We start from the raw sequence: 72,089 nt of genomic DNA on the forward strand, positions 1-72,089 counted from the left end.
GAAAGGCAGTGAATTTCTTGAGTGCATTCAAGATAATTTTCTGGAGCAGTGTGTTCTAGAACCAACAAGAGGGCAGGCCGTACTAGATTTAGTAATGAGTAATGAGCCAGACTTAGTTAATTTAACAGTAAGGGAACATTTATCTAACAGTTATCATAATATGATCGAATTCAATGTTGGGTTTGAAAAGGAGAAACTTAAGTTATTAAAATTCCAGGCTACCTTTAACAGCATGTGACAGACAACAGGAAAATGGTTAAAACTGTTAACGAGTATAACTACAGATGAACAGTGGGAGGTGTTCAAAAAAGAATTTGACTTAATACAGGACCAGTATATACCCCTAAGGGGCAAGAGCACTACTTACCAATAAAATATCCATGGTCGACAAAAGAGGTGAGAGTGTACAAAAGTGCACAGAATAGTGTAGATCCAGGGGACTGGGAGAGAGATAAAAAACAGCAAAGGAAGACAGAAAAGATAGTAAGAGCTGAAAAAAGGGAATAGGAAAAGAAACTTGCGAGGGATATCAAGATTAACACACAAAGTTTTTACAATTTATTGGAAGGAAAAATGTAGTCAAGGGTAATGTGTGCCCTTAAAAAAAAAAATAGATGGGGGTAATTTTGCAAATTAAAATAAGGAAATGGCAGACTTGTTGAAATAATTACTTTGTGTCAGTCTTCACAGTAAAGGAAGAGGATAATATACCTTACATTCCAGGGAAACTAAATGAATCAAGGACTGGAACTCACTAAAGTTAACGTAAGCAAGAAAACAGTATTAGAAAAATTAATGGCACTAAAGACTGACAAATCCCCAGGACCTGATGGTTTCCACCCCAGGGTTTTAAAGGAAGTCGGTGAGGAAGTTGCAGATGCTTTAGTCATAATCTTCCAAAGCGCGCTCGATTCAGGAATTGTCCCTTTTTTAGATTGGAAAATTGCAAATGTAAGTCCATTATTTAAGAAAGGTGAGAGAGAAACGAGGAAATAATAGACCTATTAGTCCAGCATATGTTGTGGGAAAGTTATTGGAATCTATAATTAAGAAAAGAGTAACTGAGCACTTAGAGAAACTTGAGCCAATTAGAGAGAGCCAACGTGGATTTGTAAAGGGTAGGTCGTGTCTAATGAATCTAATGGAATTTTTTGAGGAAGTAATTAAAGTGGTAGACAGGGGAATGTCTATGGATGTAGTTTATGTGGGCTTCCAGAAGGCATTCGATAAGGTTCCACATACGAGACTGTTAGCTAAAATTAAAGCTCATGGCATTGAAGGCAAATTATTGACCTGGTTAGGAGATTGGTTAGAAGACAGAGACTAGGGATGATGGGTATGTACTCGAATTGGAAGGAAATGACTGGTGGTGTCCCACAAAGATCTGTGCTAGAGCCTCAACAATTCACTATATTTATGACTTATATAACAATAGGTCCCTTGCTTTTTGTGATATATATCAATGATTAGACTTAAATGTAGGGGGCATGATTAAGAAGTTTGCAGATGATACAAAAATTGGTCATGTGGTTGATATTGAGGAGGAAAGCTATAGACTGCAGGAAGATATCAATGGACTGGTCAGGTGAGCAGAAAAGTGGCAAATGGAATTCAATCTGGAAAATTTGCAGGGCTATTTTCCTCTCAGTATCCTCCCATTTATTGTGTACTCCCTTGCCTTGTTTGCCCATTCCATTCAATCTGAATGGAACTAGCTGGATTGCTCTTGCATAGAGCTGTCACAGACTCGATGGGCCGAATGGCTGCCTTCCATGCTGAAACCTTTCTATGATTCTAAGTGTGAGGTAATGCATTTGGGGAGGGCAAACAAGGCAAGGGAGTGCACAATAAATGGGAGGATACTGAGAGGTATAGAGGAACAGAGGGACCTTGGAGTGCATGTTCACAGATCCCTGAAGGTAGCAGGACAAGTAGATAAGGTGGTTAAGATGGCATACAGGATATTTTCCTTTATTAGCCGCGGCATAGAATATAAGAGCAGGGAGCTTGAGTACTACGTACAGTTCTGGTCACCACATTACAGGAAAGATGTGATTGCACTAGAGAGGGTACAGAGGAGATTTACGAGGATGTTGCCAGAGCCGGAGAATTTTAGCTAGGAGGAAAGATTGGATAGGCTGGGGTTGTTTTCCTTGGAACAGAGGAGGCTGAGGGGTGATTTAATTGAGGTGTATAAAATTATGAGGGACCTAGATAGAGTGGATAGGGAGGACCTAGTTCCCTTAGCAGAGGGGTCAATAACCAGGGGGCATAGATTTAAAGTAATTGGTAGAAGGATTAGAGGAGAGCGGAGGACACTTTTTTTCACCCAGAGGGTGGTGGGGGTCTGGAACTCACTTCCTGTAAAGTTGATAGAGGCAGAAACCCTTATTGTATTTAAAAGGTACTGTGTGCACTTGAGGTGCTGTAACCTACAAGGCTACGGACCAAGAGCTGGAAAGTGGGATTCGGCTGAATGGCTCTTTTTCGGCCGGCACAGACACAATGGACCGAATGGCCTCCTTCTGTGCCATAAATTTCCGTGATCCTATGGAACACAGTAGAGAGCCATATATCCAAGTTTGCCGATGAGACAAAGATTGGTGGCATAGTAAGTGATGTAGACGGGAGATGGATTAAGTGAGTGGGCAGAAGTGTGGCAGATGGATTTTAATGCAGGTAAGTGTGAGGTCATCCATTTTGGACCAAAAAAGGATAGATCTGAGTATTTAAATGTTGAAAAACTCGCAACAGTGGAGATCCAAAGAGATTCAGGGGTCCATGCACACAGAATGTAGTGGTCAGGTACAAAAAATAATCAGAAAGGCTAATGGAATGTTAGCCTTTATAATTAGAGGGCTGGAATATAAAGGGGGTAAAGTTTTGTTACAGCTATACAAAGCCCTGGTTAGACCACATCTGGAGTACTGTGTACAGTTCTGGGCAGGCACCTTAGAAAGGAGTGCAGTGCAGATTCACCAGAATGTTACCAGGTCTCCAAGGGTTTGATTATGAGGAGAGATTACATAAACTAGGCTTGATTTCCCTGGAATATAGAACGTTAAGGGGTGAGTTGATTGAGGTTTTTAGGATTTTGAAAGGAATTGATAGGGTAGATAGAGAGAAACTTTTTCCGCTGGTGGGGGAGTCGAGGTCAAGGGGGACATAACTTAGAAATCAGAGCCAGGCCATTCAGGAGAGAAGTTAGGAAACACTTCTTCACACAAAGGGTGGTAGAAGTGTGGAACTCTCTCCCACTTTTGATTGGTATCCCTTGATATCCTTACCTAACAAAAATCTATCAGTCTCAGCCTTGAAAGCTCCAGTTGTTCACAGCCCTTTGGGGGAGAGATTTCCAGATTTCCACCATCCTTTTGTGTGAAAAAAGTGCTTCCTGATTTCACTCCTGAATGGCCCAGCTATAATCTTAAGATTGTGCCCCTTTGCTCTGGATTTTTAGTTTGAATTTATCGAACCCATCGAATGCTTTTATTATAAATACCTCGATCTGATCACCCCTCAATCTTCTATATTCAAGGGAATACGCGCCAAGTTTATGCAACCTGCCCTCGTAATTTAACCCTTTTAGCCCCAGTATCATTCTGAAGTAAAGGAGACATGAAAGTCATTCCAATTGAGGCAGGCAGAATTGAATGCTAGGCACCTCTGTAACCTCTTCCCACCCTGTCGGGAAAACTTATAACTGGATCAGCAGAAATGCTTCTGTAACTGTTTTATTTTGAAATGTTGAAAACTTTTAGGTGAAGATGAAATTGTACTAATTTTACCAATTCAGTTTTTTAAAAAAAATTGATGCAATCTATGTTTTTTCCTTTTCCACTCTCACTCTTACGTTGGCCAGGTTATATAAAGTGGTCCTTTGTTACTGTATTATGCTGTTTGCAGGCAAGCTGGGATAGCTACAAAAAGACATTTCAAGTGATAATGTTGAAATTACATTTTATTAATGAATGTTGAGAATGTTTTCAATATCAAATTTGTCATTTCTCCGACGTTGCTGTACCTTTTTTTCCCAAAAATTATTTTTATGAATTTCTGGTTGGTGCTCCATCTTGTAAAACACGTTTGTTTATAAGCTGAGAGAAGCTGTAAACATTTTTTTTTTAAAAAAGAGTGTTTTTGTTTGTTGCTCAATGCGAGAGGGTTTCCCCGGGCTTCGGTCGGGCTCCAATCGAAGCAGGGCGAGTCCCTCTTGAGTGTCGGTGGTGTTTTGGAGCAAAATTCTGCGAGGAAGCAAGAATTAAAATACACCATTTAACGAGGGAGGGGAATGGAGTGCTTTAAGATGTCAGCGGGGCTCCTCAACCCGTGCCTGCCTTTCTTCCTTTACAAACGGCGCCCGCTGGAAAACATTGGGTGGGTGGGTGAGAGATTTCAATTTAAATTCGCAAAGGTTTGCAATGCGAGGAAGTTTCATAATTTGCCCTAATGCACTGTGAAGAACTGGACGTCGTTAAACGGGCTTAAGAGTATTTGCCCTTAACGCGGGGTAAATAAATTCACATTTGTAATAGCAACTTAAAAAGAAAACGAATACAAAAAAGTTACTCTGCTAAATCCCAGCCATGCATTTTCACGGGAGATGCTATCCAAGATTCTCACTAGAACTACAGACCAACTTTTGTGTTTTTTTTTTAATTTGGGGAGGAGGGGGGCGGGGGGGAACCTGATTTAACAGCCCCTTAAAAGAATCCGAGCTTGCGGGCTGTGCTCTTGATTTTAAGAGAAACATCCAGTTCAGAATCCTTCCAATGCCCTGGGTCGGGGGTCGGGAAGCCTTGTATCAAGAGCCATGAAATTAAATGGGAAGCGACTGGATTTTTGCATACTGATTGGCAAGCCCATGACATCACTGCTTTCTACCCCTCCTCCCTCCCTCTCTCTTTACTATTTTTGCAGCCAGAATCTGTGTCTATTTCGATCTGTCCTCAGCTTTTTTTTTTGTTGTTTTTGTATATTATATAAAATGATATAAAGTGGTGTTTTTTTAAAAAAAAATTATTTGGAGACCCAAAGGAAGTCTTGAATCGGATGTTGAGGAGCACAACCGTAATAGGGGGACGGCGGAGTATTAAAAGGCGGTGAGGAAAGTCTGAAATCCGCCCCCCTCCCTCTCCCACCACCTTTTTTATTTGCCCCCCCCCCCCCCCCCCTCCTCGCCCTTCTTTCGCTTTGGGTTTTGAAGGGGGTGATTTCCCGCCACCACCACCCAACGGAGGCGACGACGAGGGATGGAACGTTGCGGTGGCCGAGGTTCCACCGCTCGATACATTGTTGCCGTCCCGCGTTCCATTTTCGAACGTCCGGACATTGTAAGTTCCACGGGTTGTAAGTTTCGGGCTGATCGCGGCAGAGGCGCAAACACGTGGGAAGAAGGGGCACCGTCGCTTTCTTTCTCTCCATACAATTGTTGGCTTCGATCTCTTGCGCTGTGGGTGGGTTTCAGTTTTATTTTTTTTGTGTGTTTGTGTACATGGGGTGCAGGGGCTTTTTTTTTTAAAAAAAAGAGAGCTGGTTGTTTCTTTTATTCCCCACACCACAAAACAAAAAAGAACATATATTGTGCACGCTGGGCTCGGGCAGCTTGGCTGAAGTGCGCCACTTTTGTTAAGTTGAGTTGCAGCAGGCCTTTCTTCCGGCTTGTGGCCTTTCCATGCTCCCCTCTCTCTCCCTTCCCTTCTCTTCCACCTCCCCCCACCCACTCACTCACCCTCCCTCCTTCTTCTTCCGAAGGGAGAGAAACAAAGGCATGGAAAGTGCAGCAATGAGAGTCGGGGGGGTGGGAGAGAAATTGGTAGGGAGGGAGGGTGAAACCGAAAGGGGAAATGAAAGCAGCAGCCTTGGGAGAAATCTGTGAATTTTAGTTGTAAATCCCGCTCTCTTTCTCCCCCCCCCCCCCCTCCCTCCCTCCAGAACTATAACCGTACGGTTCAAATCACAACAGACGCGCGCCTTTCTGCACAGATCCCTGCCCTTTCGGCGCATGTATTGGGCGCAAAGTTCACTGGAAAATGTTTCCCTAATTTTTCTTTCTTGGGCTGTTAATTTTTTTTTTTGGCATCGGGCACCCTTTCCCCATCCCGCCAAAATCCTTTTTTTTTTTGGTAACGATTTAAGATGAGCTGTGGGATTAGTGCGAATAGATGTGTTTGAGAGAGGGATCCGAACAATTTTAAACGAATTTTTTTTTTGGGGGGGGGGGGGGAAGTGCCCTTTGCCCCCGAGAAAATTGTTTTACGATTGTAGTTATTTTTTTGTGGGCAAATGTGGGTTTTCGTGGAGCAGTTCGTTGCTTCAATTAGGACAATTTGTATAAATTACTATCCAAAAATGAACAAAACCACCCCCCCTCGTTCCTCCCCTCCCTCCCAAACTTCGCATGGCGTTATTCTTCCCATTTCCCCGCAGTCACTGACTGGCTCAAGGTGTGGAATAGTTCCACAGGTGCTAAATCCTGCCCATTCTCCACCTGTGAGCTGAGACACACAGGCTGTTTGACTGTGGCAGGCAGCACAGTTCAAGCTGTCCTTCCCCCAACATCCAGGTGCGTGTACTGTTCGACTGCAGTAGTGATCAGCGAGAGGCACCCAGGCTGATTCTGCAGCCCACCTCTTCCCCTCCCCCCCCCCCCCCCCCCAGCTAGGGGAGGCATTGAAGCTAACTATGCCATCCTGGCTCAGACCCAAGGACCGAACCTGAGTATTTCTGATGTGTGTGGCTCATTTTCCAGCCAAGGAAGACTAAATCTTCGCACCCATTGGTCCTTGTCACATGATGCCAGAGCAACAAACCATACAGTTATATAATGTGTTAATGTTGAAAAAGATCTCATGGACTCCCGAGGAACCAAATGGGTACAGAGTATAAATGGGGGACGTAAGGAGAGGTGATCAAAGGCATGGTCGAATAGGTAGGTTTTGAGAATGGAAGTGTGAAGTGTGGGGGGGATTTTAGGGAGGGTGTTTCAAGGAGTAGGGCCGGGACTCCTGAAAGCTCTGCTGCCAATGGTGGAACGGTTAGAGTGGGATGCGCAGGAGGCCAGAGTTGGAGGAAAGAAGGGCTTGCGGTGGAGAAGGTTGTTGCGGTAAAGTGGGTTAAAGCTGCGGTGGGATTTGTAGATGGGGATGAGGAAGTGTTGGGGGAGGTGGGGAGGTAGGGAGCCAGTGTACGTCCGTGAGATTTGGAGTGTTGGGCAAAGGGGGTGGGCGAATTTTGGATGAGTTGGCGTTAGTGAGGGGGTGGCATGAAGCAATCCAGTCTGCAGCTGACAAAAGGGTGGATTAGGTTTCAACTGTGGTGGGAGAGAGGGTGGGGGGGTATGTTGGGGAAGGGGGTGGGGGCATTAGGGCACTAATGCAGTGTGCTGTTACCGGGTTGGGGGGGGGGGGGAAATTAGCATTAGTGACCAGGATGTGGAATTTGGAAGGATTTTGAATCCACGTGCTTGCAGCAGGTGCCTCTGCTCATTTGTGGCCCGTTTCATGCCTTGAGTTCCAAATGCCTGTGCCATAGGCCATCTTGGTTCACTTTTGTGGATTGGAGCATGGTTCCCACCTGTAATTAATGAAGTGTCGCTCAAACCTATGCCATCAGTTGACAATAGACCACCTTCTCTGGGTGCTGATTACAGATACAGTCGTAGCCAGAGCACGTGTGACTCTGATAGCAGATGTGGCTGTGGTGGTCAGCAGGAATATGCAGCCATTTCTCAGTCGGGTTGTCTGTTCTGAAGATGCCTGATCTGTTGAGTGGCTCTGCTTTGCTTTTATTTGGTAGTCCGCTCTATGATTGCATTGTTTCCGATTCTCCCACTTGTCGGGTCCCTCTTGACGCAGGGCTGCTTCATAAAGGTGTTCGTGGCCGGGGGGGGGGGGGGGAAGAAATACCCCCTGCACTTATATAACCCTTCATCACCCCTCTCTGAAACACCCCAAAGCACTTCACATCCCATAATTACTTTTGAAGTGTAGTCACTGTTGTAGGCAAATATGGCAGCTAATTAGAGCACAGCAAATCCCACAAACAGCAAATGAGGCGAATGTCTTGGCTAATCAGTGTTTTTGGAGGTGGTGGTTATGGGAAGACTGTTGGTCAGGATACCAGGAGAACTCCCCGCCCTCCTTTTGAGTAGGATCTTTACGGTTCATCTGAACCACTGCAAGCGAGGCCCTCTTAATTGCTGCTGATAGTGCAGCACTCCCTCAGTGCTGTTCTGGATTGTGTGTTTGAGGTTTGAACTCAGAACCTTCTGAGGTGAGAGTTCTGCCAACTGCTCCCAGCTGGCACTGAGGCGCGCTTGTATGCATTGGCTCTCAGTGCCCCTGGACTCCAGCCTGTCTACAGGCTGCCTTCCAGTGTGCAGTTGCTCAAGGGCCACTTCCCCAGTGTGGGTGTGGGGGGGCGAATGGAAGGTCCATGCAGGCCAGCAATGAGGCAACTGCGTTACAGGCCGGTTCGAGTGAACTAAGCACTTGTAACGTTGACCTGCGACATCCAGCTCTGCTAGCGTCCACTTCCCTCTGCTCCCGGTTTTGCTGTACTTCTGGCAGCAGTGGGTTAGGTCGGGGTGGAGATGCAGATACCCCTTGAGGTGGCAGATGGAGGCTCTGGTGCGGCCTCATTTTACTTGACAGCCCTGTCTCCAAAAGTCGGGCAACATTGCACAGTGATTGCAGCAACAGGTGTAGAATGCAAATAAGAGTGACTGGTGAGATTCGAGGGTATTTATTCCTGCAATGGGTAACGAGAGTCCTTACATTGGACGGGACCTTCTGATATCAAGGCAGGGACATCGTCTTTCTCACTACTGGCTGCGTTCTGCTCATAAGATGGGTTCAGGCCGTGCCACTGTCGAGCATTTTATTGAGAAGCCCAATACAAGCTTGTGGTCACTAGTTGCGGACAATAATTAGCTTGAAAAGTCAACTGGTTGCCTCTAATCTGTGACTGTAGGGGATGCTAAACCTGCCCTGCAGTCTTACTGCCTGCTTCAGATGGGCTCAACACCCCAGTGAATTTGTGAAGAAGAGGATGTGAAGTTAATGAGCTGTTTGACCACCAGTAATGTTCAGTGCTGGGATGTATTAGCATTGGTTCATTTTACTCCCTTCTTCTCCTGAGGGCCTTGACTCTCGCTGAGGTACAGTCCCACTTGGATGGGTCTCCAGGGCAGGGCACCTCAGGGCTGGATTGAAGCCCTCTTTTCCCCACCCCCCCCCCCCCCGTCCCTCCAACCTTTTTTGAGCCATTTGGAGACGACCCCTGTAATGGCATCAGCAGGGAGGGAAACCTCACCAGCAGCCCCCTGGCACTTAGGACTAGAGGCCATGATTCATACGAGAGCCCGGACAGGCTCATCAGGGCCTCGGGTAAGCCCCATCCTGACATGTACATTTTTCTATAGGACTCACTTGGGATAGTGATCAGGAACTGAAACCCTGGCTTTTTTTATTCCCCTCTCCTTTCCTACCCGGGAGGCCAATTGTAGTGTTTGACTGCACCCGACTGAGCAGAAAACTGGTGACCCGTGACGGCTGTCTCAATTTAGGATATCGCAAGGCGAGTGTGAGTGTTACGCTGTTCTACTTTGTGTCCTGGCCAACATCAGTTCCTCAACCAACATCACTAAAACAGATTATCTGGTCATGATCTCATTGCTGTTGGTGGGATCTTGCTGTGCGCATATTGACTGCCGTGTTTCCTACATTACAACAGTGACTACTCTTCAGAAAAAGGACTTAATTGGTTATAAAGCGCTTTGGGACGTCCTGAGGTTGTGAAAGGCGTGATAAAAATGCAAGTTCTTTACTTTAAGGGGTGTACATTTATTTTATATTTTAAAAAAAATGATAAACTCGCCTGAAGTTTATTTCTTGGAAAATAAAACATTTCCTTCTGTCGAGTAAGGTCCCCCGCCCCCGACCTTGCTCGGGAGCTCTGGTGATTTCAGGGGAGGGGAAGGGACAGGGGGGCGGAGATCAGCCCAGTGTGGCTCCTCTGCGTGTGAGGAGAGCCTGAGCCCAGAAAAGCAGGCCGCAAGCTGCGACATCTACATTGCTGACCTGTAGCGTGATACCCTGGGGTCAAGCAACCCTGGGGCGGGTTTGAAATCGATCTTTCAGTGGAGCTGCAGCACGTTTCCTGTGACTGACAGCACCAGTGCAGCCAAATGGAGGGAGCCTGCACCCGAGAGGCTCCATGCCAGCAGGAAAAAGGGGGGAGGGAGCACTTGGGAATTTAAAAAACCTCTCCCTGAGACTTTTCTAACAGCTGGGCACATTGAGCTCTTTCTCTACAGTCCCCTCTGGAGAATTCAAAAGTAGCTTTTATTTCTTTACACTGACAAAAAAATTGAATGCAGCGACTTTGATTTAAGAGGAGTAGACTGGACCTGTACCATGGTATGGTACAGCACAGAAGGAGACCGCTCGGCCTGTCGTGCCTGTGCTGGCTCTTTGAAAGAGCTCTCCACTCCCTTGCTCTTTCCCCATTGCCCTGTAAATTTTTCCCCTTCGAGTATTTATCCAATTCCCTTCTGAATTCTCGGTGTCTGCTCTCAAAAGAATGCTGGATTATTATCATCCTTACGTGGAGACACTAAGGATTATCTCTGAGGATCTGAGACAGTTGGTAGGAGACGCAACAGGGTCCAATCCATCATCGGTGCCATCATCTAAGAAGAATTCGACTTGCCGCGCTACCTGGCGTAAGTGACCACACCAGGAACAACTGAGTGTGTCGCCTCTAACAGAGAGGCTTCCAGACTGGCCAGTGCATCCCACTTGGACGCTTCGACACTGGCCTTCGAGTATTAGGGAATCATTCGAAAGAACGATAATAACTGGCTTACATAGAATCTACAGCACAGAAACAAGCCATTATACCAGTGTTTTTACTCCACACGAGCCTCCTCCCACTCTAATTATCTCTTCCCAGTCTGCTCCCATGTCCCTCTATTCCCTTCTCCCTCATGTATGCATCAATACTATCTGCTTCAACCACTCCATATGGCAGCGAGTTCCACATTCTCACCGCTGTCCGTGTAAAGAAATTGCTCCTAAATTCTTTAATTGATATGTTAGTGGCTATCATATTATGCTCCCTTGTTCTGGACTCACAAGTGGAACAGTTTCTCCACATCCACCCTATCAAACTCCTTCATAACTTTAAAGACCTCCACAAGGTCTTCTCTTAATCTCTTTTCCAGAGAAAAGAGTCTCAGCCTCCACATTCCTTCCTGTTGCATCTGAGCGATTTGGAGTGCCATTTTTCAGGGTTCGTAAGATCTAACTGATAGTCACGTTATATTACAACAGTGACTGCTCTTAAGTACCTAATTGGCTCTGGAACGCTTTGGGATGTTCTGAGGTTGTGAAAGGTGCTGTATAAATGCAAACTTTTTTTCAGCTCTGGCCTCTGCTGATCAATGGGAATCAGGTAATTGGGAGTGTGTGAAATAATAATGGCCCTTCCCGTTGTGCAGAAGCTTTGGTTCCACATAGGTTTGAGGTTCTGTTGATGGGGAGAGTGACAGAAAGAGTTTGATATTTGGGTGGGTGGGAGAAGGGAGTTTGATATTTTTAAAATCTCCAACAATTAAAACCTGAAGGAATGACATTCCACACATGTAATAGTTAATTTTCAGTACCAGAGAGATTGTTTGGTAGTTAATAACACAGCACATAGTTAAAAGGGTACTTAGACTGAAACGGGCAAGACTTAACTTACTGTGGTGAGTTTAGTTTGTATCTACTGGGCAAACACAGCAACTTCACGCCATTCAATGCATTTAATTTGTGAGGCCGTTCAATGAGAGATGCTGTTGTTGCGAAGCTAACAGCGGAGTATCACAGACAGCAACTTCTGGACTTGTGTGTTTAACCCCACATCTGCCCCTCACCTGAAGTTGCCGTACCATTTGTGTATAAATAATGGCGAGTGCCATTACCCTCACCGTTACTTCAACAGCAAATTCTGGCCCAATATTTTTATCACTTTCTTCCTGTCCCTCGACCCCCCCCCACACCCTCCTGTCCCTCGACAACCCCCCCCCCCCACACACCCTCCTGTCCCTCGACAACCCCCCCCCCCCCCACACACCCTCCTGTCCCTCGACAACCCCCCCCCCCCACACACCCTCCTGTCCCTCGACAACCCCCCCCCCCCACACACCCTCCTGTCCCTCGACAACCCCCCCCCCCCACACACCCTCCTGTCCCTCGTCCCCCCCCCACACCCTCCTGTCCCTCGACCCCCACACCCTCCTGTCCCTCGACCCCACCTCCCCACACCTTCCTGTCCCTCGACCCCCCCCCCCCCCACACCTTCCTGTCCCTCGACCCCCCCCCACACCTTCCTGTCCCTCGAGCAAAGAGATGTGGATCATAGAAGTAGGGGGCAGGGGTTAAGAATCAGTATTAAAAAGCCTTTTTGCTAGATCGTTTGTACCATTTTTACTGTTTTGCTGGTGGTCACTAAACATTATGTTTAGTATATTACTGTAACCAAAACCCTATTTTCTACTATGGTGTTGTGATTTTTAATAGAACTTGGTGAAGAGATAACTCTGCATTGAGTCATGAGATTCCCGCTTAACAGGATGTTGCTGTTTCAAACCCCTTAAAATTTTCAATTTGACTCCCTCCCATTCTAACTGAGAGCATTTTCTGTTGTGCAGATTGGATACAGGAAATGGCCCAGGACGAGCATCCTGCTAAACAGACAATAGAGAGCAGAGTGTCGATCCAGAGAGGGCATGCCTCGGCGGACAGGGTGACTAACGCGAAGGACCCCACCGGGAAACGTCAAAAGGTTGAAAATAATAGGGGCGGGGAATAATTTGTAGATGGCACCGAGCTTAAGTTTTAAAATCTTCCAGATTTTAGAGGGAGGAAAGATTGAGGGAGATAATGTGTCACTGGTTTGAGGTTCTGGGTAAGAATGGGTTGTCTGAATCTCTCACATGCCATCATGACAGATCATTTTTAGTGTGGGCCTAATGTTTGATCTTTGAATTTCCCAATCTATACTCAGTGATTCAGGCTGGGGTACGGCTATACAAGTACCAATCTTTTTTTCCCTTTCCTTCCTGGGTCTAGGGGCACTGGTGCCGATTGTGCCCTGTATCCACGGCGAGGTCAAAGGTTAACTGAAAGTTTCCCTTTTGAGTGATGTGATTTACAACGAAAAAAAATGGTCACACGCCGCTTGTTAAAGAACCAGGCTGTTAAAAGGGGAGTCCCAGGATTTGCGTAGATGTACTGAGGTATTCTCGGTACTATTGTGAACTGCAGTTGCTGATGTAAATGGCTAGAGTGAAAAGCAGCTCAAGTTACTTGACGACAGTCTGCCGGTCTTGTCAAAGTGATGCACTTCACCAGCCCTCCAGGTGTGGTTCGATGCTCTCACTCAGACCCGAGTATTTGTTATTTGTATTCAGTTTTGTGCTGTAGACTCACACCTGTAAGAACTGGCTTGAGACTGCCCCAAGCATCATTCCCAGTCAAATCCTTTGAACAAGTCGTGAAAGTAAAGGGCTGGATTTGGACTGAAATCTTGGGTGTGAAAGGACAGCATGTCAACCCCACTATATCACTTAACCACCTCCCGCCCCTGCAGAATGCTGCTTTTAATATCAAGCTCTCAGCACCCAGAACAAGGCATTTGGCAACCTTAAGGTTAAGGCTGGGCACAGTGAGTTCTTAAGTTTCCTCTCAGGAGCCCTTGGCATCATGTGCCATTAACTCTATCAGCTGCTATGTAAGACCATGGCTAACTGTGCTGGTTTCTGAAGTTTGTTTATCTCTCCTGAAGCACTGAAGGACTTTTTGAGGTGTGTTTTCCTCCTTTTCTTCATAAAGTGACATTTCACAATGTTGGCTGTGCTTTTGTATCATCTTGAGAAAAGACATAGACCCCCCCCCTCAGAGGGGAACTAACAATTGGACCAGTTACTGAGACAGCAGTATTGCTGCAGTCTTTGGTCAGTCCCTGTCCTGATTTGGTTGGGGTGTGGAGGTTTTAGAACGAGACCTAAGCATTTGGCAGAGCCATCTCCAGTGTGAATTTCCCCCCCCCCCCTCCCAATTTTCTCCTCCTACTGTCCCTGAAGGGGTTGTCCTCACAAGGATGCAGTTCTATGGGTGCCAACACCCTTCTAGTACCTCACCAAATGACCATTCTTCCTGTGTACAGTGAGTGCCATTAGGCTGTTTGACTAGGAGGAGACCCATGCGTGACATTCACATAACGCTTTCTGCCAATGGTAACTGAGTAGCAATTGGGAATGGGGGCCCTGGTCAGATCTCCCTCAGCCTAGAAGCAATTGTAACCGCTCCAATGGTGTTATATCTCTACTATCTCTACTTATCTCTACTGATGCTAATCTAGCTATCTCTCATTGTCAGGTTCTACAGCTCCTTTGTGTCCACACTTGGTGTTACTGATTGTATCTCTACCAATATCAACCCAGCTCCCTCACGCTGTCACTCAGTAACTCCTCCCAGCAAATTCCCCTGAAGATGTCATCTGAATAAAAATATTTAACTTGCAGAAATAGATTTGAGGAAAATGTGCGAGGTAAGATGATCAGGGCAGTTTACTATTGGTTGTGCAGATGTATTTCGACTCAAAATGAATCTTATTTCCCTCTAAGAACCTGGACAGTGCAGCACATCCTGTGCTCTTGTCAGGCTGTACCACGGGGTAGTAGGAAGTAAGCTCTTGCTCGTGATTATCCTGAGTAATTCCATATTTTGGCTGGCCAATGGGTTGAGACCTCGTACTTTTTTTTCTTCACTTTCTCCTCTATTATTTCCCCCCCCCCCCCCCCCCCCCCCCTCTATATATGGAAAATCTACACAAAGAAATGGATTGTCCGCCTGAGTTTCTCACTCCCGTGGTCCATCTGCTAGGCTGAGACTTTGTGAGTTAGTTGTTGGCCTGTGTGGTTTTAGATTTTGTCAGGTAATGTTTTGTCAATGGAAAGTAGTGGCTGAGGCGTTGTCAAATAATTTGTGTTTAAATTTGGGGAGTGAATGAGGCTCAGTTTGGTCCATTTGAAATTCAACACCTGGGCCCACGGTAAGCTGTTTTTGGTAGAATGTTGAGTGTTGCAAAAGGAGATGGAGCTTCTTCCTGTTTGTTGGGTTTTTTTTCTTCCCTCCTTTCCTGAAGCTGCTGACTCCTGCTGCTGAGATTCAGTTCCATGGGTGCGTTATGCCTGCCGATAATCCCGTCCGACTGCCCATGATTCACGTGAGTCTAGACGGTGATTGTCTAGACGGCGTCACGGCCGGGCCTCATCCTGTGCTCACCAACATTCACTCACACTCGCACTTTGCAGCAGGGGTCATCTGCCCTGGCAGATATTACCTGGCATGAAAGAAAGAACCAACTTCCATCGATACAGCACCTTTCGTGACCTCCAGACGTCCCGAAACACTTTTTAGCCAATGAAGTACTTTTGCACTGTAGTCAGTGTTGTCATGTAGGAAATGCAGCAGCTAAATTGGGCACATCAAGGTCTCACAAACAGCAATGGGATAATGACCAGATCATCTGTTTTAGTGATGGTTGAAGGATACCACGACACCAGGCTTATGTCCACCTGAGAGGGTAGACAGGGCCTCGGTTTAACATCTCATCCGAAACGCAGCACCTCCAATGGTGCAGCACTCACTCAGTACTGAAGTGTTAATTTAAACAAGCCTCTGGAGTGGGACTTGAACCCACAACCTTCTAACTTAGAGGCGAGTGGGCTACCACTGAGCCGCTGCAGTGTGGCTTATTGTTCCCAGGTTCCCTTTGGGTCCCCCCTCCCCAAGCCCCAACCTTGAAAGTGACTGAATTGAAAGTCACAAGAGTGAATGCTGCAGAAGAATTAACGATAAATTCTTTTCTTATTTCAGGATGCCTCCGAGAACGTCCTTAACTAGTTCAACGTCCATTAGAGGGAGAAGCTGAGAGAATGAAATGCCTGATGTTGGGTGGATAGAGATGAGGTGAGCACCATTTTTGTCTCTACCGTGACTAGCTGCAGTTGTGTGCAGTGCTCTCGTTGCAGTGCCCCCATGTTGTACCACTAGCTACTGTGCTGGTTTGTTGATGTAACACTCTCCTCTGCCCCACACTATGTGCCTCAGCCTCACTCCTCAGAACAGCACCCTTACTGCTGGGATGGGGGCTCCTGAGCTCTGGCAGAGCAGCCCTTGAAGCCCAGGTAACTCGCTCCCGTGTGCGCTTATAAGGGGCGAGTCTGCGATCCGGCACTCCCAGCAGGGAGCAGTGTTCACAGGGAGCACATTTGGGGAAATCCGCTGGGCAGCCTATGATTTTCCCGTCATTTCATTTCTTTGGAAAGAAAAGCCGGAGCCCTGGAGATTTCCCAAGAGGTGCTCCCTTCAAACGCCAATCCCTGCTGGCAGCTTGGAGTCACCCCTATATTTCTTATTCAGTGGGTTTGCCCTCTTTAAATTTTGAGAGCTCGGAGGTTGAGGTCGGAGATCAGCCATGATATTATTGAATGGCAGCGAGGGGCCCTATGACCTACTCCTGCTCCTATTTCTTATGTTCTTATGTTTGGAAAGGGTTGTTCTTAGCACGTTTTGACTTGTTGGTCAATAAATGCTCAATCTGCACACCAAGAGCTGTTGGTGTCAGTGACTTGAGATGGATGCAAATTAATCAGAACATGGATTTAAACTTTATATAGGTCGTGTCTCCCTGCCCCCCCACTCCCCCGAGATGCTATAGTACACAGCTATGTGCCCGACAAAGACAAAAAACCTGGGAGCCCCTGTCTTACTGCACCAGCGGCCTATCCGAGGGAGATTTAATCGCGGATTTACTAGTGGGGTTATGCTGTGGGCCGTCCTTGCTCGGAGTTTGGTTGAGACTGTCCCCAAACTCATTAGCCATCAAATCCTCTTCCTTGTGGTATTCACCCCCTTTTGAGATGACCAAAAAATATTTTGTCGAGATGCGGGAGTAGTTCACATTGGCCATTTTCTTGCCTGAGGTTGTGGTGGGGACTCTGCTGTTTGATGAACATTGGTCTTCTCGTGGCTCAGCAAGTTCATTCAGGGAGTAGCTGGGCCATAGGAACCAGGAAAGTCCAAGATTTAATCCCCAGTCTCCACAAATTCACACTGACTCTCTCTGATCAGCTCGTACTTGTCCAAGTGCTCAGTCACTTTGTCTCTAATGACAGATTCCACAATTGACTGGTCTGAAGTTACCTGGTTTGTTTCTCCCTCCCTCCCTTCTTAAATAATAGAGTAACGTTTGCAGTTTTCCAATCCAAAGGCGCAATTCCTGAATCTGCAGAACTTTGGAAAATTATGACCAATGCACCTGAAATTTCCTGACCTATTTCTTTTAAGACCCTGGGGTGGAAACCATCAAGTCCTGGAGATTTGCCCATCTTAAGTCCCACGATTTTCCCTATTACCATGTTGTTTATTCATCGTAAATGCACTAAATCCTGCCTCTTGACTTATTTTTAGGTAGCACTGGTATATTGTCCTCTTTCTCCACCTTGAAAACGGATACAAAGTCTGCCATTTCCTTTATTGCCCATCTTCCCAGTTGGTAATATTAAGGAGCTGGAGCCCTTGACACTTCTGAGGATCGCACCTCCTCACGAGGGCTGAATTACACAAGAGGCGGAACTGAGTGCCTGACGTTTGTTGTATAAATATTTCTGTTGTAAAGCAGTTCAAGGCTGGTTATTGGCAAGAAGAGTGGGCTCTGTGCCAGCAGTCAGTGAACTGAGCTGTTTACAGGTGCGCTTGCTGCAGGCAAGAGAGGGAGAGAAAAGAACCTAGTGCAAGTGTGGGAAATAAAGAGAAAGGACTGGTTAGTGCCATGCGTTGGTACTTGTGGAGGGGGGGTGTGGGGGTGGGTCTAAGGCTTGGGCTTTTGTGTGCTTTCCCAAACGTGCAAGAGATCTGATCTTGGCTGTACTTGAGGTGATGGAATGAGAACTATTCTAATATTGGCTAAACTGCAATTTTTCCTGTTGCATACTGGTACCAATAAAGACAGAATTTGCATTTATATAGCACCTTATACAATGTCACAAAGCGCTTTACAGCCAATGAAGTACTTTTGAAGTGTACTCACTGTTGTAATGTAGAAAACGTGGCAGCCAATTTGCGCACAGCAAGATCACAGAAACAGCAATGTGGTAATGTACAGATAATCAGTTTTTAGGTGTTGATTGAGGGATAAATATTGGCCAGAAAACCGGGGAGAACTCCCCTGCTCTTCGAAGTGTGGCCATGGGATCTTTTATGTCCAGCTGAGAGGGCAGATGGGGCCTCAGTTTAACGTCTCATCTGAAAGATACCACCTCTGACAGTGTCAAATCGGATCATGTGCTCAAATCTCGGATGAGACTTGAACCCACAACCCTCTGACTCGGAGGCGAGAGTGCTACCTGCTGACACTAGGTTAGACAAGCCTCGTGATGGTACCCAGTGAGGGGGCGCTGAATGCTGCGTCTTGCCAGCCTACATACAACCACCTCCCAGAATCAACAGGAAACAGGAGCTGGCCAGGCTCATCAGCAGAAAGATTTTCTCTTTTTCTCTTTCTCTCTCTTTTTCTCTCTCTCTCTCTGGCAAATAGAGGTAGAGTTTGTGGATGCCAGACTCCTAATCTGAGAGAGAATATTTTAAATAAGAAAGTGTTCTATTTGGGGAGGTGTGGGAATGAACCAGTTTGTGAAGATGTGGATAGGGAGGTGGCCCCCATGTCATCTTTATCCTTATTAATTTAACAAACCAAGCTGAAGTACTGCTGCTTAGAACTGACTTGGTGTGAGTACCAAGAAAGTGATTGTTTCTGGAGGGGGGGGTGGGAGGGAATTTAGAGAGACAGCTGAGCATTACAGACCGCCACCCCCCCCCATTGCAGATATGGTTTTCAGGCTTTTGCTGTTGTGGCGCCAGAAGTTAAGGCCTTCCGACTGGGGTGAATTCTGGGCATCCCTGAAAATATTGCCACAGTAACCCAAGTTATGCTTATTATCCGATCCTGGAGGTTGGTTATCCCAGACCGATTTTAACCCATCGTTTCATTCCCCATCCTGAGTGTTCAAGGTAATCTAGGAATCCCTGTTTTTTTAAAAAAATCTATCCCGTTAACTGTTCTGTTGATGAACCGAATTCAAGGTTAGGACACAGGACAGGATATTATGTGTGTGTTTCTCTTTTTATTTAAAAAAAAATAGGAAATGAGTTACTTGTGGGAGGGGTCGTGTCAGAGTGGGGGCAGGTGTTAAGTGGAGTCCCCCAGGGGTCAGTGCACCGCCCCATGTTGCTTCTAATCTGCAAGGACGACCTGAATATTGTAAGCTTTTCAAATTTGCTGATCACAAGACAATATTAATGACAGCAAATTGAAGGGCTGATGCTCCATTAAGGAGAGCAGGACAGAGCAAAAGGTTTGCAGAAGGACTTGGATTATTGTAATTGACAAAACACTGAGGTATTGTACATGGGTCAAAAATATGGGGCATAAGTCTACAGATAATGGAATTCACTTAGGGTGACTTAGAAGGGGTCAAATGAGTGATAGTTGACAAATCAAAAACTTGCATTTATATAGCGCCTTTAACGTATTAAAGCATCCCAAGGCACTTCAGAGGAGCGTTATCAAACAAAATTTGACAGAGCCCGAGAAGGAGACATTAGGACAGGTGACCAAACCCTTGGCCAAAGAGGTAGGTTTTAAGGAGCATCTTAAAGAGGGAGAGAGAGAGAGACGGAGAGGTTTAGGGAGGGAATTCCGGACCTTAGGGCCTAGATGGCTAAAGGCACAGCTGCCAATGGTGAGGCGAAGGAAGTGGGGGATGGATAAGAGGCCAGAGTTGGAGGAACGCAGAGTTCTCGGAGGGTTGTAGGGAGGAGGTTACCATTTTCAATGCCTAGATAACTTGGTGAAAGAATTTTAAAAATGTAATAGAGTGCTGCTGTATACAGCCAGAACAGTGGAGTATACGGTTACAGGGGTTATTGGGGGGTTTACAGTTCACTGACCAGACGTCACTCAGAGCACTTGTGTTCAGCTCAGTTCACATGACTGTATAAATGAGATGCCCAGACATCGGAGAGGATGGAAAGATGACTGATTCCGTGAGTAAATGACATTTGACGAGTAAGGATTATACAAGCTTTAAATGTAGAGAGTTGTTTAAGGGAAGACTTCAGTGACCTAAGTCATGAAACCAGTGTTCTTCTAGTTTGAGCCCTGATAGTGTTAGCAGACTCCTCAACTAGGGAAGACTGGCATTTTGAACACACTTGCGCTGTGCAGCCCTGGCCGCTTATAGGTGGTCCTTGGTATGGCAGTAGGTGTTAGGCTCACTATTGATCACAGCAGCTGAGTGGTCGGAGTAGTGGCTTTCAAGGTACACTATATGGATTGTATGAGAAGTTGGACGAAATAGAATCTGTGTTCAAGCAACGGGATAGTGCCCCGTGTAAAACTAGAAAGAACTTGCATTTATATAGCACCTTTCACGACCTCAAGACATCCCAAAGCGCTTTACAGCCAATGAAGTTCTTTTGAAGTGTAGTCACTGTTGGGGAAATAAGACAGCAAATTTGCGCACAGCAAGATCCCACAAACAGCAATTAAATAAATGTTTCAGTGATGTTGGATGAGGGATAAATATTGGCCAGGGGAGAACTCCCCTGCTCTTCTTCGAAATAGTGCCACGGGATCTTTTACATCCACCTCAGAGGGCAGACGGGTCCTCTGTTTAACGTCTCATCCGAAAGATAGCACCTCTGACAGTGCAGCAGTCCCTCAGTGCTGCACTGGAGTGTCAGCCTAGATTATGTACTCTAGTCTCTGGAGTGGGACTAGAACCCACCACCTTCTGACTCAGAGGTGAGCGTGTTACCAACTGAGCCAGAGGGCTGTTCTCCTTCTGACCCTTGTTGGAGTGAGCCATGCTATGGCCCCACCTTGATATCCTGGTTTGGTGTTCTCCCTTTAGGACAAGTTCTGGGGAGTTGCACAGGATTCCAGATATTAGCCTGTGTGGGGTCAACTGGGGCCAGCAGTTCTAGCCAAATAGGCACACAAATATGAGACGTGCTCCGAGGTTGGGGCGGGGGGAGGGATGGAAACGGAGGAGGTACTGCTAACCAAAGGAAATCGGGATTCTTTGCCCCACCTTCCATGTTCTGTGGCTCATCCGGTAAGTACATTGCCCAGTGTGATACTGAACCACGCAGGCCAGGAAGGGCCCAGGTTGGATCCCTGATCTGGGCACAGCGAGTGAAAACCCATTCAGTTGTTACATCGAATATACAGCACAGAAACAGGCCATTCGTCCCAACTGGTCTATGCCGGTGTTTATGCTCCACATGAGCCTCCTCCCTCCCTTCTTCATTAACCCTATCAGGATACCCTTCTATTCCTTTCTCCTTCGTGAGCTTATCTAGTTTCCCCTTAAATGCATCAATGCTATTTGCCTCAACTATTCCTTGTGGTAGCGAGTTCCACATTCTTACTGCTCTTTCGCTAAAGAAGTTTTTCCTGAATTCCCTAATGGATTTATTAGTGACTATTTTATATTGATGAACTCTAGTTTTGGACTCCCCCACAAGTGGAAACATTTTCTCTATGTCTCCCCTGTCAAACCCTTTTATTATCAAAAGACCTCTATCAGGTCACCCCTCAGTCTTCTCTTTTCTAGAGAAAAGAGCCTCAGCCTTTCCTGATAAGTATATCCGCTCAGTTTTGATATCGTCCTTGTGACTCTTCTTTAAACCCTTTCCAATGCCTCTATATCCTTTCCACAATATGGAGACCAGAACTGTGCACAATACTTAAGTGTGGTCTAACCAAGGGCTCTATACAAGTTTAACATAACTTCCCTGCTTTTCAATTCTATCCCTCTAGAAATGAAACCCGTGTTTGATTTGCCTTTTTATATGACCTTATTAATCTGCGTCGCTACTTTGTGATTTGTGTATCCCTTTGTTCCTCTCTCCCTTTTAGACTCTTCCTATCCAACCAGCATATGACCTCCTTATTCTTCCTACTAAAATGCATCACCTCACACTTGTCTATATTGAAAATCATTTGCCAATTACACATCCATTCTGCAAGTTTATTAACGTCTTCTTGCATTTTGATGCATTCATCCTTTGTATTAATTACACTCCCCAATTTGGTGTCATCTTCAAATTTTGAAATTGTACTTCTGATTCCCGAGTCCAAACCATTGATGTAAAACGTGAACAATTGTGGTCCCAGCACCAATCCACCTTTTGCCAGTCTGAGTAACTACCCGTAACCCCTACTCTCTGTTTTCTGTACCACTCCTGCTCACAATCTAGTGGCCCCTGTGCGCTCGGGTGTTGTGTGAGAACAGGCACCAAGCTTAGCTTATGAGTTCATTCACACTTGCTGCCCCTGTAAGAGGCTGTGCCTTCGGGAGAGGAGGAGGGAAGATTGTTGGGAGGGTGGGATGGGAGGGTTGTGGGCTGGACTAACCTGCTTACTGTGGTCACAATAGTTAAAGAGCACATTGATATTTCTATTTTGGAAAGTGTGTGATGGGAAGGAGCAGACAGTTTTCTCCAGCAGTGGATGAATCGGGAGCCTGTGTTTACTGGCGAACTGCTGTTTTCCACCCAGTTGGAATCTGCCCGGCCAGTTCCTGAGCTTGGAGCGGGAATCTTTGGGGGAATGGGGAAGCTCCCAAGCCAAGCTGCTTTAGCAAATGATGCGTGATTTCTGATTCTCTATCCAGAGAAGGGTCTTGGCACGTTACCTCCTATAGTTCACAGGCTGTTAGTGTGAGTCCCGTGATCAAACAAGAATATGGAGGGGTAATTATGAGGGTGGGGGGAGGTTAATTTAGTTTTTAAAATTGGAATATTCCCTGCCAGGGATGATACTACCGGGAATGATCAAAAACAGCTTGTTTGGGAAGATGGGAGATATACCTGTCATAATGTAGAGAGCTAAGTGAAAGGTTATATAATTCCTTGTTACCAAGATTGCAGTGCAGTGTAATAACATTTTCATATTGTGTCGACTTGAACAGTGAAAAACTTTCCTCAGTACGATTATAAATTCTGCCCTTCCAAACATTCTGGAGAGAGCTGTATAATAATGGGGTCATGTGCCCATGGTTCGAAGTCTGCCATCAGTGCTGGTAGCGGTGGGGTCAATTTACGGTGATGAATTAAGAGAATCGTACAAGAAGGGTAGGATGCAAGACTGATGTGTATAGGCTTTCCCATAGAATGTTGGTGCCCCTATACCGTAGAAACCATGTAAAGAATCTTACAACACCAGGTTATAGTCCAACAATTTTATTTGAAAATCACAAGCTTTCGGAGATTATCTCCTTCGTCAGGTGAGTGTGGGATTCCTTGAACGTTTCGCATGCGAATCCCACACTCACCTGACGAAGGGGATAAATCTCCGAAAGCTTGTGATTTTCAAATAAAATTGTTGGACTATAACCTGGTGTTGTAAGATTCTTTACATTTGTCAACCCCAGTCCATCACCGGCATCTCCACATCATGTAGAAACCATGTGACCATATGCGAAATATTAACGCATGCTTCAGTGAATCTTTGTGACAAAACGTTAAATTTGGTCGTTTGTTGGTAGGTTTGCGAAGGCCCTAAAGTGGGAGTTGGACCGAGGCTACTGTAAAATGGCTACCTAACTGAGTGAATGTGAGACGCATTTTGAATTGAAGGGTTGGGCAGGGGACCTTCTTACCGGCCTCCAATGGCTTGATGTTGGTTACTACAACAGTTAGTGATTATATTGTTTGGGGTAGAACCACAAGGATGAGGAGTCTGAATGCTTTGTGCAGCCGTTTATTTTTAATAAGAAATTCTAATGTGGCCGAGCTGGACACGTGTGTAAAATGGTCGCTCTGAGGCATTTATACTTAAATAAAGAAGACATCCATTGATAGAACACCTTATGAGAACATAAGAAATAGGAGCAGGAGTAGGCCAATCGGCCCCTCGAGCCTGCTCCGCCATTCAGTAAGATCATGGCTGATCTGATGGCTGATTATGTACCTCAAGCATCTCGAGGAAGTTCACCTACAATGAATTACTTTGAAGTGCAGTGACCGTTACATAGGCAAAAAAGCAGGCGTTTTAATTGGCAAGTTTCCACAAACGACAATGAGATGATCGGGGGTGGGGGGGTTCGGTGATGTTGGTTGGGGGTGGGGGTGGGGGAAGACTCGCCGGCCAGAACACTGGGAGGACCGCCTGCCATTCTTTGAATAGTGCAAAGGGATCATTCCCATTCAGATGGGACCATGGTTTAACATCATATCTGAAGGATGGCACCTCCAGTGATGCAGGACCGCCCAGGAGTCCGGAGCTCACACTCTTAAACCCACGGCGGTGGTGGGCGGGGGTAGACTTTCACTTTCACTGATGGCCAGAAACTGGCGGTAGCGGATTGGCTGTCCATCACACACCCCGCCGGATTTTTCCAGTTTTCCGCTACCTTCTAATGTGAAATCTAGCTCAATTTAAAGTGAATACGTGTTGGCTTTGTTTCTCCTCTCTCGCACGTGCTCTGTCTCTCGCTCCCTTTACATTGCCACAGTAAGGGTCCCATTGTGAGGCAGTGTGCATAGTGCGTTGTTGGTGCCTTTGAGGACCTAGGACTGCTTAACACTGAGATTGGGTGGTAAAAGTGCGACACCGTCCAACACTGGCGTCTTTCATCTGATGTGTATAAATTAAGATTAACTGAGTGTGTTTTTATGCAGTCGGTTCGTCTCGACCGGGCAGTGTTAGTGACGAGACCGTGAGGTGTTGGGGAGAAGTTGCACAACTTAAAGATCAGTAGAAATGCACCCTTTCCGCCAGGATAGAAATGAGCTTGTTTGTTCAAACGCATTAATGCAAATTGGGGGGAAATGATCAGCCGAGTGACTGTTTCGAGTCGGGGTGTCCTGTTGTCCTGGGCGCTCGGTTTTGAGTGGGGGGGTTGGGGGGGGGGGTGTCCTGGTGGCCAAGCTCACTAGTGCAGTTTGCTGTGAAAGTCTGTTGATAAACTGGCCAGTGCAAAGGCAGTAAAACAGGACATTGCAGCTCTGTGAGGTGTTGAGCTACTTTAATCAGAGCTAACACTGCTGAATGACCTTGTGGTCACTGTGCGCCTATCTCGTCTATCTGCTGTTCCAGCTCAGCACAGTTGGTTCTTCCTGTTCAGGGCCATTTTCAGGGCTGGATGGCAGATAGGATTTGTCTCTCTTGCCTTCCTTTCCCCAACCTCCACTGTACCAGCCCGAGGCAAGCTCTGTGTGTGTGTGTGTGTTTTTATTTCCTCTCCCATTCATTCATTGTGGTGGGTGGGGGGGGGGGGGGGGGAGGGAGAAGAGATATCAGGGACTGCACCCCCCCTTCTCCCCCTTTGTAATCTGCACCCTTCCCTGGCTTATAGGGTGGGCCAGAGACCAGGTGGAGATGAGGAACTTGCCTTGTGAGGAGTTGCAGAAATGATGACCCATTACCAAAGGTGGGAGCGTGTGTTGGGAACATGGTTCCAGTTGCAGGCTCTATGAACCTAGGCCCTTCCTCTTAGAACAGAGGAGAGTTTTTCCAGCACCATTGCCTAGGTGTGGAGACCACCTCTGTCGTTCCTGCCTGCACATTTGGAGGAGTTGACTGTCTCCTGGAGTGACGAGAATTGAGGTGTCTTGTATTTTCAGTGCACCAGTCTTTCCTGCCCCTTGCTGTATGCTCACGGGCCATTCGATCTGAGCCGCCTTGTGCCCTGTTTATTAATTTAAATCGAGCAGGAATATCGTTGGAAAGTTGCGCCACTTGGGTGTGTTGCAATATCTGAGACGAGAAAGAACTTGCCTTTATAAAGTGCCTTTCAAGATGTCAGGATGTTCCAAAGCGCTTCGCAGCTGATGAATTGTTATTGAAGTGTTGTCACACTTACTGCCTGCAAACGTGATAGCCAGTTTGTGCACAGCAAGATCCCACAAACAGCGTTGAGATCAATGACCAGTAGGGCTGTCAATTAATTGCATTTAACAGATTAATCGCGATTTAACGGATTGATTTTTTTTTTTTGGGTGGGGGCGATTAATTTTTTTTTTAACACCCGTTAATCGTGGAAGTTACACGGCGACTACTGCAGCCTTCGGTACGCCTTGCAATTCCCCGCCAAAAGCTTCTGTGCGCGTGGAGCCATTCGGTCCTTCCGCGCACACGTGCCGTTGTCAGGGTGACTCATGCAACGTCTATCAGTGGTGTTCATTACAGAGCCTGAGGCCTGCTGCAGGCCGTCTCTCCATTAGTCGTAGGCCCCAGCAGACCTGCTCCGTGGATCTCTCTTCGTGGCCTGTAAGGTAGAGTATTGCCACGATTAAAACCAAGATTAACATGAGATTAAAATTATTAATCACGATTAATTTTTTCTTAATTGTGCGACAGCCCTATCAATTGGTTAATCTGTTTTTTAGATGTTTGTTGAGTGATAAATATCAGCCTTTACACCATGAGAAGTCCACTGCTCTTCTTTCCATAGTGCTGCAGGATCTTTTATATCCAATCTGAACAGGCCGAGCCTCGGTTTAACGCCTCATCCGAAAGACGGCACCTCCGACAGTGCAGCACTCCCTCAGTACTGCACTGGAGTGTCAGCCCAGATTATGTGCTTGAGTCTTGGCGTGAGGCTTGAACCCGTGACCTTCTGACTCCAAGGCAAGAGGGCTAAGCCAAGCTGACAGTAGTTGAAAGACTAAGTTGTAGTTAGGAAAGGACGGGGGATGGTTTTCTGCCACCCACTTTGTCCTCTAGGCCCCCCACAGTACTTTGCACTCCCTGTTCTGTTCTGTGACACCAGGACTCCAAAAAGAAAAGAACTACAATCAGATCAAGTTGAAATCCATGATCCCATTACTTTGCAGATATGCCAAGTTGCTGATCCTAACCGATCGTGATCCTCTGGTTTAGGATTTATCCACCAACGAGGCAACATCACTTAGAATGGCCCTTTCCAAACCTCCAGGCACACAAAATTCAAACATGACAACCTAGCGAGTAAGAAATATAACAGTAAAACAGAGCCCTGTTACCCAGGCTTCAAGGGCCAGGCTGCCAGTGCTCGGGGACCTCGTGGCTGCTGTGTTGCTGGTTGGATACTTCTGGTTTTGAGATGTGTTAAAGGATCCCAGTCACTACTCCTGGTATACGTCAGCCAGTTAGACCAAATATGCAAGTTCCTGAGACTAAATCTTCAAAAATGCTAAAATGCCTGCTCCCGCACAGTGTTGTCACTGGGCTGCTTCATCATATATCGGCACTAATACACACACTTAAACGTTACGAGATGTATTTCTTGCGTGACACTCTTCACTCATCACCCGACTGGGCCCCACTGTTACCATCCCCATCCTCACCAGTACTGCGCCCCTGTGTCACACAGATGCAACCCAAGTTTGAAAGGACAGGAGTCAAGAATTGTACTGCTGAGTAGTTTTCGCAGTGCAATCGTTTTACACCCCACCATTGCTCTGTGCTGAAATACAAGGGAGGCAAGGAATCGTAGAATCATTGCAGTCCGGGTCTGAGTGACCCAGTAATCTGGCCTTGAGGACCTTTCTGTGACTGTGAGACCCACACTGACACAGTAGTGCTATCCTGGAGTGAATGGACTGGCTTGTGTGTGTGCTTGCTGTCTGTTCTGTGGTGTGTACAATGTATTTAGTACTTCGCTGTCTGTGAAGTGTGCTGCAGTTAGGAGTACAGTGTGCTTTTGGACAGCAAAGGCAGGGTTTCCAGTGGATTTGCAGAGAATGGTCTGGGGATTGTATAATAGGAATTTTAGACTGAGTACTTGTAGATATTTGTGAACTCTAATAAGTGAGTTGTTTGAATATTGCAGGAAATCAGCTGTAAATGTTGAGAAGTGACTGCAGTGTAGCAGCGCTATCTGTTCATTTTAAACACTACCTACTTCTGTTCACAGGGCCCGGAAGCAGCATTGAACAGAGGCACCTGATTACCAGCTCCAAAATCAACCATAAAAACATCAGTTGCAACGAATTTTTAAAACTGAAATGGCTTGAATGAAATTACGAATTCAGATGAAGTGTGCGGCCCATTTAACCCACTATCAAAGGTAGGTATAGATGAGAGTGCCCGCGTTCCTCACCTCCTTTCTCCACTTCATTAGTTCTTTCTTACCCTTCACTCCCTCCCTCGCCCTCCCCCGCAGCATTCCCCACCCCCCACTTTTTCCCAGTGAGTAAAGGCATCATTAGCTAATTACTGACCGAAACAGACCAGAAGCTCCTGAGTGAGCTGATCACAGCTGGATTGCTAGAACTGGCCTCGGTGACCCGGGTTAGAGAGGGTCGGGGCAGAGTTGGGAGGAAGAACCAGCCTGGTGTCATGCTCGTGACAGCTATCCAGCGACACCTGGAAAGGACACATTGATCCTATTCTCACCTCTGTCCTCAATCTGTGATGTTATCCCACACCCACGGCATCACACGGACTGACCTAAGGGTTAACCTGACCGCTTCTCCTCCACCCACTTAAAGACAAACTTTAAAAGCCAAATATCACCTTCAGGCCGAAGGATCTACATAAGAACATAAGGAATAGGAGCAGGAATAGGCCACAAGGCCCCTCGAGCCTGCTCCGCCATTCAATCAGATCATGGCTGATCTTCGACCTCAACTCCACTTTCCCGCCCGATCCCCATATCCTTTGATTCCCTTAGTGTCCAAATGTTTGATAAGACTGTGTTTCTCCCCCTCCTGCCGTAAATGAGTTTGGGTATCTTGCTTCCCACTCATGCCTCCACCCCCACGGAAAAAAGATGGATTCCCGTTGATTGTGGTCATCTTCCGCTGTGTTACCCCAATGAAACCTGAGCCCAAAAGTCCACCAATCCTCCCAGCTGATTTTATGAGGTTATAAAATCATACGGTGTCAGCTGTAGCTCAGTGGTAACACTCTCGCCTTTTGACTCACAAGGTCGTGGGTTCAAGGCTTGAGCACAAAATCTAGGCTGATGCTCCAGTGCAGCAATGTTGGCGGGTGCCGTCTTTCGGATGAGACGTTAAACAGAGCCCCCATCTTTCCCCTCAGGTGGACATAAAAGATCCCTTGGCACTATTTCGAAGAAGAGCAGGGGAATTCGCCCCAGTGTCCTGGCAAATAATTATACCTTGACTAAAAGCAGTTTACGTGGCCGTAATCTCGTCGTTTGTGGGAGCTTGCTGTGCGCAAATTGGCTGCTGTGTTTCCCTACGTTACAAACTTCATTGAGCGTTTTTGGGACATCCTGAGGTCGTGAAAGACGCTATGGAAATGAAAAGCGTTTCTTTTTAATATTTTTCTGACCCAAATTCAGGGGTGGGTTAAATTAAACCCACGAATCGGAACGCCAGCGTATAAAGAATCACCGTTCATCCGGGGTACCAGAGCTCGCCCCTCCCACCTCCCCCCCCCAATGACTATGACATTGTCTGAGCTCCTGGCACTGTTTGGTTTGAGAATAGCTAGTAGGTTTTTTTTGGGGGTGGGGCGGGTTTTTCTTGCTGAACTCTTGACAGTCCATTGTTGAATGCCTGCTTTTAGTGGCCATCTGTAAGTCCGTTCTATAGAGCATTAATCAGAGAAGCCCCCTACCTGCGGGTGCGGGGGGGGGGAAGGCGGCAGTGACCCTGAAGGGGCCATTGAATTCTGACTGGCCCAGGAATGCACGCTGCATTAGTCTGCGTGACACGATGATTGATGCCGCCCGAGTAGCCTTTGTTGGGGTCAGGGTGGAGAGGTTACCGAGGGGCCGGGGGGTCAGATACACAATGGAGAATGGGATCAGTCGAACCCGCCTCGCTCCTTCCCCTTCCAAGCGTGAGAACCGTGGCAGAGTTTAACACGAAAAGCGAGCAGAGGGAGCTCTGTCCAATCAGCAATCTACCGACGCAGTTATTGAGGGATGGCTTCACCGGGCAGGCCTGGGACCGGCATATCCTGAGAAGGGTCGTGACCTCTTGTGCGGGGGAGGGGTGGGGGAAGGTTATCCATACTCCCTGCAGATGTTTTATCTACAGGACAGATGGGTACTTGGGCTGATTGAACAGCCAGCTGCACAGAGGCTTCTTTTAACAGCTTACTGACCAAACTCAATAGCTAATGTGAAGTGTTTTTTTTTCCTTCTCTCCATAAATACAGAAGATTTTCCCGGCTTACTGAGAGGTTTAAATCCACTCTTTCCCCCCCCCCCCCCACAGCTCCTTTCGACAAGTTTCAGTGAGATTGCGACTGTTTAAAATGTACTTTGTGTAACGTGATAAAATCTCATTCACGGAAGCTGTGAGCCAGTGGCCATTCAGTGTGCTTCAAGTAAAGAAAGGAAGAACTTACATTTATATAGCTGACCTCAGGTCATCCCAAAGCTCCTCACAGCCAACAAAGTACATTTGAATTGTAGCCACTGTTGTAATGTAGGAAACGGGGCAGTTAATTTGCACACAGCAAGATCCCACCAACAGTAATGAGATAATGATCAGATAATCAGTTTTGGTTGAGGGATAAATATTGACCAAGGTACTGGGGAGAACTCCCCCAGTCTTCTTCGAAAAGTGCCTTGGGATCTTTTGCGTCCACCTGAGAGGGCAGACGGGGCCTTGGTTTAACATCTTTCAGTACTGTACTGGAGTGTCAGCCTGGATTTTGTGCCTAAGTTTTTGAAGTCGGACTTGAACCCACAACCTTTTGACTTTGAGGCAAGGGTGCTACCCACTGAGCCATGGCTGACATGGCAAATTTCATGTAGAAAATTTTATGATCTTCCTTTAGGCCCCGTAACCCCCCAGGTAAGGGGTAGCATGCGTCGTGCTTATGTGCAGTTTGTTAGCGGTGATGTTAACCCATTCATTGTCAAATAGCGGGGAGAGGAATTTCAAACAAGTGTGCGAATGCTTAGACACTATTATACTGGCTATAAAATTTCCATTTACACGTTGCGATTCTCGTCCCCCCCCCCACTTGCGAATGGAACCAGTCGCTCTCTACAGTGAGCTTTATTTATTTTGCTGGCAACTCCTGCAGAGATTATAGCTGCAGACTCGTCTTGTGTGTAAATAAGGTCGGTTAACGATCAGTAAGTTTACACTGGTTTTTTAACGGGAGTGTGTATTTTCGCCTGCGCGCTGCTGAGCTGTGCAGACCTGAGTTCATTCCCCGGCCTATGCTGAACCAAACGATCTCAGTCAGGGCCGCACTGAGGACCCCACAGCACCCCAGCAGGTCTCTGCGACCGCTGGACTATTTTTAAAGGAAAATCGGCCGTAGTTCGTGCGCCTCCTACTGGTTGATGGTGTACGTGCATGTGGAATTAGGGTGATGATAGCTCAGACTTAGCGGCGAAGCCTCTCATGGTCGAGTGGCATGTCAACACTTCCTGTCTAGGTACACGCATAAAGAATGGTCAGTTGGGTGAGGAATCCATAGGTTGATGGAGCCAGGAATGGGGAATATATATATGACTGTTTAAATAATATTGGCACCCCAATATTCTTGCTGGTATGTCGGTGGGAATTATTAAATGAAGAATCTGGAAGCCCTAGGACAATGGCTGGGGGTACAGTACTCTGCTGATCGAACGTGGCATTGCCTGTACTGAGTCCCAATATAAGTGTAATTGTACAAATTGCTTGAACCTAACCTCCATTAATGTATCTTGCCTTCCCTCTTCCTCCTCTACTGCCCCTCCCCATACCAGCGTAGTACAGTTCCATTTCTCTGGCGTTTTGCTGCAAATGTATTGAAAGGCCTGCGATTCACTGGAAGGTTCGACGGGCCTCTGGAGGAATGCGTTACCGTGGAAACCATTGTGCGGCCATCTGTCCGAGTAGTGCCAAAGTGCTGACAGTGCAGGTAGTGATGAGGCCTTCTACTGCAGTGTAAGCACTTAACGTGCTCCTTGTACACACCATCTTCCCTGAAGATCCAGCGCCTCTCATCGCAGGCTCCCAATGCCGATTGTAGCCCAATGATAGTAAGGATAGAATGCCCTGTATTCCCTTCCTTTCCCCCCTTCGATGTACGGTCTGTCTCCAACTTTCTGTCGGTGGCCACAGTCAAGAAAGCTGATTTTTTTTTTAAACCTTCACAAGTTAATGAAGGGTATGGTAGTGTAATGGTACTGCACTAGTAATCCAGCGACCTGGACTAATAATCCTGAAAACGTGAGTTCAAACCCCACCGTGGCCGTTTGATTTCAGTTTAAGAAAAGATCTGCAAATACAAAAAACCTGTTCTCAGCAACAGTGACCACGAAGCTGTCGGATTGTTGAAAAAAACCCAACTGCTTCATTAGTGTTCTTTTGGTGAAGGAAACCTGGCGCCCTTACCCGCTCTGGACTCTATGGGGCTCCAGTCCCATGCCAATGTGATTGGGGGCAATTAAGAGTCAAAGTGGCCTAGCAAAGCCCCTCAGTCAGGTCAGCTAGGGCTGGGCAATAAATGCCGGCCTTGCCAGCGGCGCCCACGTCCAAAGGATGAATTTAATTTAATTTTTAAAATCCCGTGTAATTTAAAGCAGAATTTATCTTTCTCGGTTGCTGTGTATCGGTGGGCCCGGCCCCAACCTCCTAACCAGCCTCTTGCTCCAGTGGCACTCTGCATCCCTTAGCACACTGGGCCACAGAGCTGATGAGCTACGTTGACAGTTGCTGAGGTGAAGGCCCTATGGGTGGAAGGGTGTACAGGACCGGTGCTCTGCCGGGAGAGAGAGAGAGTCCCGCACCAAATCTCAGCTCCAAGTAACCATATCCAGCTTGGGCAGGCTGTGAACAGTCACTGTGGTGGTGCGGCTCTGCTGGAAGGTCAGTGGGTGAAGGAGGGATGGGTTACAAGTTGCCAGGGAAGTGTTATGAGTGCCCACTGGCATTAGGAACAGGAGTAGGCCATTCAGCCCCTCGTGCCTGCTCCGCCATTTGATAAGATCATGGCTGATCTGTGATCTAACTCCATATACCTGCCTTTGGCCCATATCCCTTAATACCTTTGGTTGCCAAAAAGCTGTCCATCTCAGATTTAAATTTAGCAATTGAGCTAGTATCAATTGCCGTTTGCGGAAGAGAGTTCCAAACTTCGACCACCCTTTGTGTGTAGAAATGTTTTCTAATCTCACTCCTGAAAGGTCTGGCTCCAATTTTTAGATTGTGCCCCCTACTCCTAAAATCCCCAACCAGCGGAAATAGTTTCTCTCTATCCACCCTATCTGTTCCTCTTAATATCTTATAAACTTCGATCAGATCACCCCTTAACCTTCTAAACTCTAGCGAATACAACCCCAATTTGTGTATCTCTCCTCGTAACTTAACCCTTGAAGTCCGAGTATCATTCTAGTAAACCTGCGCTGCACTCCCTCCAAGGCCAATATGTCCTTGTGAAGGTGCAGTGCCCAGAACTGCTCACAGTACTCCAGGTTTGGTCTAACCCGGGTTTTGTATAGCTGCAGCATAACTTCTGCCCCCTTGTACTCTCGTTCGTTAGATATAAAGGCCAGCATTCCATTAGCCTTATTGATTATTTTCTGCACCTGTTCATGACACTTCAATGATCGATGTACCTGAACCCTAAGTCCCTTTGGACATCCACTGTTTTTAACTTTTTACCAGGTGTTGGCTGCATGTCCAGCCTCCACTACCTAGACTCGGCGAAAACCCGTACACAACACTCTGGCTGTTAACTCCCTCCCTGTTCCTAGATTCTCCTCCGTTTTCCTGACTTGTGGCTGACCACTTGCTAGCAGTGATTGTTTCCTCTGGGACCCAAGGGGAAGGAAGAACAATTTTGAATGTGAGAAAAGTTGTTTTTGCAAAGGATTGACCCATTCCTTTTTTCCTCTTTACTTAAAACTCTTCCGTTTTCGCTCTGGGCCTTTTTGTCGTCTCCTCTCATTCCTGTTTCATTCTCCCTCCTTCTCTTCTCCCTGCTCCCTCTGCTGTTAATCACCTCCTTTCACTCCACCATATCTCCTCTGTGGAGAGAGGTGGAATGTAAAAGATGGTTTGAATAAGTCAAAAATTGAAAAGAGGAAGAAAGTTCTGAATAATCGTGATGAATAATTAAGGCGAAAATCCTTTTTTAGAGATTTAATTGAACGATATCCCCCTCTTCAGCCAATCACTGCTCTTGGTTTGACCTTAATGGATCAGTGGAATGAGCAGGTCAAATGTACTATTTTTTTTGGGGGGTTTATGTGCAGAAGCCTCAAAGTGAGGTAACTCCGTCACTCGATGCTTTGCCTCGCTAAGGGTTCAAAAATGAGAAGGAGGGCAGTTTAATAATTAATACCAAATAGGGAATTCAGACAGAGCTATTTTAATGATCAGTGTGAGGAAGAAAGCATTGGAATTGACACTGAAGCAAAGGGTATAGATTTGAGAGACAGTGAGTTATGTTTCTAAGAGAGGTAGGGAATGGATGGAGGCATTTGGTGAGGTCGCGATCAACTGAAAAGGGATAGGTTGGTGATGGCCTATTGTTTTTCTATAATTTCCATTGTTCCAACACAGGTTTTAATAGTTCATGATGTTCCCAGCAAATGCAAAGCAAATCGTGAACCTACAATAAAAGCCTCTTGGAGGTTGCCATTTACCTTTTTTGACCGAGTAATCCAGTTTTTAAGCAGTGTGTACGGTAAACTTTTATCCTTTTTCACGAGCTCCCTTCTGCCATTTGCTCCCGTGGTTCCTACGGTTTTCGATGCGTTTTCATTGAACATCAAAGCAAAGCTCGGAACTCAAGCTATTTTAATGATCAGCATGAGGAAGAGAGCATCAGAACTGACACTGAAGCAAACTGTGTAGACGAGAGAAAAATTGAGCTGCGTTTCTCAAGAGAGGTGGCGAATAGTTAGACCCCCTGATCCGCCTCTATCCTGGCTGTGCCTGGTTTTGGAATCGGCAGCGTTTTTCAGCCCCAGTCAAAGGCCTGGGCCTCCTGATTTTTCTTTTTGGGAGTGTGTTTGTGTGAGGTGGAGGGGGCCAAGGGTACTTATTCTGGGTCTGCAGTGCCAAAGTGCAAATAGTGGTAGGTAGTGCGGAGTGAATCCTAGCTACACTATTTACACTTCAAGCACTGGTGTACCTGATTGCCGACAGGAAACAAAGGAAAATGCCCCTTGACCTGGCCTTCATCTTGGATGCAGCCATCGTGACCTATATTACAACCACACAGTGCTCTGTTCATAAGTTATTGGGATGGAATCCCTTTTAAACCTGTAAAAATGCGACCACAGTCTTCCCCCAAGTCCTGTATTGGCACATCAGACTATACCAATTTGGAACAAACCAGCTGCTTGCCAATGCAGTTGGCTTGCCCTGTGGAAGGTTTCTTGGGGGGAGAAGGGATTCCCACCCCCCCCCCCCCCCCCCAAAAAAACAACACTCCTGCAGGCACTGACTTTCTGGGGTATGGCTTTGGGACATCAGCTGCACTCCCGCACACCTCTTAATTGGCCATTCTTCATGTGTACCTTGATGGTATGTGTCAACAAATTCTTTAGCTGTCAAGAGAGGTCACAGGGCTGCTGCTGTGCAAATTGGGAAAATGTCACACTGATGCAGCAGTGTAGGAGGAACTTTACTCTGTAACTAACCTGTGCTGTGCCTGACCTGGGAGTGTTTGATGGGTCAGTGTAGAGGGAGCTTTACTCTCTCTATCTGACCCGTGCTGTACCTACCCTGGGAGTGTTTGATGGGTCAGTGTAGAGGGAGCTTTACTCTCTCTATCTGACCCGTGCTGTACCTACCCTGGGAGTGTTTGATGGGTCAGTGTAGAGGGAGCTTTACTCTCTCTATCTGACCCGTGCTGTACCTACCCTGGGAGTGTTTGATGGGGACGTGGGGTGATTGAAATGGAAAGTGTTTCATTTCTCAGCACTAACATCCCTTACTTTGCGCACAGAAAGACCCTCCTGGTTTTAACTTGTCCATTGTCCTCCTCCCTGTCAAGTAGTGTCAGACGCTTGGGGGTAATTGAGGAGTGCGCTCAACCTTGAATTTTAGAACCATCGACCGTGTTCTTTGACAGCCCTGTATAACTGTTGGGATTCTCCAACCTTACATTCTTTTAATTTCTCAGCAGGTGTGGTGTACGCTTCATCCTCTTACCTAGACTTTAAGACTACTCAGAAACTTGCCGACCTTTCACTAAAGTGATCATATCCCAGTGTTCGAATGAAGTGGGGTGAGTTGGGGGGGGGGGGGGAGGAGAAAGAGAAGTTCTCAAACTCGTTTTAGGAGTGGGGAGGAGGTTTGATACCAGAGATAAAACCAAGAGCTTGAAACTCATTGTGTGGACGGTCGATACTGGGGTCAGTGAGCTGGGCTGGGAAAGGAAACTAGTCTTCCCACTGTTGGTCATTTCTGCAAGGTGCAAGCATGTGATTGTCCGGCAAGGATAAGATCTGATTCCACTCTGCTGCCCTCCTGCAGTTGAATTGTCTCCTGACATGCTAGCTGACCTGTGAAAACTGGCCAGTTGGATCTGGTCCTGGAGACTCCTGGAGCCAGTGGGACCAGTTCTTGACATGAAGGAGTTGAGCTGCTTTTGTCTCCCTCTATCTCCCCCAGCTCCCTCCCCATCCATTTGGTGTTGCTGGGCGCAGGCGCACACTAACTGGAAAGTAGCCCATGTTCTGACCTGGCTACTGGGATGTGCAACTTGTTTATTCCCAACTTCTGCTCCCCCAGTTGGGAAGTAACTGGCTTCTGTTTAGACACAACAAGGTCCCACAAAGAGTAAATGAATGATCACCTGTGGACCTGTTTTTGGTGGAGTTGGTTGAGGCAGGAATGTTGGCCAGGACCCGAGAACTTGCACTGTTCTTTGAATCGCACCGTGGGATTGTCGACGTCCACTTAAGTGGGCAGACGGGGTCTCTGTTTCAACGCCCCTTTTGAAAGACGGGACCTCCGACAGTGCAGCGCTCTCTCAGTGGGAGTGTCGGACGAGGTTATGTGCTCGAGTCTCTGGAGGGGAACTTGAATCCGTGACCTTCTGACTAAGAGGCAAAAGTGCTACCACTGAGCTAAGCCTGACAGTAACCCTATTTAGTAGTGATTTTTTTTGTGGTCCTGAGTACTACTGCCTAATACAACTCACACACCAGTACTGGCTCCCCCATCTATACTGTTGCAACATTGACCCTCAACCCTCCCACAGGTCATTGCATCCATCTTAACCAATACACAGGGGGCCAGTCAGTGGTTGAAAGGCGGGTGCCCATTTCCTGTGGAATCCTCCATTTTGTTTCTTGCCAGCCCTAATGACGACGACTCTTCCCATCTTGAAATGGAGGAGGGCTGTGTCCACGCAGCCTAAAAGTGCTTGTAGTGCAGGTAGTCGCATTGAAACCTACTGCAGAACAATCACTTTCAGCGCTGCTTGAACTTGTGCGCCTGGACTATCTCGGAACGAGATGGATCAACTGAAATCCAGCTGAAAATCCAGATGTTTTGTGTGTGATGACTGAACAGTGGGCCATTGAGGTATAGCCTACTAACCTGGTCGTTAGGCTTTTGGTTTGAGTCCTAACATTGGATGGAATCATTTGTCAGCCATTTGTTTTGTTGGAAACATGGATTAGTCACTCTTGCATTTTTTTTGGGGGGGGGTGGGCGAGCGGGAAGAAGTGGGGGGGATTGAAATGAGCAGACGCCCCAACCATAGACCGACAGCTCCTGTCCGTTTTACCACTTCCAATGGAATTTTCCCATCTTGGGTTCGGAATAGGGGTTTTCGAACTGCAGCCCATGAAGTGCAGACAACCTGGCCCTATTTAATGGGTTTCTCTTCTCTGGTTTGCCCTGTTTGAATTGGAACTCTCTCTTCCCCGCCCCCAAAAAAGCTGTTGAGGCTAGATCAATTGAAAACCAATTGATAGATTTTTTTTTGTTAGGCAAGGGTTTTAAGGGATATGGAATCAAGGCGGAGTTAAGATACAGATCAGCCATGACCTCAGTGAATGGAGGAGCAGGCTCGAGGGCTTGAATGGCCTGCTCCTGTTCCTATGTTCCTAATTTTGAGAGCCAGGAAGTTTGGATAGGGCTGCTCTAGGCATCCTGATAGATGGACAAATGTTAAATCAGAACGTCGAGATCTGTTGGTATCAGTGGCCTGGGATACATGAAAACATAACAGAAGTGTAATGGGTCCCCGATGGCAAACAGCTTGGACATTCTTAGCTTAATTGTCTGTCCCTGTTTTAATTACCCTGTTTTTTGGTGTGTAAATGAACTGTTTGGACAGTGTGGTCTAAAGGGAGACCAGTGTCTGCTCTGTGTCCCAACCTCGCACATCACAAGAGGGTGGACATCCCAGTGCGTCATAGAGCTCCTTGTCTCGGCTGCACCACTCTGTGGGGATATTCCTGGAGTTGTCTGGGGCAGGCAACAGATCGCCTTCAGACTTGGGGGCGAGTGACCGGAGTTATAAGGAATAATTTCTCCTTCAATTTGTGTCCTTTATTGAAGTCTTGCTTCAGAACTGTACCCAAAGCCCTCGGTGTAAGTCCGTGATTTGCCTTGGATGGTTTTTAGGGGGGGACAAGGGGGAATGTTTGATCCCTTTTCCTCTGCAGTTGGGACGTTGGACCTCTGGCGTGGGGGTTGGCTGGCTGCTGTCGGCTCGCGGTTAGTTTTGCTGGCTTTGCAGTCAGTTGGTGATGCTCATTGCTGTGCAAATCCACGCAAAACTGACCGCGTCGGCAATGGCGAGGCTGGTCGCCCTGGAGACGGGCCAGTCGACGTTCCTGGACACGCCCGGGCTGGTGAGTAGCAATTCAATCCCGAGCAAAAACCAGGAGCACAACTGTCTTTCGGAGTTTGGAGTCACAAATTAGAGGCTAAAGACTGGACAGGAAAGGCCTGGAGGGCAGGAGCAAGTGATGTAGTTCAATGTGACTGGTATGTTTGGACGGGAACAAGAGAATATAGTCCCCTTACTACAAGAAGCTGCCTGCCCGTGGAATGGAGCATTGGCGCTGTGAGCCGAAGAGGGTTAGAATGGGGAAGTGTGCACAACTTGAGCAATTGGTCAAGACTAGCCAGTGTTGAGGGGCGGAGACTGGAGCAATTGCTGGGTTTCCCATGAAGCATTGCACTTGTCTCGGTCTGACAGTGTCCAGTTTGCTCTGTTACAGTACGGGAGCAAATGAGCAGGCGTAACACTGGGCAACGGTGCGTCTATTTGCGCTGGGCATTTAGATCTGCCTTGGCTACTCTGCCGTGACCGTGGAAGAAAATGTAACCGAGAATTGGCATCGATGTGGCCTTAAAAGTGGCGATGTTAGAACAGCTTTGGAACTGCCGGCAGTTGGGCTGGTTTTGTTGTGACTCTTAAATCAGCAACGGTCGACTAAATATTAAAATACCTCATGCACGCATTTGACAACACAAATCCCGGGTGCAATTGCACTGCAGGCGCACTCAGCTCCTGTTTTATTACACGAACGAGATGACCTCGGAGTAAATTCTACGGCCCGTGTCACTCTTTAGATCTGTGAGAAGTTGGGAGCTGCTGGGCTACGTTCCACATCCTCGGGGGAGCTGAGGCTACGTTGTTGCTGCAAAATGAAAAACCCAGGATCACGTTGAACAGCGGAATGTAGGAGGAGCTGAGCGAATGCTGGCGAGCTCGTCCCCTGTTTTGTGTAGGTTGGGATGGGCAGCAGTATTTACAGTTGATTCGATATTGCACTTGTCCCGGCCTATACAGATCAAGAGGCAAGGATGTCGTGCGCCTCGGACGTCGTGTTTGTGACACAATCGCCATATTCAGAGAACTAATCGAGTGAGGGTGGTTGTTGCTGAGCCAAGACAAACAGCGTGTGTTCTTACTCCTCCCTCTCCTCACTCCCCCACTAGTTCTTGTGAAAAGTACCTGCTTCTCCCCAACTTGCTCTCACTGTCACTCCTTTTCCCCCTCTTTCTCTCACCTCCCCCTCACTCTTCCCCCTCTTTCCTCACCCCACCCGTCCCCCAACTTGGTCAAGACTAGCCAGTGTTGAGAGGCGGAGACTGGAGCAATTGCTGGGTTTCCCATGAAGCATTGCACTTGTCTCGGTCCGACAGTGCTGGTACAACACCACGGCTCAGGAGGGTCCCTGCCCGCTTCTTGTCGACGGCCTGGACTGGAGATCCTAAAAGCTGCTCGTGTATCGTGTGTGGAAGAGTGGATAATCACTACCGCCCAGTTTTACAGATACAGACCACATCAAGCTCAGTCTGTGATTCTTGATCAGGGTAGGAGGGGGAGGGGGCCTACAATCGGTGCCATCTTCCTCCAGCCAACATTTCCAATGCTGATCGTCATCTCATGCCCCCTGCTGGAAAGTGAGAGTGATTATTAGGACAGAATTGGGGCTAGCTGTAAACTCTCTTTCTCTCTCTTTCCCCCCCCCCCCCCCATGGTAGAATACGCAGCACTCTTCTGTGGTCGTACACAAAGCCTGCATATAGGGGGTAGTGGCTGGGCAATGATACAGTCAGGCATGTACTACATTGGACCAATGCCTCCAGGAGAGAATGGGAGAATAGTCTTTTGGGGGGGTGTGGAGGTAGGATTTGAAAGGATTCTTTTTTTTAAAAAAAAAATTGCTTTTAACTTTTATTCCCATGTTAGAGATGCCAGATGGTGCAGAGTTCCCACTTCTAGCATCCTGTGTCTATACTGCTCTCGGGTCAGGTAACGTGCCAAGCACCAACCTGCCTCAACTGCTTAAGTATTCTCTCAACACCAGCCTCTGAAGGGCGCCTTATTGCACCAGCCATGCAAGTGAGCGACCAGTTAGTGCCATGGACGTTTGTGCCTTCTAGAAATTGGACCATGTGATTGTCTCTTGGGGACTCTGGAGAGGGAGAGCAGACTTTGGTCTTTTTGATTCTGGTCTGGACTCATAGCCAGACCCAGAGGTGATGAGACAGTGGTTGTTCCCAGTTGCACCACTTGGTCCCTCAAAGCCATTTGTGTGTTAATTTGATGAATGAAAGGGTGCGGCATACATAATAAATGTTAATGCTTCAAACCTTAATGGAGACCGCTGCTGCTCCCTGCCTTGTTGCAGCCTGTACACTGAATGTCTCTTACAAGATCTGCTGTCGAGCCCCTGTCTACTTTTGAAAGACAATCATTAAACATTTAATTACCGGATGAATTGTGTGTGTGCAATGTGTGCTTTTTCATTGAAAAGAATTACTGAACAGAGTAGTCTTGTAGAGTGTATAAAACATTAAGAATATATCTCTCGTTGATTTGACCCCTTTTTACCTTCCTTCATGTAATGAGGCATGAGGAGATTGGGCTGAATGAGCAGGATATTCAATTGATGCAGCAGTATGCTAAATGGTGTGAGGCTGCGTGAGTTACTGTCTCATCTGGATGATGGAACGCAGCCTGGATACCACACGATGACCTGGAGAACACATCATCTACTTGAAGCAAGGGTACGGTGGTGGAGTTGTTATGCTACTGGTCTAGTAATCCAAAGGCCTGGGCTAATAATCCAGAGAACATGAGTTCAAATCCCACCATGGCAGTTCGAGAATTTGAATTCAGTTCCAAAGAAAAGCTGATCTCAGTAAAAGTGACTGTGAAGCTGCCGGATTATTGTAAAAGCCCAACTGGTTCAGTAATGCCCTTAAGGGAAGGAAACTGGCCGTCCTTACCCGGTCCGGATTAGATGTGAACTCCAGTCACACACCAGTGTGGTTGACTGTGACGCCTTCCAAGTTGCATTGCCTGCTGCTGCTGCTCACTTGAGGCTGGTACAGGAAGAATGGCTGTTTGGATGAGGTAATGGGGTGCTGCTAGCACCCGTGGAACCCCATCCTCCACACGAGAGGATAAAGAGGGGGAGTGGGGGGGCCTGGCCTGGCCTGGCCTGAAAAGGTCTGAGAACCACTGCTGTAGGAAGTGTCACTGAATTGTCACGTTTAAATAATTGCAGATTATTGGAGACAATCCACTCTGGGAGATGTGGCGTTCTTAAGAGCTTTTCCCTCCACTTGTAATTTGCTGATTATTTTAAGTCACAGGGCAGCAGACAAACAAATCCCATTTTAGGTAACTACTTCTAATTCAATTCATACAGAATATTACTTATGCAATGTAGTTTATGTTGCTCAAGACTGATTTATGATGCAACTTGGAAACTAACATGTAACTAATCATGGAATCTGACAGGATTGGAAGGAGGCCATTCGGCCCATCGTGCTGGTGCTGCCTCTGAAAGCTATCCAATTAGTCCCACTCCCCATAGCCCTGCATATCTTTTCTTTTCAAGTATTTATCCAATTCCCTTTTGAAAGTTATTATTGAATCTGCTTCCACCGCCCTTTTAGGCAGTGCATTCCAGATCGTAACAAGTCGCTGCATAAAAAAAATTATCATCCCCCCCCCCCCACCTCTAGTTCTTTTTCCAATTATTTTAAATCTGTGTCCTCTGATCACTGACCCACCCATTAGTGGAAGTAGGTCCTCATTTACTCCAGCAAACCCCTCATAATTTTGAACACCTCTATTAAATCTCCCCATAACCTTCTCTGCTCTATGGAGAACAATCCCAGCTTCTCCAGTCTCTCCACATAACTGAAGTCCCTCATCCCTGGTACCATTCTAGTAAATCTCTACACCCTTTCCAAGGCCTTGACATCCTTGCTAAGGTGTGGTGCCCAGAATTGAACACAGTACTCCAGCTGAGGCCTAACCAGTGTTTGATAATGGTTTAGCATAACTTCCTTGCTTTTGTACTCTATGCCTCTATTAATAAAGCCAAAGATCCCGTTTGCCAGGATTAGGCAGAAGAAAGAAAAGTGTCAGCATTGGAGGCGGCTGTCTACGTGCTGCTTCGTTAGGGAGACCAACTCACGCTGGACATATCACATCACCTCCCACCTCCCACCACCCCGCCCAGTTCAAACATCCTTTTTTCTCATCTCCAATATTTTTGTGACTAATAAACAAAAGCGTTCAAAGAGAATGAAAAAAAACCACCCCATTTTTTAAATGTGCCTGTGATGTTTGTCCCTGGGTTTTGCTCGCAGCAGTGCCCAGGCGATTAATCTTTAATTCCCGGAGACTCCAGGGCAATCCTATGCTTCGTACTCGCTCCAAACAGAAGCAGCCCTCCTCCATCCTGCCCAAGAGACCAGTGTAAGTGTGGTGTGTGGTAACACAGGCCTTGTGTTAATGCAGGGATTATGGTTATTGCAGACTTTCTTCCAGTAGAGGGCACTGGAGCAGCTTTTGTGAATCATCCTTTCAATTGATGTATCTGAGTGAGTGCAGCCTTCCTGATCCCGGACACCAAACTGGACAGAACCTAGGCCAAGGCAGTCATAGTAGTTCATCTTGGCGTGAACCTTCTGCTTATGAATAATCAATGAACACCATATAACAATACCCCTCCCCCACCACCATTGCAAGACAGAAGCCTGTCAAAACCCAAGCCTTTGTTTACATGTTAGGCTGTGGCCTCCTCAATCCATAGCTCAGTGGGTAGCCCTCTCACCTCTGACTTAGAAGGTTGTGGGTTCAAAGCCCCACTCCGGAAACTTGAGCACGTAATCCAGGCTGACAGCTCAGTGAGGGAGTGCTGCACTGTCGGAGGTGCTATCCTTTGCATGAAACTGAGGTCCTGTCTGCCCGCTCAGGTGGATCTCCCTCCGAGGTACAGGGCACCCTGTTGGCACTTTGCCCAAATAAATAAAGACTTCTAAAGCACCATTCATGACCTCAGGATGTCCCAAAGCGCTTTACAGCCAATTCAATGCTCTTTGAAGTCTGGTCACTGTTGTAATGTAGGAAACACAGCAGCCAATTTGCGCACAGCAAGGTCCCACAAACAGCCAGATAATATGTTTTAGAGATGTTGGTTGAGGGATAAATTTGGCCAGGAACACCAGGGAGAACTCCCCTGCTCTTCTTAGAAATGGTGCCGTGATTTTTTACATCTACCTGAGAGGGAAGATGGGGCCTCAGTTTAATGTCTCATCTGAAAGATAGCACCTCTGACAATTCAGCACTCCCTCACTACTGCAGCAGAGGTTATGTGCTCAAGTATCTGGAAATGGGACTTGAACCCACGACCGTTTTGACTCTGAAACGCGAGTGCTACCCACTGAGTCACGGTTTAAAACCCGAATGTTGAAGGATCGTAACACAAGAACTGAGTAAAGATGGAGGGAGTGCTGTTTTGTAAAATCCTCCCGTTAGTGCGGTGAATCATGAAGACGTGAGTAAAACCACACAGATTAAGGGGAGAAAAGAAACTGCAACTCATGCAAAACCTGAAACAGGAAATGCTGGAAATGGTTCCAAAGCCCATCGATGACATCCTGCAAGCAATGCTGGAGACAGCCCTCCGGGTCTTTGAGCTTGAGCAAGTGGTGAACCACCAAGTCGTTTTCTCCCGAGTCGCTGGCAGCAGTGCCCGTGAGATTAATCCTCCATCCCGGGAGACTTCCGGACAATCCAGGAGGTGTGGGCAACCCCTATTCAGAGTGGAGTCTGTAAAGAAAGACAGGCCATTTCTTACATGTTCCCCTCCCATTTTCGAAGAAACAAGCAGAATGGACATTTGTTTTCAATCTAGAGTTGATGGTGAAATTTCCCCAATTTTACTGGCAAAGAAAGAAAGGAAGAGCTTGTATTTGTAGAGTACCTTTCATGGTCTCAGGACATCGCAAAGCGCAATGCAAAATCTGACTGCTTCTAACGACTTTCAATCCGTCTATGACACCTGATTAACTTCAATTTAATGTTGCTGTCACAATATGTTATTGGATAAGTATATCAGCTCAATCAGTTGATCTAAGTGCAGCGAGTTGTCTGGATGCTTTGTGCACTGCTCATTGTCTTGTTATTAATCTGTAAAATAGGAGACAACAGTTGAAAGAGGCCATGCCTTTTTAACCATTTGTCATAGATCAGCTGTGCTTTTTCTAAAGTAGCTATGTTCTGCCACTCCCTTGAGGGCTCTCTTTGTTCTTGTTCATCTAAAGTGCCTGACATTCTGTCCTTTATTGGATTATTGGGATGTCCATCTGTTGTCCAGTAATGCACCTCAGACATTATTCCTGGAGCTCAGGATCTGCCATTTCCCAGACTCACCAATTACTTGCGTTTATATTGCTCCTTTGGTGTAGGAAAACATCCCAAGGTCCTTCACAGGGGCATAATCAGACAGAATTTGACACTGAGCCAAAGAAGGAGATTGTAGAAGGGGGTGACCAAAAGCTTCATCAAAGAGGTATGTTTTAAGGAAGTTCTTAAAGGAAGAGAGAGTGACGGAGAGGTTTAGGGAGGGAATTCCAGAGCTTAGGGCCTAGAAGGTTGAAGGCACGGCCGCCAATGGCGGTGCCAAGGAAGTGGGAGATGCATAAAAGGCCAGAATCGGAGGAACGCAGAGTTCTCGGAGGGTGGTAGGGTTGGAGGAGGTGCAGCACCAGAGTTTGTATTGCGAAGAGATACCCTGACAATCGGAGAAGGTCTCTAACCGGGTGTGCACCCGGCTTCTGCTCCATGCTCCCTGTTCTCTCTTGGACGGGTAACGAGACTGAAGTTGTACTCGCTCATGTTTAAACACGTTTCCTCAACCATCGAACGGAAGCTAATCCGCGGACAGCAACCCTGTGTGGTCCAGGCAGATAAGCATCTCTTTAAGGCCACCATTTTGTGCTCAGTGAAAAGAGCAGCCTCCATTTCAAGCCCCAGCTGTTTGAACCATAACACAAAGTCAGCAATTCCTATTTTAGTCACTCACCCCACGTGAGGGACGGTGGGCAGAGATTGACATTCTATCACACTGTGGCGGAGGGTTCTGGTGAATGGAAAAAAAACATTGGGGGTTTTGGCCCTTAAAAAGAATTAGTTTAAAAAAAAACCTGGTTATATTCCTGGTTGGTGAATTTTCTCTTACAGTTTTCTCTTCAAATTTTAACTTTCTTTGGTAAACTTGATTTTGGGTCCTTCATACAGAAAATATTTGTGAAAATGCTACAAAGGGGAATTTGGTTGAGAGATGCACTTTGAACATAATTGGAAACATCGTTTCCTGCTTGTTCCTATTAGTGATCTGGAACTGTTGGGCAGGAGGGGGTGGGGGAAAGAGTGTGGGGACAACTAGGGTGGCCCTGAGACACAATCAACATAAAAGAATATTAGAAACACGCAAAGCGTTTTTTTTTATTCGTTCATGGGATGTGGGCGTCGCTGGTGAGGCCGGCATTTATTGCCCATCCCTAATTGCCCTTGAGAAGGTGGTGGTGAGCCGCCTTCTTGAACCGCTGCAGTCCGTGTGGTGAAGGTTCTCCCACAGCGCTGTTAGGAAGGGAGTTCCAGGAGTTTGACCCAGCGACGATGAAGAAACAGCGATATATTTCCAAGTCGGGATGGTGTGTGACTTGGAGGGGAACGTGCAGGTGGTGTTGTTCCCATGTGCCTGCTGCTCTTGTCCTTCTAGGTGATAGAGGTTGCGGGTTTGGGAGGTGCTGTCGAAGAAGCCTTGGCGAGTTGCAGCAGTGCATCCTGTGGATGGTACACACTGCAGCCACGGTGTGCCGGTGGTGAAGGGAGTGAATGTTTAGGGTGGTGGATGGGGTGCCAATCAAGCGGGCTGCTTTGTCCTGGATGGTGTCAAGCTTCTTGAGTGTTGTTGGAGCTGCACTCATCCAGGCAAGTGGAGGGTATTCCATCACACTCCTGACTTGTGCCTTGTAGATGGTGGAAAGGCTTTGGGGAGTCAGGAGGTGAGTCACTCGCCACAGAATACCCAGCCTCTAACCTGCTCTTGTAGCCACAGTATTTATATGGCTGGTCCAGTTAAGTTTCTGGTCAATGGTGACCCCCAGGATGTTGATGGTGGGGGATTCGGCGATGGTAATGCCGTTGAATGTCAAGAGGGGATGGTTAGGCTCTCTCTTGTTGGAGATTGTCATTGCCTAGCACTTGTCTGGCGCGAATGTTACTTGCCACTTATGAGCCCAAGGCTGGATGTTGTCGAGGTCTTGCTGCATGCGGGCACAATGAGTGAGACCTTCCCACCAAGAGCAGTGTATAGGAATCTTCCCACGCCCATCTCCTCAAGGCACTCCCTCCTGCAAAGGAGCAGTACCACGATCCCAGTGACCCTCCAGTGCCTCACCCAACTGATCAATCTTCATGTGTGAGCCATAGACAATGAATGATAGCGGGCTATTCGACTATAGGGGGCACAACCAAGGCCAATCTTATCCGCAACGGCGCACGCACACGCACACACACAAATATACATTTCAGCAGGGATCCTGCATAATGATCAAGGGCTGAAACCCTGGATGATCTCCCACTCCCTAGCCCAGGGTGCTGATACCAATTTTAGCACTCCAACTATCGCCCCACTGCTAACTCAGTACAGAGCGGGAATCGTCTCTGGACACCAACTGAACCATCAAAGGAGGCCGGCGTTCTCTATCAGCCCTTATCTCACTTCCCACCAGGGACTCACCCTGCTGCATTTTAATGGTGCTCATTGGCGCAGAGGTGGTGACTATTCCCTTAAGAACATAAGAAATAGAAGCAGGAGGAGACCAAACGGCCCCTCGAGCCTGCTCCGCCATTCAATAAGATCATGGCTCATCTTCGACCTCAACTCCACTTTCCTGCCCTATCCCTTGATTCCCCTAGAGTCCAAAAATCTATCGATCTCAGTCTTGAATATACTCAAGGACTCAGCATCCACAGCCCTCTGGGGTAGAGAATTCCAAAGATGCGCAACCCTCTGAGTGAAGAAATTCCTCCTCATCTCAGTCTTAAATGGCAGGGGAAACAATCTCTCAGCATCTGAGACATCGACACAATTATTTTGAGGCAATTTTTAATAAAAGAAAGATTGAGGAAAAAGACATGAGTTCAACAGAAGTATATCAGGCGAGACACAATAGAATAATGTAATGTCAGGGCTGAATTACGTGACACACTAAAAATCTTGTGAATTTATAGCAGCAGAATTAGGGTTAATCAAACGCAGTGAAACAAGACCAAACACCCACATTCTGATCAGACAGGGCTCAGGATTATCCACCTGCTCATTGGCTTTATTTCAAGGCTGCAGACGGGCAAAGCTGTTTATTTCAAACGATGGTCAGATAACAAGAACGCACAAGTACAGTTACCTAGATTACAGCACACACCCCCAGAGACACTGGTATCCCTTGTTTATATTACAACACTCCCCCCGTTTATATTACAGCCTTCAGCCAAGTGACACTAGTGCCCCCTTGTTTATATTACAGCCCTCCCCCCAGAGACACTAGTGCCCCCGTGTTTATATTACAGCCCACCCCCCAGAGATACTAGTGCCCCTTTTGTTTCTATTACAACACGCCCCCCCCCCCCCCCAGTGATACTAGTGTCTCCTTGTTTATATTACAACACGCCCTCCCAGTGACATTAATGTCCCCTTGTTTATATTACAGCCCACCCCCCAGTCACACAAGTGCCTCCGTGTTTATATTACAGCCCTCCCCCCAGAGACAAAAGTGCCCCCTTTGTTTATATTACAGCCCTCCCCTCAGTCACACTAGTGCCCCCGTGTTTATATTACAGCCCTCTTCCCAGTGACACTAGTGCCCCCTTTGTTTATATTACAACACACCTCCCCAGTGACACTAATGCCCCCGTGTTTATATTACAGCCCTCCCCCCAGTGACACAAGTGCCTCCTTGTTTATATTACAGCCCTCCCCCAGTGACATTAATGCCCCCTCGTTTATATTACAGCCCTCCCCCCAGTGACACTAGTTCCCCCTTGTTTATATTTCAACACTCCACCCAGAGAACTCGTGCCCCCACATTTATATTTCAGCACGCCCCCATTGACACTAGTGCCCCCTTGTTTATATTACAGCACACCCCCCAGAGACACTAGTGCCCCCTTTGTTTATATGACAGCCCTCCCCCCAGTGACACTAGTGCCCCCTTGTTTATATTACAACACTCCCCCCAGTGACACTAGTGCCCCCTTGTTTATATTACAGCACACCCCCCAGAGACATTAGTGCCCCCTAATTTCTATTACAGCCCTCCCCCCAGAGACACTAGTGCCCCCTTTGTTTATATGACAGCCCTCCCCCCAGTGACACTAGTGCCCCCTTGTTTATATTACAACACGCCCCCCAGTGACACTAGTGCCCCCTTTGTTTATATTACAGCATGCCCCCCCAGTGACATTAGTGCCCCCTCATTTATATTTCAGCATGCCCCCAGTGACACTCGTGCCCCCTTGATTATATTACAACACGCCCCCCACAATGGCACGAGTGCCCCCTCGCTTATATTACAGCCCTCCCCCTAGTGACATTAGTGCCCCCTTGTTTATATTACAACACTCCCCCCAGTGACAGTAGTGCCCCCGTGTTTATATTACAGCCCTCCCGCCAGTGACACTAGTGCTGCCTTGTTTATATTACAACACTCCCCCTGAGACATTATTGCCCCCTTGTTTATGTTACAACATCCCCCCCCCAACGAGACACTATGGCCCCCTTTGTTAATATTACAGCACCCCCAATGACACTAGTGACCCCTTTGTTTATGTTACAGCAAGCCCCCCAGTGACATTAGTGCCTCCTTGTTTATATTACAACACATCCCCCAGTGGCACTAGTGCCCGCTTGTTTATATTACAACACGCCCCCCAGTGACACTAGTGCCCCCTCCTTTATATGACAGCACGCCCCCCCCAGTGACATTAGTGCCCGCTTTGTTTATATTACAACACGCCCCCCAGTGACACTAGTGCCCCCTTTGTTTATATTACAGAACGCCACCCCAGTGACATTAGTGCCCCCTTGTTTATATTACAACACTCCCCCCAGTGACAGTAGTGCCCCCTTGTTTATATTACAACACTCCCCCCAGTGACAGTAGTGCCCCCTTGTTTATATTACAACACTCCCCCCAGTGACATTAGTGCCCCCTTGTTTATATTACAACACGCCCCCAGTGATACTAGTGCCCCCTCGTTTATATTACAGCACGCCCCCCCCAGTGACATTAGTGCCCGCTTTGTTTATATTACAACACGCCCCCCAGTGACACTAGTGCCCCCTTTGTTTATATTACAGAACGCCACCCCAGTGACATTAGTGCCCCCTTGTTTATATTACAACACTCCCCCCAGTGACAGTAGTGCCCCCTTGTTTATATTACAACACTCCCCCCAGTGACAGTAGTGCCCCCTTGTTTATATTACAACACTCCCCCCAGTGACATTAGTGCCCCCTTGTTTATATTACAACACTCCCCCCAGTGACAGTAGTGCCCCCTTGTTTATATTACAACACTCCCCCCAGTGACAGTAGTGCCCCCTTGTTTATATTTCAACACTCCCCCCGTGACACTAGTGCCCCCTTTGTTTATATTACAGCAGGCCCCCCAGTGAGATTAGTGCCTCCGTGTTTATATTACAACACGCTCCCCGAGTGCCCCCTCGTTTATATTTCAGCACGTCCCCCCAGTGACACTGGTGCCCCCTCGTTAATATTACAGCCCTCCCCCAGAGACACTCGTGCCCCCTTTGTTTATATTACAGCACGCCCTCCAATGACATTAGTGCCTCCTTGTCTATATTACAAAATGCCCCCCAGTGACTCTAGTGCCCCCTTGTTTATATTACAACACTCCCCCCGTGACACCAGTGCTCCCTCGTTTATATTACAGCACACCCCCCCAGTGACACCAGTGCCCCCTTTGTTTATATTACAGCACGCCCTCCAATGACATTAGTGCCTCCTTGTCTATATTACAAAATGCCCCCCAGTGACTCTAGTGCCCCCTTGTTTATATTACAACCCGCCCCACAGTGACACTAGTGCTCCCTCGTTTATAATACAGCACAGCCCCCCAGTGACATTAGTGCCCGCTTTGTTTATATTACAACATGCCCCCCCAGTGACACTAGTGCCCCCTTGTTTATATTACAACACTCCCCCCAGAGACATTAGTGCCCCCTTGTTTATATTATAACACTCCCCCCAGAGCATTAATGCAACCTTGTTTATATTACAGCACGCCCCCCAGTGACACTAGTGCCCCCTTGTTTATATTACAGCCCTCCCCCGAGAGACACTAGTGCCCCCTTATTTGTATTACAGCTCTCCCCCCAGTGACATTAGTGCCCCCGTGTTTATATTACAGCCCTCCCCCCGGAGATACTAGTGCCCCCTTGTTTATATTACAGCATGTCCCCTAGAGACACTAGTGCCCCCTTGTTTATATTACAACACTCCTCCCAGTGACAGTTGTGCCCCCTTGTTTATATTACAGCACGCCCCCCAGTGACACTAGTGCTGCCTTGTTTATATTACAACACTCCCCCAGAGATATTAGTGCCGCCTTGTTTATATTACAACACGACCCCCCAGAGACACTCGTGCCCCCTTTGTTTATATTACAGCAGGCCCCCCAGTGAGATTAGTGCCTCCGTGTTTATATTACAACACGCCACCCTAGTGCCCCCTCGTTTATATTACAGCCCTCCCACCAGAGACACTAGTGCCCCCTCATTTATATTTCAGCAAGACCCCCCAGTGACACTGGTGCTCCCTCGTTAATATTACAGCCCACCCCCCCAGTGACACTAGTGCCCCCTCGTTTATATTACAGCACGGCCCCCCAGTGACATTAGTGCCCGCTTTGTTTATATTACAACACGCCCCCCCAGTGACACTAGTGCCCCCTTTGTTTATATTACAGAACGCCCCCCCAGTGACATTAGTGTCCCCTTGTTTATATTACAACACTCCCCACAGTGACAGTAGTGCCCCCGTGTTTATATTACAACACTCGCCCAGAGATATTAGTGCCGCCTTGTTTATATTTCAACACTCCCCCCGTGACACTAGTGCCCCCTTTGTTTATATTACAGCACGCCCCCCAGTGACACTGGTGCCCCCTTTGTTTTTATTGCAGCAGGCCCCCCAGTGAGATTAGTGCCTCCGTGTTTATATTACAACACGCTCCCCGAGTGCCCCCTCGTTTATATTACAGCCCTCCCACCAGAGACACTAGTGCCCCCTCGTTTATATTTCAGCACGTCCCCCCAGTGACACTGGTGCCCCCTCGTTAATATTACAGCCCTCTCCCAGTGACACTGGTGCCCCCTTTGTTTATATTACAGCACGCCCTCCAATGACATTAGTGCCTCCTTGTCTATATTACAAAATGCCCCCCAGTGACTCTAGTGCCCCCTCGTTTATATTACAACACTCCCCCAGTGACACCAGTGCTCCCTTGTTTATATTACAGCACACCCCCCCAGTGACACTGGTGCCCCCTTTGTTTTTATTACAGCAGGCCCCCCAGTGAGATTAGTGCCTCCGTGTTTATATTACAACACGCACCCCGAGTGCCCTCTCGTTTATATTACAGCCCTCCCACCAGAGACACTAGTGCCCCCTCGTTTATATTTCAGCACGTCCCCCCAGTGACACTGGTGCCCCCTCGTTAATATTACAGCCCTCCCGCAGTGACACTAGTGCCCCCTTTGTTTATATTACAGCACGCCCTCCAATGACATGAGTGCCTCCTTGTCTATATTACAAAATGCCCCCCAGTGACTCTAGTGCCCCCTCGTTTATATTACAACACTCCCCCCGTGACACTAGTGCCCCCTTGTTTATATTACAACCCGCCCCACAGTGACACTAGTGCTCCCTCGTTTATATTACAGCACACCCCCCCAGTGCCACTAGTGCTGCCTTGTTTATATTACAGCACGCCCCCCAGTGACATTAGTGCCCCCTAGTTTATATTACAACACTCCCCCCAGTGACAGTAGTGCCCCCGTGTTTATATTACAGCCATCCCCCCAGTGACACTAGTGCCGCCTTGTTTATATTACAACACTCTCCCAGAGATATTAGTGCTGCCTTGTTTATATTACAACACGACCCCCCCCCCCAGTGACACTGGTGCCCCCTTTGTTTTTATTATAGCAGGCCCGCCAGTGAGATTAGTGCCTCCTTGTTTACATTACAACACGCCCCCCAGTGACACTAGTGCCCCCTCGTTTATATTACAGCACACCCCCCCAGTGACATTAGTGCCCCTTGTTTATATTACAACACTCCCCCTGTGACACTAGTGCCCCCTTGTTTATATTACAACCCGCCCCACAGTGATACTAGTGCTCCCTCGTTTATATTACAGCACCCCCTCACCGTGACATTAGTGCCCGCTTTGTTTATATTACAACACTCCCCCCAGTGACACTGGTGCCCCCTTGTTTATATTACAACACTCCCCCCAGAGACATTAGTGCCCCCTTGTTTATATTACAGCACGGCCCCCAGTGACACTAGTGCCCCCTTGTTTATATTACAACCCGCCCCACAGTGACACTAGTGCTCCCTCGTTTATATTACAGCACTCCCCTCAATGACACTAGTGCCCCATTTGTTTATATTACAACATTCCCCCCAGAGACATTAGTGCCCCCTTGTTTATATTATACCCCTCCTCCAGTGACATTAATGCCACCTTGTTTATATTACAGTACGGCCCCCAGTGACACTAGTGCCCCCTTGTTTATATTACAACACGCCCCACAGTGACACTAGTGCCCACTCATTTATATTACAGCCCTCCCCCCAGTAACACTAGTGCCCACTTGTTTATATTACAACACACCCCACAGTGACACTAGTGCCCCCTTGTTTAGATTACAGCACGTCCCCCCTGTGATATTAGCGCCCCCTTGTTTATATTACAACACTCCCCCCAGTGACACTAGTGCCCCCTTGTTTATATTACAACACACCCCACAGTGACACTAGTGCCCCCTCGTTTATATTACAGCACGCCCCCCCCAGTGACATTAGCGCCCCCTTGTTTATATTACAACACTCCCCCCAGTGACACTGGTGCCCCCTTGTTTATATTACAACACACCCCACAGTGACACTAGTGCCCCCTCGTTTATATTACAGCACGCCCCCCCCCAGTGACATTAGCGCCCCCTTGTTTATATTACAACACTCCCCCCAGTGACACTGGTGCCCCCTTGTTTATATTACAACACGCCCCACAGTGACACTAGTGCCCCTTCGCTTATATTACAGAACGCCGTCCCCCCAGTGACACTAGTGCCCCCTTGTTTATATTACAGCACGCACCGCCCCCCGTGACATTAGTGCCCCCTTGTTTATATTACTGCACTCCCCTCAGTGACACTAGTGCCCCCTCGTTTATATTACATTACGCCCCTCCTGTGACACTAGTGCCCCCTTGTTTATATTATAACACTCCCCCCAGAGACATTAATGCCACCTTGTTTATATTACAACACTCCCCCCGTGACACTAGTGCCCCCTCGTTTATATTACAGCCCTCCCCCAGAGACACTAGTGCTCCCTCGTTTATATTACAGCACTCCCCTCAATGACACTAGTGCCCCATTTGTTTATATTACAACACTCCCCCCAGAGACATTAGTGCCCCCTTGTTTATATTATACCCCTCCTCCAGTGACATTAATGCCACCTTGTTTATATTACAGTACGGCCCCCAGTGACACTAGTGCCCCCTTGTTTATATTACAACAAGCCCCACAGTGACACTAGTGCCCACTCATTTATATTACAGCCCTCCCCCCAGTAACACTAGTGCCCACTTGTTTATATTACAACACACCCCACAGTGACACTAGTGCCCCCTTGTTTAGATTACAGCACGCCCCCCCCTGTGATATTAGCGCCCCCTTGTTTATATTACAACACTCCCCCCAGTGACACTAGTGCCCCCTTGTTTATATTACAACACACCCCACAGTGACACTAGTGCCCCCTCGTTTATATTACAGCACGCCCCCCCCAGTGACATTAGCGCCCCCTTGTTTATATTACAACACTCCCCCCAGTGACACTGGTGCCCCCTTGTTTATATTACAACACGCCCCACAGTGACACTAGTGCCCCTTCGCTTATATTACAGAACGCCGTCCCCCCAGTGACACTAGTGCCCCCTTGTTTATATTACAGCACGCACCGCCCCCCGTGACATTAGTGCCCCCTTGTTTATATTACTGCACTCCCCTCAGTGACACTAGTGCCCCCTCGTTTATATTACATTACGCCCCTCCTGTGACACTAGTGCCCCCTTGTTTATATTATAACACTCCCCCCAGAGACATTAATGCCACCTTGTTTATATTACAACACTCCCCCCGTGACACTAGTGCCCCCTCGTTTATATTACAGCCCTCCCCCAGAGACACTAATGCCCCCTTGTTTATATTACAGCCCTCCCCCCAGTGACAGTAGTGCCCCCATGTTTATATTACAACACTCCTCCCAGTGACAATAGTGCCCCCGTGTTTATATTGCAGCCCTCCCCCCAGAGACACTAGTGCCCCCTTGTTTATATTACAGCACGTCCCCCAGTGACACTAGTGCCTCCTTGTTTATATTACAGCACGCCCCCAGAGACACTAGTGCCCCCTTGTTTATATTACAGCACGCCCCCAGTGACATTAGTGCCCCCTTGTTTATATTACAACACTCCCCCAGAGATATTAGTGCCCCCTTGTTTATATTACAGCCCTCCCCCCAGTGACATTAGTGCCCCTGTGTTTATATTACAGCACGACACCAGAGACACTAGTGCCCCCTCGTTTATATTTCAGCACGCCCCCCAGTGACACTAGTGCCCCCTTTGTTTATATTACAGCTCGCCCCCCAATGACATTAGTGCCTCCTTGTTTATATTACAACACGCCCCCCAGTGATACTAGTGCCCCCTCGTTTATATTACAGCCCTCCGCCCAGTGACACTAGTGCCCCCTTGTTTATATTACAGCCATCCCCCCAGAGTCATTAGTGCCCCCTTGTTTATATTACAACACGCCCCACAGTGACACTAGTGCCCCTTCGTTTATATTACAGCACGCCCCCCCTCATTGACGTTAGTGCCCACTTTGTTTATATTACAACACTCCCCCCATTTACACTGGTGCCCCCTTATTTATATTACAGCCCTCCCCCCAGTGACACTAGTGCCCCCGTGTTTATATTGCAGCCCTCCCCCCAGAGACACTAGTGCCCCCTTGTTTATATTACAGCACGTCCCCCAGTGACACTAGTGCCTCCTTGTTTATATTACAGCACGCCCCCAGAGACACTAGTGCCCCCTTGTTTATATTACAGCACGCCCCCAGTGACATTAGTGCCCCCTTGTTTATATTACAACACTCCCCCCAGAGACATTAGTGCCCCCTTGTTTATATTACAACACTCCCCCCAGTGACATTAGTGCCCCCTTGTTTATATTACAACAATCCCCCAGAGATATTAGTGCCCCCTTGTTTATATTACAGCCCTCCCCCCAGTGACATTAGTGCCCCCGTGTTTATATTACAGCACGACACCAGAGACACTAGTGCCCCCTCGTTTATATTTCAGCACGCCCCCCAGTGACATTAGTGCCTCCTTGTTTATATTACAACACGCCCCCCAGTGATACTAGTGCCCCCTCGTTTATATTACAGCCCTCCCGCCAGTGACACTAGTGCCCCCTTGTTTATATTACAGCCATCCCCCCAGAGTCATTAGTGCCCCCATGTTTATATTACAACACGCCCCCCAGTGACATTAGTGCCCCTGTGTTTATATTACAGCCCTCCCCCCAGTGACACTAGTGCCGTCTTGTTTATATTACAGCCCTCCCCCCGGAGACACTAGTGCCCCCGTGTTTATATTACAACATGCCCCTCCCAGTCATTGTGCACCTGTTAGTTTTTGGTTAATACTGACAATTAGATAAGCAATGGCAAACATTGAAAGAAATATTTCAATATTCTCAACAAATATACATTCCATTGAGAAATAAAAACTCCACGGGAAAAGTGATCCACCCATGGCTAAATGGAGAAGTTAAGGATAGTATTGGATTAAAAGAAGAGGCCTATAATATTGTCAAGAAGAGTAGTAAACCTGAGGATTGGGAGAGTTTTAGAAACCAGCAAAGGATGACCAAAAAATTGATAAAAAGGGAGAAAATAGAATATTAAAGTAAACTAGCAAGAAATATAAAAACAGATTGTAAGAGCTTCTACAAGTATGCAAAAAGGAAGAGATTAGTGAAAGTAAACGTGGGTCCCTTAGAGGCTGAGACAGGAGAAATTATATCTATTTTCACAGTAGAAGACACAAAAACATACCAGAAATAGGGGGGAACCAAGGGTCTAATGAGAGTGAGGAACTTAAAATAATTAATATCAGTGGAGAAAAAGTACTGGAGAAATTAATGGGACTAAAAGCCGACAAATCCCCTAAACATGAAGGCCTATATCCTAGGGTTCTAAAAGAGTGGCTGCAGAGATAGTGGATGCATTGGTTTTGATCTTCCAAAATTCCCTAGATTCTAGAACGGTCCCAGCGAATTGGAAGGTTGTAAATGTGGCCCCGCTATTCAAGAAAGGAGGGAGAGAGAAAACAGGGAACTGCAGGCCAGTTAGCCTGACATCAGTTGTTGGGAAAATGCTGGAATCCATTATTAAGGACGTGGTGACAGGGCACTTAGAAAATAATAATATGATTAGACAAGAGTCAACATTGTTTTATGAAAGGGAATTCGTGTTTGACAAATTTATTAGTTTTTTGTGGATGTAACTAGCAGGGTAGATAAAGGGGAACCAATGGATGTAGTATATTTGGATTTTCAAAAGGCATTCGATAAGGTGCCACACAAAAGGTTGTTACACAAGATAAGGGCTCATGGGGTTGGGGGTAATGTATTAGCATGGATAGAGAATTGGTTAAAGACCGAAAACAGAGATAGGGATAAACGGGTCATTTTCGAGTTGGCAGGCTGTAACTAGTGGGGTGCCACAAGGATCGGTGCTTGGGCCTCAGCTATTTACAATCTATATTAATGACCTAGATGAAGGGACCGAGTGTAATGTATCCAAGTTTGCTGACAATACAAAGCTAGGTGGGAAAGTAAGCTGTGAGGAGGACACAGAGTCTGCAAAGGGATATAGACAGATTAAGTGAATGGGCAAGAAGATGGCAGATGGAGTATAATGTGGGGAAATGTGAGGTTATTCACTTTGGTAGGAAGAATAGAAAAACAGAATTTTTTTAAATGTTGAGAAACTATTAAATGTTGGTGTTGAGAGAGATTTGGGTGTCCTCGTACAAGAAACACAAAAAGTTAGTATGCAGGTACAGCAAGCAATTAGGAAGGCAAATGGCATGTTGGCCTTTATTGCAAGGGGGTTGGTGTACAAGAGTAAGGAAGTCAATTGTACAGGGCTTTGGTGAGACCTCACCTGGAGTACTGTGTACAGTTTTGGTCTCCTTATCTAAGGAGGGATATACTTGCCTTAGAGGCGGTGCAGCAAAGGTTCATTGGATTAATTCCTGGGATGAGATGGTTGTCCTATGAAGAGAGATTGAGTAGAATGGGCCTATACTTTCTGGAGTTTAGGAGAATGAGAGGTGATCTCATTGAAACATGTAAGATTCTGAGGGGGTTTGACAGGGTAGATGCTGAGAGATTGTTTCCCCTGGCCGGGAGGTATTGTCGCTGGATAAAGGGGTCGGACATTTAGGACTGAGATGAGGAGGAATTTCTTCACACGGAGGGTTGTGGATACTCAGTCATTGAATATATTCAAGACTGAGATATATAGATTTTTGGAATCAAAGGATATGGGGATCGGGCGGGAAAGTGGAGTTGAGGTCAAAGATCAGCCATGATCTGATTGAACGGTGGACCAGGCTCGAGGGGCCAGATGGCCTACTCCTGCTCCTATTTCTTATGTTCACTATTAACCCGACACTAACAGGGGAGAATGATTGTCGGTATTAATCCCTGTTAGTGTTGGCTTAATATGGATGGTCTATGTTACCGTTTTGTTTTTCTTTTCTCTTTTCTACTTCAGATACTCCCCCCTGTGTTTCAGACTCTTATTGATGAGCCCTAGGTCTCTATGTTCTGGAGTGTGCTTTCACTTGCCTGGGGATTTAGGTAAGCTCACAGTGAGCCCAGCAATCGAATAGAGAACCCTCTCAAAACACTTTCTTGGTCTGATCCGGTAACTTCATGTAATTCTCCCCTCAATCAGCAGGTGGCAGAATAATACTACACTGGACAGCGACATTAAACAATTAAAAAAAGAACGATCAGTAAAGTAACAGCCCAGGATCTGTTGTAACAGGGCAACGAATGGCGTCCGCTGTTAGTCAGACTCGCCCTTGTCCGTTTAGTCTTGATGCTATTTTGCGTGGCCACGTTGCTGAAAGTGCGAGCTGATAACGTCGCAGTGAGGGAAACAGGGCATCTGGGATCTGAGTGAACAGGGCTAGCGACTGGGTATCTCCTTAACGAACAGATTGAAGGATAGTGAAATTACCAGTGCAAGGACCGAGAAGGTAGTGTAAATTAGAGAGGGTTAATTCAATGTCAAATCAGGTACAATAAGAGAAATAAAGAGAGGGAAAGAAAGATCGGACCGAGAGAGAGAGAGAAAAAAAAAGAGACAGAAGGAAAAGTAAAAAAAAAGTTAAATTATTTTAAATATCTCCAACAACAATTAAAACCTGAAGGAATGAGACTCCACACTTGTAATAGTTAATTTTCAGTACCAGAGAGGTTGACTGACGGTAATTCATATTTATCACATTGTTAAAAGGATATTTAGACTGAAATGGACAAGATTTAACTTTCCGTGACGAGTTTAGTCCGTATCTACTGGGCAAATAGAGCAACTTCACGCCGTTCAGTGCATCTCAATGGTGAGGCAGACGGCGAGACGCTGTTTTCTCGAAGCTAACGGTGGAGAATGTCGGACAGCAACTTCTGGATTTCTGTGTTTATCTGCGCATCTGCCCCTCGCCTGAAGTTGCCGTACTATTTGTGCATAAATAACAGCGAGCACCATTACCCTCACCATTAATTTGACAGCAAATTCTGGGCCAACATATTTTTACAGTACTTGTTAAACTTAGCCAGCTCCTCTACCTTCACCTGATTGGGTCTCTGTTCCCCATCCCCCCTCCCTCCACCCCCACCACTCAGCACAAAACCCCAGCCTTGCAGATGGCGCACGTTTCAGATTTAAGTGTTTTGCGGGACGGGACGGTATGTCAGCGATGTGGTAATGCCACGTGTGGCCGAAAATGGCGGTCAGGTATGCGTACCAGGGGGACACCAGCCCCCGTCAGAAGGGAATCCAGCGGTCACTAGGGAGACACTTTTCATTCTGTAAACTCGTATAACCCCCACAGTGCAGCACACACGGAGTGCGACTGGGCTCCCGCATTAAACGGCACCCGCCGATAACCTTTCTCTCGGTCGAGCATTGTCGGGCACGCAGTGTCCCCCAGCTTCCCAAACATCTGCTCTGTGCGAGACACAGGACAGGAGTCAACCTGTGTCAGGTCAGTTAGCTTCCGATTATAATCTACACAACAACAATGTACATTTATATAGTGCCTTTAACGTGGTAAAACGTCCCAAGGTGCTTCACAGCAGTGTAATCAAACAAAATCTGAGCCACATAAGGAGGTGTTAGGGCAGGTGACAAAAAGCATAGTCAAAGAGGTAGCTTTTAAGGAGTGTCTTAAAGGAGGAGAGAGAGGCGGAGAGGTTTAGGGAGGGAATTCCAAAGCTTAGGGCCCAGGCAGCTGAAGGCACGGCCGCCAATGATGGAGTGAAGGGAATCGGGGATGTGCAAGAGGCTAGAATTGGAGGAGCGCAGAGATCCCGGAGGGTTGTAGGGCTGGAGGAGGTTACAGAGATAAGGAGGGGCGAGGCCATGGAGGGATTTGAACACAAGGATGAGATTTTAAAATCGAGGCATTGCCGGACCGGGAACCAATGTAGGTCAGCGAGCAAACAGACTTTTGTCCTTCATATGGACCAATATCATCAGCGATGCCCTCGTTCTCAGATGGCAGTATAACCCTTGGCGCAGCATTTCCTGCCCGTCTGTGCACGTGTTCTCCCTCACATTGTGCGGCAGGTGGCACTGGCCTTGAATCGCCCATGCTCACCTGGTGCGCAGACCCGTTTGCCCGAGACCTGCAACGCTGCCACCATCTTGATGTTTTTACGCGGGAGGTAATTGGACTGGTTTGCTCCACCCGAGGGACCCGCTTTACTCTCCGACAGGAGGTCTTGTTCCTCTCCCTCCTCTCCCTCCTCTGGGGCAGCCATGATGCATTGAGTCACTATGTCGCAGGTCAGGTAAGAGTCACACAGTAGATAAGCTGTTTATGTGGCCGTTGGGTATCTCAGTGACAAAATCAACCTTACTGCACCATTCCACGAACTGTGTACAGACCCGCCCAATGGGACTGTAACTTGGAAACAGCTCACTGGTGGCAGAACCAGCACACTGCATCCAACCTCTAGTGCTTTCTTCACTTTATACAGTGTTGGCCATGGCTCAGTGGGTAGCAGTCTCGCCTCTGAGTCAGCAGGTCACAGGTTCAAGTCCCACTTCATGAGACTCAAACACAAAATTAAGGCTGACACTCTAGTGCAGTACTGAAGGAGTGCTGCACTGTCGGAGGTGCAGTCTTTCAGATGAGATCTTAAACTGAGGCCCCGTCTGCCCTTTCAGATGGATGTAAAAGATCCCACGGCACAATTCAATAGAAGAGAGGGGGAGTTCTCCCCGATGTACTGGCCAATATGTATCCTTCATGTCAGCATCACTAAAAGCAGATTATCTGATCATTATCACATTGCTGTCTGTGGGATCTTGCTGTGTGCAAACTGGCTGCTGTGTTTCCGACATTGCAGCAGTGACTATACATCAAAAGTACTTTATTAGCTGTTAAGCGCTTTGGGACGTCCTGAGGTTGTATAACGAACTAACTGCCTTCCTCCCTCCCACCTGTTTTCATGTAATGAATCATTCCGCTCATGATTGGGTGGGAAAACAGTCGTTAGAGCCAATGAAAACCTCGAGACAGGAGTCCAGGGGGACGTACGGTAAGGAAATTACATCGGTGACAGACTTTTATGGAGAAAAAAAGTGTGAATAAAAAGACAGATTAGGTGAACAGTTGAAAAATAAAACTGAGAGAGAAAATAGGAAGACTGAGTAAAATGTATCCCAGTTACCTGTGTTAGTGTTCAATAATGTTTTTCTTTAATAGCAACAACTGGTATGAACACCAGGTGGCAGCAGAGCACACAGAATGGACTGCACTGGTCTAAGGATGTGGTTCACATCCACATTATGTCCCAATTAGTTGACAATTGTAAACAATTTTACAACACCAAGTTATAGTCCAACAATTTTATTTGAAAATCACAAGCTTTCAGAGGCTTCCTTCTTCCTCAGGTGAATGTGGAAATGAAATCCTCCAATTATCCAATTAGTTGAATAATGTGAGACCACAGATTAATGTGTAATTAGTTGAGCAATGTGATTAAATGGCCTCCACTGAAATGAATGAACATTCTCCCTCACTCTGTCTTTCTTTATCTCATTTTGGTTTTCTCTTTCTCTCTGCTTATCTATACTCTTTTCTCTCACTCGGACTCTGTTTTGTGCCTTTATCTCTGCCTCTCTTTGTTTCTCACTCTGTCTGTACCTCTCTACGACTGTTTCTTTCCCCCTCATTCACCCTGTGTTCCTCACCTTTGCCTTTTTCTTCTTCCTTGCCCTGAATCTCTTTCCCTCACCCTGTGCGTGTCCTCATTTCACTGTTTCTCACTATTCATTCTTTGTTTCTTCCTTCCGTTCCCTGTCACTATTTTTTTTCACTCTTTGCCTTCATTAGTGAGCTTGGAAGGGGGGGGGGGGAAGGTGATGACAGACAAACCTGATCATGTTCTTGCCCGATGCCCACACAAGGATACTTTCCGATGGTGATTTTCCTCCCTAACCCAGGGCTGCTGAAGCCAACCTGTATAATTGAGCTGGGTCATCCCAGTATGCTCAGCACTGATTGGGGAGAAAACCCAAGACTTTCCAGTTTCCAATGCAGTTAGTCACCAGTTAGACAGGTTGGACCTGTCTCCATCAATCACTGCCCAGCTTCTCCAAAAGACAAGGGGTCACCTGAAGAACACTCACCACCCCCCACCCAACACACACAAAATGTACACGGATTAAGCACAGAAACCTCAAGGTAAAGGGTTAAATATCAGACATAGATACAGAGTGAAACTCCCTCTACACTGTCCCATCAAACACTCCCAGGGCAGGTATAGCACGGGTTAGATACAGAGTAAAGCTCCCTCTACACTGACCCATAAACACTCCCAGGGTCATTACAGCAGGGGTTAGATACAGAGTAAAGCTCCCTCCACACTGACCCATAAACACGGCCAGGGTCATTACAGCACGGGTTAGATACAGAGTAAAGCTCCGTCTACACTGTCCCATCAAACACTCCCAGGGTCAGGTACAGCATGGGTTAGATACAGAGTGAAGCTCCCTCTACACTGACCCATAAACACTCCCAGGGTCATTACAGCACGGGTTAGATACAGAGTGAAGCTCCCTCTACACTGTCCCATCAAACACTCCCAGGGTCATTACAGCACGGGTTAGATACACTGTCCCATCAAACACTCCCAGGGTCAGGTACAGCATGGGTTAGATACAGAGTAAAGCTCCCTCTACACTGTCCCATCAAACACTCCCAGGGTCAGGTACAGCATGGGTTAGATACAGAGTAAAGCTCCCTCTACACTGTCCCATCAAACACTCCCAGGGCAGGTACAGCACGGGTTAGATACAGAGTTCAAGAATCAATTAATACTAACAAATAAATAAATAAGCAAATAAATAAAAACTAGAAATGGCCGTGCAGGTTGTGTGTTGGGACAGTAATATGTGGGAGTTTGTGGACAGTGAGGCTGAGCCAGAGTGCCACATCTGCAGTAAATGCCATTGGCTTGAGATACTCTGGCTCAGAGTCATTGAACTGGAGTGCAAGTTAGAGACACGATGACACATATCTCAGTAGGGTAAGGGGGACCAAGGGGAGGTAGAGAAGGAGGTCCGGCAGACACTGGTCCTGTCCAACAGGTACAATGTACTTGCTACCTGTCAGGATAAGGATGCAGGCTGTGGGATGGACAGCCAGAATGCTAAAAGTGGCACCATGGAGCAGGAGGCAGTCCAATAAAAGGAAGAGCAGAATAGAAAGGTTGTAGTCACAGGGGATTCAATAATTAGGGAGATAGATAGCGTGCTCTGCAGTTGCAACCAAGAGTCCAGAAGGGTGAATTGCCTACCTGGTGCAAAGGTAAAGGATATCTCGGAGCAACTGGAGAGGAACTTGGAAATGGAGGGGGAAGATCCAGTTGTCATGGTCCATGTTGGGACCAATGACATCGGGAAGAAATGGGAGGAGGTCCTGCTAAGGGAATATCAGAAGTTAGGAACTAAATTAAAAAACATGACCTCACGGGTGGTAATCTCGGGATTACTACATGAGCCACACGCTAATTGGCATAGGGATAGGCAGATCAGAAAGGTGAATGTGTGGCTGATGGACTGGTGTGGGAGGAAGGGGTTCCATTTCATTGAACATTGGCCCCAGTACTGGAACAGGAAGGAGCTCTACCGTTGGGTCAGGCTCCACCTGAACTGGAATGGGACCAGTGTCTTAGTGGAAAGGATAAATAGGGCTGATAATAGGAATTTAAACTAGTAAAATGGGGGGAGGGATCTGGTGAAAATAACGTAAGTCTGAAGATAAACAAAATAGGAGATGAGAGTAAAAGTCAGACCAAAGTAAGGAATAAGGGTAACATAACCGGTCAGGGAACAGATACAGTTACAGAACATCAGTACAAAATGACTGTTAAAAATAAAGTGAGGGGAACAATTACTAAAACCAAATTAAATTGCCTGTACAGCAATGTGCACAGCATCCGAAACAAAAGGGGGGAACTGGAGGCAATAATTCATAGCGAGGAGCCAGATGTGGTAGGAATAACTGAAACACGGCTACATAAGGAACAGGACCGGCAGTTAAATATTGCAGGATATAATGTATTTAGAAAGGATTGGGAAGGAAGAAGGGGGGTGGGGTGAGGTAGCTGTACTAATTAGACAAAAAAAAAGGGCCATAAGTAACATTAAGATAGAAACAGAATCCATAATGATTGAGACAAAGGATAACAAGGGATCGATTATATTAATAGGGATATTCTACAGACCACCTAATAGTGGAGGGGAAGTGGAGGATGAAATATGTAGACAAATCTATGAAATGAGTAAAAAACATTGAATAATAATCATGGGAGATTTCAACTCCCCCCAAATAAACTGTCAAGAGATAGGGAAAGGGGAAAAGAGAATGGAGTTTTACAGTGTGTACAGGACTCCTTTCTTACCCAGTGTGTGAGAAGCCCAACAAGAGAGGAATCACTGCTGGATCTAGTAATGGGAAATGAAGCAGAGCAGATAAAAGAAGTGTAGGGGAACATCTGGGCAATAGCAATCATAACATAATAAGGTTTAAAATAATAATTGAGAAAGATATAAGTAAGACAAAGATCAAATTAATAGACTGGAAAAAGTTAATTTTGAGGGGATGAGAATGGAACTAGGGAAGGTAAACTGGAAAAAAACTTTTGACAGACAAAGAGATAGAACAGCAGTGGGAAATATTTAAAATGGTGATCAATAGAGTTCAGGAGAAATATATCCCACTTAAAAAACAAGAACAAACTGGCCAATAATGACACACCATGGATGAATAAAGAGATAAGAGTAAAATTGAAACTAAAGAAAAAGGCATACACTAAGTATGTAGACAACAAAGGAGAGGATGACAAATGGGAATATGAAGAGATTAGGAAAGAAGTCAAAAAAACAATTAGGAAAGCAAAGAGGAACTATGAGATTAAATTATCAGGGAATATAAGAATAAATAGTAAAGTATTTTACAGACACATAAATAACAAAAGAAAAATCAGGTTAGAGAGAGGGCCACTAAGATAAACTCACAGGTAATGCCAGCAAAATGGCAAAAATATTGAAAAGTTACTTTACCTCAATATTTACCAGGGAGACTGACAAGGTGGGCAGGACATTAGAAGAAGAGGTCAAAGAAGATATTAAAACATTTAAGATAGAAAGGTGGGGGGAGGAGATAGTTAATAAACTAATCAAACTAAGGGAGGATAAAACCCCTGCTCCGGATGGATTGCATCCGCGAATATTAAAAGAAGTTAGGGAGGAGATAAATTTAAAACAGAAATAGACAGTTTCCTAGAAGTAAAGGGAATTAGGGGTTATGGGGAGCGGGCAGGAAATTGGACATGAAGCTGAGTTCGGATCGGTCAATGCCCTGTGGGTGGCGGAGAGGGCCCAGGGGCTGTGTGGCCGGGTCCTGCTCCGACTTCTTGTGTTCTTTAGATTTGTGGTTGGGATCAGATCAGCCATGATCTTATTGAATGGCGGAGCAGGCTCGAGGGGCCGATTGGCCTACTCCTGCTCCAATTTCTTATGTTCTTATGTTCTTATAGGAGATAGCAGAGGCACTATTATATGTATATAAAAATTCACTAGAAAAGGGAATAGTGCCAGAGGACTGGTAGACAATTAATGTGATTCTTAAATTTATCAAGGGAGATGGACAAGTCCAGGGAACTATAGACCAGTTAGCTTAACATCGGTGGTAGAAAAGATAATGGAATCTTTACTCAAAGACGTAATAGAAAAACATTTAGAAAATGAAAATATAATAAAGAATAGTCAGCACGGATTTCAGAAGGGAAAGTCATGCTTGACCAACCTTATTGAATTCTTTGAAGAAGTAACAGAAAGAGTAGTCAAGGGTAATGTAGTAGATATAATATCTTTGGATTTCCAAAAGGCCTTCAATAAGGTACAGCATTGTAAACTCATGGCTAAGGTCAGAGCATGTGGAGTCAGGGGACAGGTAGCAGAACAAATAACAAGTTGGCTACAAAACAGAAAACAGAGAGTAGGGGTTAAGAGTGGCTACTCAGATTGGCAAAAGGTGGGAAGTGGTGTTCCACAGGGATCAGTGCTGGGACCACCGTTGTTCACAATTTACATTAACGATTTGGATTTGAGAATCGGACGTACAATCTCAAAATTTGCAGACGACACCATGTGGATCAGCCACGTAAATACCGTGGCTACAAGAGTGGGTCAGAGGCTGGGTATTCTGTGGCGAATGACTCACCTCCTGACTCCCCAAAGCCTTTCCACCATCTACAAGGCACAAGTCAGGAGTGTGATGGAATACTTTCCACTTGCCTGGATGAGTGCAGCTCCAACAACACTCAAGAAGCTTGACACCATTCAGGACAAAGCAGCCCGCTTGATTGGCACCCCATCCACCACCCTAAACATTCACTCCCTTCACCACTGGCGCACCGTGGCTGCAGTGTGTACCATCCACAGGATGCACTGCAGCAACTCACCAAGGCTTCTTCAACAGCACCTCCCAAACCCGCGACCTCTACCACCTAGAAGGACAAGAGCAGCAGGCACATGGGAACAACACCACCTGCACGTTCCCCTCCAAGTCACACACCATCCCGACTTGGAAATATATCGCCGTTCCTTCATCGTCGCTGGGTGAAAATCCTGGAACTCCCTTCCTAACAGCACTGTGGGAGAACCGTCACCACACGGACTGCAGTGGTTCAAGAAGGCGGCTCACCACCACCTCTCAAGGGCAATTAGGGATGGGCAATAAATGCTGGCCTTGCCAGTGATGCCCACATCCCATGAAGGAATAAAAAAAAAATTAGGGGGGGGGTGTGATTAATACAAAGGAAGAATGCATCAAACTGCATGAGGCTAATAATAAACTTGCAGAATGGGCGTGTAATTGATTAATGAATTTCAATATAGGTGAGTGTGAGTTGGTGCATTTTGGTAGGAAGAATGAGGAGGCCACATATTAAATGGCTAATAAGAGTCTAAATGGAATAGAGGAGCAAAGAGATCTCAGGGTACGGATACACAAATCACTAAAAGTAGCTACTCAGGTTAATAAGACCATAAAAAAGGCAAATCAAGCACTGGGGTTCATTTCGAGAGGGATAGAATTGAAACGCAAAGAAGTTATGTTAAACATGTATAGAACCTTGGTTAGACCACACTTGGAGTACTGTCCACAATTCTGGTCTCCTTATTATAGAGAGGATATAGAGGAACTGGAGAAGGTGCAAACAAGATTCACAAGCATGATACCAGAACTGAGAAGATATACTTATCAGGAAAGACTGAACAGGCTGGGGCTCTTTTCTCTAAAAAAGAGAAGACTGAGGGGTGACCTGATCGGGTAAACGTGGAGAAAATGTTTCCACTTATGGAGGAGTCCAAAACTAGAGGTCATCAATATAAAATAGTCGCTAATAAATCCAAAAGGGAATTCAGGAGAAGCTTCTTTACCCAAAGAGTGGTAAGAATATGGAATGAACTACCACAAGGAGTAGTTGGAGCAAATAGAATAGATGCATTTAAGGGGAAACTAGATAAGCTCACATGGGAGAGAAAGGAATAGAAGGGTATCCTGATCGGGTTAGATGAAGTGGGGAGGGAGGAGGCTCATGTGGAGCATAAACACCGGTATAGACCAATTGGGCCAAATGGCCTGTTTCCATGTTGTAGTTTTGATGTGATTTAAAGCCCTCTCTACACTATCCCATCAAACTCTCCCAGGTCAGATAACCCATAGTTTAGATACAGAGGAAAGCTCCCTCTACACTCTCACAACAAACACTCCCAGGTCAGGTATGGCATGCATTAGGTACAGAGTAAAGCTCCCTCTACACTGTCCCATCAAACGCTCCCAGGTCAGATACAGCATGGGTTAAATACAGAATAAAGCTCCCTCTACACTTACCCTTCAAACACTCCAGGGTGTTAATTGTATCCATGTGATTTATATCAATTAGTGATAATTGTATTCAGGTGGTGGGTATCAATTGGGAACTCTCATATCCATTCATATGAGAGCTTGTCTAGTGTGTGGTGTGGGTGTAAATGTGGAGCTTTGTGAATAAAGGCTTGGAAGCAACTGAAGACCAGGCTCCAGTATTCTATCCCTCACCACCTGGCCATCCAATTTATAACGCAGGCAGGTACAGATAGATACAGAGATACAGAGCGTTAGATAGAGAGTAAAGCTCCCTCCGCACTGTCCCATTAAACACTCCCAGGTCAGGCACAGCAAGGGTGAGATAGAGAATAAAGCTCGCTCTACGCTGTCCCATCAAACACTCACAGGTCAGGTAGAGCAGAGTTTAGATAAGGGGAACGCTCCCTCTACACTGTCCCATCAAACACTCCCAGGGCAGGTACAACACGGGTTAGATACAGAGTAAAACTCCCTCTACACTGTCCCATGATGCACTCCAAGGTCAGGTACTGCATGGGTTAGATACAGAGTGAAGCTCCCTCTACACTGTCCCATTAAACACTCTCAGGTCAGGTGCAGCATAGGTTAGATACAGAATAAAGTTCCCTCGACACTGTCCCGTCAAATACTCCCATGTCGGTTACAGCATTGGTTAGATACAGAGTAAAACTCCCTCTTCACTGTTCCATCAAAACACTCCCAGGTTAGGTACAACATGAGTTAGATACAGAGTAAAGCCCCAACTACACTGTCCCATCAAACACTCGCAGGGTAGGTGCAGCATGGGTTTGATACAGAGTAAAGCTCCCTCTACACTGTCCCATCAAACACTCGCAGGGTTGGTGCAGCACGGGTTAGATACAGAGTAAAGCTCCCGCTACACTGTCCCATGAAGCACACCCAGGTCAGGTACAGCACGGGTTAGATACAGAGTAAAGCTCCCTCTATACTGTCCCATTTAAACACTCACAGACCAGGTACAGCACAGATTAGATACAAAGTAAAGCCCCAACTACACTGTCCCATAAACACTGCCAGGTCAGGTACAGCACAGGATAAATACAGAGTGATGCTCCCTCTACACTGTCCCTTCAAACACTGCCAGGTCAGGTACAGCACGGGTCAGGTGATGTTGCTTGAAGGAAAAGTGTTGGCCAGGACACTGTGAAAACTCCCTGATCTTCTTCAAATTGTGCCATGCGATCTTCTATGTCTACCCAAGCGGGCAGAGTGATCCTTTCACTTTGTGGTAACGTTACTGCCTCTGCCTCTGCCTCTAACCTGTTACAGCCAGTTCCGGTGAGTGAAGAATGAGTTGACATCCAGTGGGATACTCGTGCCCGGTGGGTGTGAGTGCCCCCCACCCCTTCACCATATGTCTTGTGTGAAGCCCATAAAACCCTCCTCCCGTATAGAACTAATCTTCCTATCGGCTGGTAGAAAGATGGTTACGGCCATGAAAGGAGTCAGCCTGTTAATCAGTCTATGAATCCTTCCACTACTTCACACTGTTCTCCAAGGGAAAAGCTTGAGGATACAAAATGATGACGACCTGAGGGGGCAGAAGGGTCTGCGGTTTAACATCTTATTCGAAAGATGGCTCCTCTGATAGTGCAGCTCTCCCTCAGCGCCAGGCTAGATTATGTACTCATGCCCTGGAGTGGGGAAGGGTTGGAAGTGGGGTACTGCGGGGCTTAGTGCTGGGTCCTGTTTTTTATTCTTGATATATATGATTTGAAGTTGTGTTTAAGGAGGATGGTATCAAAATATATTGTTGACACAAAAATAGAGGGTTTGGCCAACAGTGGGGAGGAATGTAAAAGACTTTGGGTTAGTGGAGTGGTCAGGCAGGTGGCAGATGCAGTTTAATACAGTGGACAGATTCTTCAGAAGATACAGTCAAAGGAAAGATATTGAAGGGTACGGATAAACAGACAGACAGAGGGGGACAAATACATAACTCCCTGAAAGTGCAGGTTTAGGCATAAAAAAAAAATCCAAAAAGCATTTGGCGTTTATAAATAGGGGCATAAAGTGCAGGAACAAAGAGGCAGTGATAAATTTGTACAAGGCGATGGTTAGGCCACATTTAGAATATGGTGTGCAGTTTTGGGTGGTCCATTTTAGGAAAAAACATCCGAAACCAGTTCCTTTACTGCAGTTACCTCCAACAATTGGTTCACATCTTCCTACATGTACACCAACAAAAGTAATTTTTTTACTCCCCCCCCACCTCCATCAATCAATGAAGATCCCATAATCTGATGTTGAGGTGATCTTGAAGCAAAGTTGCCAACTCTGGTTGGATGTATCCCGGATAGGTTTCATCATGTGGCCGCCTATAACTGAACCCAACCCAAACCAAACTCTACCCATTACTGATCTCAATCCAACCCAAACTCTACCCATTACTGATCTCAATCCAACCCAAACTCTACCCATTACTGAACTCAATCCAACCCAAACTCTACCCATTACTGAACTCAATCCGACCCAAACTCTACCCATTACTGATCTCAATCCAACCAAAACTCTACCCATTACTGATCTCAATCCAACCCAAACTCTACCCATTACTGAACTCAATCCGACCCAAACTCTACCCATTACTGAACTCAATCCAACCCAAATTCTACCCATTACTGATCTCAATCCAACCCAAACTCTACCCATTACTGATCTCAATCCAACTCAAACTCTACCCATTACTGATCTCAATCCAACCCAAACTCTACCCATTACTGAACTCAATCCAACCCAAACTCTACCCATTACTGATCTCAATCCGACCCAAACTCTACCCATTACTGATCTCAATCCAACCAAAACTCTACCCATTACTGATCTCAATCCAACCCAAACTCTACCCATTACTGAACTCAATCCGACCCAAACTCTACCCATTACTGAACTCAATCCAACCCAAACTCTACCCATTACTGAACTCAATCCAACCCAAACTCTACCCATTACTGATCTCAATCCAACCCAAACTCTACCCATTACTGAACTCAATCCAACCCAAACTCTACCCATTACTGATCTCAATCCAACCCAAACTCTACCCATTACTGATCTCAATCCAACCCAAACTCTACCCATTACTGATCTCAATCCAACCCAAACTCTACCCATTACTGAA

General features: G+C 46.8%; 1 protein-coding gene and 1 long non-coding RNA gene across 2 annotated transcripts in view; both read left to right on the plus strand.

The window, feature by feature from the left end:
* Positions 1–5,215: 5,215 nt before the first annotated feature.
* On the plus strand, positions 5,216–28,202 carry LOC137331191 (uncharacterized). Its single transcript, XR_010965385.1, has 4 exons — positions 5,216–5,333; positions 12,698–12,831; positions 15,930–16,022; positions 28,022–28,202. It is a non-coding gene; the product is annotated as an uncharacterized lncRNA (long non-coding RNA).
* Positions 28,203–71,276: 43,074 nt separating this feature from the next.
* The window catches only part of LOC137331166 (uncharacterized), a 2,298-nt gene continuing 1,485 nt past the window's right edge, over positions 71,277–72,089 (plus strand). Inside the window, exon 1 of the mRNA XM_067994765.1 lies at positions 71,277–72,089. This exon is cut by the window's right edge and continues 1,485 nt beyond it. Coding sequence (XP_067850866.1) covers positions 71,277–72,089 — 813 coding nt within the window.

This window comes from Heptranchias perlo, chromosome 13, assembly GCF_035084215.1.
Source record: "Heptranchias perlo isolate sHepPer1 chromosome 13, sHepPer1.hap1, whole genome shotgun sequence".
In the NCBI taxonomy this organism is placed as follows: Eukaryota; Metazoa; Chordata; class Chondrichthyes; order Hexanchiformes; family Hexanchidae; genus Heptranchias; species Heptranchias perlo.